Here is a 72,089-nt window from a genome sequence, read left to right on the forward strand (position 1 = left end):
TGAGGGACATGCTAGTTCCAATACCATGCGAATTATCACAGCTAATAATATCTAAATTAAGAAAACTGGAGTAATGGTTCACTTCATTAGTCAGAGAGTCAAAAATATTTATTAAGCACCTACTATAATCCAAAGACTTTGCTAAGTGCCTCAGGTACAAAGAAAAGTAAGAGATAGGCTACAAGACAAGTATAATAATCTTTGCTCCCAAAGAGCTCACAGTCTAATGGAGGAGACTACATGTAAATAACTGTGTACTTTAAAGCTACATACAGGACTTCTCTCATTTTGGGAGAATTCCATTAAATGGAGATCCTCTTGAACCTAGGGGAATCATTCTCTGTATTGTAGAGATATTGAGAGAAAATAATCCCTACTCTCCAGTAATATAGTCCACAGTCTGATTTCTCACCTGCCTGCCCTGTACCAATTTGTCCTAATATTCCTATTGGTTAACACCTCTCCTGTACCTCTGTTGTAGGAAAATTGCACCACCATATTTCACTTGAAGCTGCTATTTATCTCTTCTATGGCCTTATCGCCTTGCTGTGGAACAAGCATCCTATGCTTCCTCTTCAATTCCACTTCTCAAACTATAAGCCCTTATCAAATCAACTGTCATGTTTTCCTAGATGAGGCGATCAATCTTCTCCTCTATTGCTCCATTTACCATGCCTAAATCTTTTGGATCTAAAGTTCCTTCCCCATGGCAGCATTTCCCTTTGTGTTATATCTCCCCCATTAAAATTTAAGATCCTTGAAGGAAGGAACCATATTTTGCCCTTAATTTGTACCATCAACACTTAGCACCAATCATGATACATGATAATCACTTAATAAATGTTTTTCCACCAATTCATCTTGCTGATTCACAGTTATTTTGGAAAGGAATGTTTAGGATAGTTTAGTAGCCCTGATTGTTTGGAAACAAATCATGTGTGTGTGTGTGTATGTATGTATGTGTACCATATATGTATATACATTTTAAGGAAAAAGTCAAGATTTTGGAAAGATTCGTTATTTTCACATTTAAATGTTTACTTTGCAAAAACTTTCCTTTCACTTTGCACGATACCTATTACATTAAATAATGACATCTACACAAATGTGATTATGTGTATGTATATAAACATATGTATCAATGTGAATATATCTCTGTGTGTCCATACATATATTCAGTTTACACACATCTTGCTATAGAGCAGCTAGGTGACACAGTAGATATAGAGCAATAGGCTTGGAATCAAGCAGACTCATCCTCATGAGTTAAACATCAGCTCAGACCTTTACCAGCTTTGTGATCCTGGGCAAGTCACTAAACTTTGCTTGCCTCAGTTTCCTCATTTGTAAAATGAGCTAGCGAAGGAAATGGCAAACTTCTCTAGTATCTTTGCCAAGAAAACTCCAAATGAGGTCACAAAGAGTTGGACGCAACTGAAATGACTACAAAACAGCATTGGTATATATTTAAAAAATACTTGAGACAGATTTCATTTTACCCCCCAACATAACCTTATTAACTGAGTAATGCATTTATTAGTGTATTTATTTGACTGATAAGGAAATAGATAGGTGGATAAATAGATTGACAGACATGTGGATAGAAAAGTGTTGATCTATGGATAGAACAAAATGGATAGCTTGGATAAATGGGGATATATAGAAATGAATAGATAAATAGATTCTTATATCTATTACAATGTGTATATAATGAACATATATGAATGCAAAAATACATACGTATATGTATACAAGAACATGATATAAACCTATGCATTTGTATATTTTATTACATATATACAAGTTTAAAACATGTATTTCTACATGTGTATATGTACATGTATGAATGCATATTTTAAATGTTATATTTTCATACATATGTTTCAATAATTGTTCATGTGCATATAAATTCTGATTTTAGAATATGTTTCTGAACATATATTTTAATATTATATCGTATATTGTATAAAAAAGGGGTCAGCAGGAATCTTATACAGTCAAGCTACTCATAGTTGGCATCCTCCAGGCTCCTAGGGTACTTAGACCTTCTATGATGTATGCAGGAATAGGAATGCTTCCAGTTGTGTCCAGTGTCATATTGTGGGTATTGTTTCTTATGTATCAGTCGGAATAAAAAGGAGAATAATAAATAATGAAGAAAACCCAAAGATAAATGGAGTTCTCTTTTTGTGCCTTGTGCTTGAAGAGGACCTAAATGCCAGCATGATGTCAGGATCCATGGAGAGTGTGTCTGCTCAGATCAATACAAGTTCAGAAGGTTCTACCACAGGTCAACCATAGACATCTCTCTAGTTTTGAGCATCTCGTATTTCTTTTGGGCTACTGAAATTTTGTTTTGCTCTTAGAGCACAGTACCATATTTGAGGTAGGCAGGCCTACCTGGGTAATCCTGTACCACCGTCTCTTCTGTCTCATGATCAATACAACATTTAGGTAGGGATAAATGTTAGAAGGTTTGTTCACTCCCGCCTTCCAAAAGAGTGTTTTATTTCTTCAAGATCATCATGAGAAAGTAATTCATTCCAAATAAAAATGGCTTACTGTAACTATTAGTGTCCTTCCATGGAGAAGTAAAAAAAAATATTCCCGATTTTCTAGTGGGTTCTTTTTAACCATACATAGAGGGGAAATCCCTTCATCTGTGATAAAGTACCCTATAGTCTGTGGAGGGTGAACACTTTCTAGGAAGCCAAGAGTTCCTTTCTTCCTGCCCCCAGAAAGAGGAAGCTGTGGGTTCAGGGACAAAAAAAGCAGAGATGTCTCCTGATGCAGATTACTCTCTAACTCACAGCCAAAGTTCTATTTCCTACTAGGCCACAGTTGAAATATACTGCATAACAGCTAGGGCTAGAGGAGACACTTTCCTGTGTGGCTTCCCAAGCTCTCCCTGAGGAGAGAGAATACTTGATTCAGATGAATGCTCACCACAAGGGCCATGCTAGATGTATTTAGAAGAATGTGTTCTTGCCTCTATCTTACTCAGTGTGTCCTTTACGTGGATTTATTCTGAAACTCCTAATTTGATTCAACCATGAAACTAATTCCTTGAAACAAGAGCACATTCAAATCAAGTTAGACTAAACTTTCAAACCAATTCATTCAATGCAGTCACTCAATCAAATCAAAATTTAAAATTACCTACTCATATACACATCTGGAAATTCTAAGTCCCTGCCAAAAAAAAAAAAAAGAAAAAAAAGAAACCCTTTTGGCCATAGGTCTGTAGCTACCATCTTATTGTCTTTGTTTTTCAGTTCTTCCAATGCTGAACTAAAAGTCAAGAAGACATGCAGTCTTATCTTGCCTTTGCCTTATACTACTTGTGTAGGTATAAAATTCCATTAACTTCTGAGAACCTCAGCTTTCCCTTTGGTAAATAGCAACAGCAATACATATAGCATCTATCTCATAGGATTTTTGTAATAAAGATCAATGAAATAATTTACGTAGCTAGGGCACAGTTTCCAGCTTGGGTACTGTCTTGCTGTGTGACCACAGTTAATTTTCTCAATATCTATGGGCCTCTGGTTCTGTTTCTTGGAAAGGAGAGATTAGTGCAAAATATTCTGGGACTGCTATACCATAAGTAAGCTAATCTGTAATCTACATCCTTGATTTTCTGCTCACTTTAATTTTCTCACATTCTTGATTTTCAAAGCTCTCCTACCTGGGATATGGTTTCTCACTTCTGATTCTAGTTACCTAGTGATCTTGGGCAAGTCGCATAAGTTCACTGGGACACATTTTATTCATATAAAAAATAAGAATTTACTTAGGTTGTCTACGAAATTCATGCTAGCTTTAACTATTATCTTACACTTTTCTGTCCTCAACCACACCCCCAAATTCTGACCTATATTCTCTAATCACTAGCAACCTCCCTACTCTAGAATTTCCATTATAATAGCTTATGTTCTAAATGTATGTATTTGTGTATTCATATTTGTTCATCTATATACACCCTTCTACCTTGGGTTTTTTTTTTTGTCTTTTATGGAGAAGAATGCATTAAAAATGTCTGGTTCACAGGCTACTTCATAACTTCCTCTCATATACATTTTTTACTGCACTTCCTACTTCATCCCCTTTCCCCCACATGTCTCTCCTTACACTTGCTGGAACCTAATCCATTGTACACATAGAATTGGACTGAAAGAGGGAAGAGGGATACTAGAAGCTGACTCTGTATCCCTATATCCCTCTCCTTTCCAAATTCAAAGTTCTAGTATTTTCCCAGGTCCTTGTGACCACACATCTAGGAAAGCAAGTCTTACTTCAGGATGTCCAGCCCATATCTCTCAGATGAATAATTAGAGATTGAGGGAGAATTCAGGACAGGAGGGCAACTGGTGTAGGCACTATGGAGAAATGATTCCTCCTGCTTTATTTAACCCAGCATTACAAATTATTCAATAACACCTAAAAATGATTAAGAAGCTTGAATGAGCAAAAGGTCTCTTTAAAAAAGAAATAGTTCTGGTGGAGTAGTTCTCACAGCATCGAAGGTTCCTTTGTTGCAACTCCATGGCCAAGGAAATCAGGAATATTCCATATTACTTGGTTTTTGGACCACAAACTAGTTGGACTGGCTGTGATTTTGTGGAAAAGGGCTTCCAACTATCAAGATTATATAGTACAATACAAGTTCAACTACTTGGTCATCTTAGACAAGTCCAGAGGTTCTAACCACACCTCTATATGGAGGCAAAGGGGACAAAAGGAGCAATAACCTGGAAATTGGAAGTTTTTTGGAAGTAAAATATCTGTTTCATTTCACCATGTTAGTAGTTAAAGTGGGGTTTCATTCATTTGACATCATGACTATGAAAAGTGAACATTTTCTATCAACCTATGGAAAACATATAAACCATTGCACTACAATGGAGGAAAGAAGGCTGAAAATTCTTTGTAATTTTTTCTCATACTCTGAGGTTTGCTTATTTCAAAACTGTCATGACCTATGTCAGAGTTCTTCTGGGCTTTTGGAGGACATAAGAGAAAGCACTAGGATATGGTTTAAGCAAAGAAAGTACAAACATCAATTGCTGTAATGGTCAGAGGTGGTTGTAGTTCTTTGTTTTTGAAGAGGATCAAAATGACATCACTATGCGAGAGTCAAGTTTCAGTGTGTCTGATTGTGACTGATCAGACCAATATGAGCTTGGGATGCTCTACTACAAACTGGGCACAGATATTTTGTGTGAACATTTGGAGTGGTTACTCCAAATTTGTGCATCCTACATTTCCTTTGTGCTGTTTCAATTTTGCATTGCTCATAGAACACAGTGCCTTTTCTGATGTGGGCATGCCATGCGGAGTAGACCTGTGCCAGTGTCTCCCATGCCTCCCAATCAATTCCAAAGTTCTTAAGGGAGACCTTGAGAGTGTCCTTGTATCACTTCTGACCACTTTGTGAATGCTTGCCCTGTGTGAGTTCTCCATAAAACAGTCTTTTGGGCAAGTGTGCATTTTGTATTCAAACAACATAGCCAGCCTATCGGAGTTGTGCTCTCTGAAGCAGAGTGTGAATGCTTGGCAGTTTAGTTGGAAAAAGGACCTTAGTGTCTGGTACCTTATCCTGCCAGGTGATCTTCAGAATCTTCCCAAAACAATTCAAATGGAAGCGATTCAGTTTCCTGGTATGGTACTGTTAGACTGTCCAGGTTTCACAGGCATACAGGAAAGAAGTCAGCACAATGGATTGGTAGACCTTCAGTTTGCTAGTCAGTCTAATATCTCTTCTCTCCCATACTTTCCTTCAGAGCCAAAGCAAGTATCACCCACATTTAGTTTAATCAAGGTTGCTTATAATTGCAAAGTAAGAAATTTCAGAAGTGAGAACACAAAGGTCATTTTGTATTTTAGGGGGTAGCCAGTCAAAATTTAGAATGGAGACATTTATTTTAATAAATCCTGTTGATTCAGTAAAGAACCAAAGCCTAAGGCAGAGCTAAAGAGATGGAGAGCCAGAGAGGTTAAGGAGAATAGATAGAGAGTTGGGAGTCTTGAGGTTATTGAAGACAGAAGGAAGGCAAAAAAAATGACGATGGAACAAAAATTGCATACATCAACTTTAAGAATTAAAAAAAGTCTAAAAACGGGCTGCCTGAATGAACTCTCCCTTCTGAACTAAGAAGGGTCATTCTACCCTATCTCTAACCTACCTCCTACATCTTCCTCCTGCAAACAAAGTGACATTGCCTTGCTAGGCCCTAACAGAAAAAAGCTACTCCACATTTGACCAATGATTGAAATATGTATGAAAGTTCTGATGTATCAAGCTTCATTTAGACAATGAATGACATGCCCGCCTAATCATGAATACTTTGACAGGCTTCATTTTATCAATATGCAAGATTGACAAACTTTCATAATCTCCTTGTAATCCATACATGGGCAGTTGCAGTCTGGGCCACCCAGTAATTCACTCCTCCTAAGGTCTACCACTGCCTTTGTACCTGTGAATCTGCCCAGTAACGTCTCAGATATAAGGGTAGAAATTGTGTTCTGGGCTCTCAGTATGGGTATGTAGACTACTCTTGGCCAGACTGCTAGGAAGTTGGTGAAAAAAATCTTCAGGGTTAAGTTTGGTAATGGAGAAAAGTTAGTCTTATAGAGGCTGAATGAATCACAAAGGTCATATATTTCAGTGAGAATTTGAACCCAGGTGTACTCAATTCAGGCACTGTTCTTTCCACTGTCCTGTTATGTTTTCACTATATGGTACCTCAGATGACCATCATTAGCCTATTTCATAATGGAAAAAATGAGACTCAATTTAGATACTTCAGTGAAGATCATGAAGCATTTAAGGTTCAGAGCTAGAACTGACAGCTAAGTTTTCGAAGAACCAGTACTTTCAACTTGAAGAATCTTCTCATTTTGGATATCTCCAAGAAAAGAAAGATCGTTTTGGTTGGAGGGGTTTTCCTCTAGCCTTCAGTCCCTACAATTAAAGCTTTTATTTTGTTGTTGGTGATTTTTGTGTTAGCGTGTGGAACGAGAGCCTTTGACAACTGAAAAATATGAGTGTAATTTGTGTGAGCATATCAGTATCTTTAAAAATTTTGGCCCTATGAAGGAAGCCATAATCAGTGAGTGAAGTGGCGGGAGAGGCCCTAAAATGAATGGGAGGGAAGATTCTGAGTATTGAAAATTCAGGAAAAGTTTGAAAATCTAGATCAGTCCAAGAAATTCCTTGAAGGGAAAGGGGAGACAGGAGGAAAAATTTGGAATTCAAAATCTTATAAAAGTGAGTGTTGAAAACTAAAAATAATAGAATTAACTAAAAATGAAATAAAACATATGGGTTAGATTTTGAAACAATAACAAAAATATGGTATTATGGAGGGCCAAAAATGATTCAAGACAATTCTGAGGGACATGACGAAAAATGCTATCCATCCTCAGAGGAAGAACTGATGGAGCCTAAATACAGATAGCGACATATTTTTACTTTATTTTTTGAGGTTTTATTTGGATCTGTGGTTTCCTTTAAAACATGATTAACATGGAAATATGCTTTGCATGAATATACATATGTAAACTATATTAAAGTGTTTGCTTTCTCTATGATTGGGGTGGCAGGGAAGGAGAGAATTTGGAAATTGACCTTTAGAATGAAGATTGAAAATTTTTTACATACAATGGGGAAAAATTAAGTAAGTTATGTTAAAAATGATGAAGTCAAAATTGTAGACATCTTCATGCGTTGATAAGTGAGCATGAATAGTTGTCTTTTTTGTCTTTGTTGCTGAAGAGGACAAATGACATCAAGAAGGTGATGTTTTGACTTGCAAGTGAATTGGATTTAAATGAGGCCGGGCTGTGCAAAATTAGCTGTCTCACTCTCTCCTCCAAGATCATCTGAGTATGGTGGCAAGACATAGGTCAGGATAACTGAAGATGATCCCAAATGCAGTGGCACATATTGGCTTTTTTAATCTAAAGTCTTTCTGAGTTTCTATGAGACAACACCCATTCAGTGATTTAAGACTAGGTAAGAAATGAGATAAAGGATGGCCTAGTTTGCCTACTCAAAAATAAAAGGATTGACTTCAACCTGAGCTCAACAGTCAATGGCCTCAGCATTGATTGATAATGGTCTGTTGAGAACACTGTGGAACTGTTCAAGCCATCTCTCTAGGATCATGTCCTTATCACTAATCAATGTGGCTCCATCACCACCGAGTAGTTGTGATGCACCATAGGGTTTTGTCCCATAAGTAGCTTTCAGGGAATCATAGAAGTGCTTTGGATTGTTATTATCAGAATCAAATTTAATTTCATTTACCTTCTTACTGAGTCAGAAATCCTGCATCTCTCTAAGCTTTGCTTGGACTTTGCTTTTGATGGAATTAAATGTTGCCTTCTTAGAGGTGGATGATATATGCTGTTGGCAAATCTAGTGTAGTTCTCGGTTTTCATTTATCAGTCTCTGAATTTCCACATCATTTCCATCAAACCAGTCTTAGTGTTTATGTGTGTTCTGACACAGATGAGGAAATACAGTGCTGGGGCCAAATGGTGAAAGAGATACAAAAAGCCAATGAGGAGAAAAGTGTCTTAAAAATCCGAATTGGACAAATGGAAAAAAGAGGCATGAAAAATCACTGAAGAATAAAACTTCTTCAAAAAGTGGAAATGACCAAATGGAAAATGAGCTACAAAAATTTAACTGAAGAGAAAAATTCCTTAAAAATTGGAATGGATGAAATGGAAACTAATTACTTCCTGAAAAAGGAAGAAACAATAAAAAAGGAAAAGAATGAAGAAAAAAGAGAATCTGTAATATCTTCTTGGAAAGTACACTGACCTGAAAAATACAATAAGGAGATATAATTTTTAAATTTTTAGGCTACCTGAAAGATGTCAAAAAGTATCTGGACATCATCTTTCAAGAAAGTATTGAGGAAAACTGCCCTGATTTTGTAGAATCAGTGAGTGAAAATTAAAAGTATCCACTGATGACTTCTTGAAAGACCTCTCAACATGTAAACTCCCAGGAATATCATAGCCACATTCCAGACAATATAAGTCAAGAAGAAAATTTTGGAAGCAGATAGAAAGAAACAACTTAAGTTTCTTGGAGTCAAAGTCAGAATAAGACAAGGTTTAGCAGCTTCTACATTAAAAGACTGGAGGTCTTGGAAGGTGATATTCCACTGGGCAAATATCTGGGATTACAACCAAGATTCACCTGCCCAAGAAAACTAAATATAATCCTTCCAGGTAAAATAAAGATTCAATGAAATAGAGGATTTTCAAGCACCATTGCTGAAAAAATACAGAGATAAATAGAAAATTTAATTTTCAAATACAAGAAACAAGAGCAACATAAAACGCTAAACAGGAAATGGAAATCATAAGGGACATAGTATGTTTAAATGGTTTATTTTACTACATGGGAAGACAATAAATGAAAAAAATGATAAAATCAATAAAAGTTTTTATTTAGTTCTTTCGCTGATATGGAGACACTAGATTCTGTGCAATTTAAGTTATGAGAGTATATGTTAATGAGTGGGTGACATGGCATACCTGAAATTTAATATGATCATTTCAAAGACTGAGTGGAGAATGCATATTGAAGTAAGGAGTGACTTGAGACAGGGAGACTAACCCACAGAGTATTGCAATAGTTCCGATGTGATGTTTTGGGGGCAAAAGTTGGTGGAAATGTCAGATGAGAGAAAGAGCTGAGTAGGAGATACAGCATATATGAGAAGAATTAGTAGTAGATGTGATAAAGGGGTGAGAGTGAGTGAGGACTTAAGTATAGAGCCTAAATTTGAGCCTAGGTGATTGAAGAGTCATACATAACTGTTACTCATACTGAATGAAATGATGATTTTGTGTAGAAGAGTAACAAGGAGTTTGTTCAGATGAACAGATAATAGAGTCAGGTGTGAAAAGCTATTTAACATCAATTTTGATTTTGGTAATTTTGGGGGGCCTTCCACATTGCTGAGTGGCATGAGGTAATACTTCAGAATGATGGCTTCCCCTGGCATAGGATTTATGATTGACCCATTTCAGGGTGTTCCAGTGTGGCCTCAGAATTATCACATAGCACTTGGGAATGAAGATACAGCCCAGTAATCCAGCACTAGAGCTTAAAATGGAAAAGACTTCCACAGCTACCATAGCTTTCCCCTTTGTGCCCTGGTATGTGGGGAGGAAGGAGATCCAGACACTGCAGAATATCAGCATGCTGAAGGTGATAAACTTGGTTTCATTGAAGGTATCAGGCAAATGTCTAGCCCAAAAAGCCACAGTGAAGCTCCCCAAAGCCAAAAATCCCATGTAACCAAGGACAAAGTAGAAAGCAAGGAGAGAGCCTTCATTACACTGAAGTATGATGTGCTCACGTTGAGAGTGTAGGTCTGTATCTGGGAATGGGGGAGAGAGCAGCAGCCAGATACCACAAAGAATCATTTGGATCAGACAGCAGATAATAATAATGGAAATGGGTGTTCTGGAACCCACCCATTTTCTGCTCCTGCTCCCTGGTGTTGTGGCTTTGAAAGCTAGAACTACTGTGATTGTTTTAGCCAAAATGGAGGAGATGGCCATGGTGAATGTGATGCCAAATATTGTCTGTTGAAGCAGACATGTGACTGAGGTAGGCTTACCAATGAAGAGCAATGAAGACAGAAAGCATTGGCTTAGAGAGAGGAGCAAGATATAGCTGAGAGTTCTATTATTGGCTTTCACTATGGGAGTGTTCTGATGCTTCACAAATATTGTGATGATTATAACAGACAGGAGACAGAAAAACAGGGCTATGCAAGCCAGAGTCATGCCCAGGGTTTCATCATAGGCCAGATAGGTCACAGTCTTGTGAAGGCAATGATTTCTTTCTGTGTTTGCGTATTCATCTCCAGGACATGTGATGCACTTGTCCATATCTGTGGAGAATAAAAAATTCTCAATATTTCAAGTTCAGCCAATCTTCATTATCCCTGACACAGGGTAATTGAATTCCTCAAGCTCAACTTCTTGAATACAAAGGGTTCTCCATGATCCTCTCCAGTTCTAAGAAATTACACCACATTTTCCCACGTTGAATATCTCCAATATATTATCATTAATATATCAGACGCTTTTGTCCTTCCATTTCTTAAAGAGCTTAGCTTTCTAAGTATTCTCAAAGATAAATTTTTTCATGGCTGTGATAAGAATGATGTTACTTGAAATAATCATGTTCTGATTTCACACAGTCAATTACCATTAGCACTTAACCAACAGGCACTGAGTTAAGTTGGGACACACATATTCTATCAAGGAATGGCAATCTTTCCTTTCATTTTATTACACTGTAATGGGGAAATAGAACACAAAAAAGGGAGCTGAATGTAGAGGTTGCTACAGGGGTGAAATAAAGGGAACAATGTGCCCTTCTAGGTGATATGGTGTCAGATCTTATGGAGTCAGAAATCAAACTGAGAGGTTAATGAAGCATGAATTGTTTGGATAAAAGTGAAAGACCTAGAAGCAATTGACAGATGGAAGTAGGTGGCTTCCAAAGCATAAAAATTGGGCAGAGCAAAAAGAAAAACACAGATGGTGTGAAAATTTTAGTGTTAGAAGATTCCTTAGAAGAAATGTAGGAAATACAGAAAAATTGTCACAGTAAGAATTTGCTACAAGTAGGCTGCATTGCAAGGCTGTTTCCCATGCCTTTTCTGGTGATAACCACTCATTAATGACACGTTTCTAAAACATTATATTGAGACTAAGTAAGATATCTGGATAAAGCATTATACCTAACATGTTTGCACAGCAACTGCTCTCTGACAACCCCATTTTAGGTTAGAGATACAAAATGGGACACAGAGACTTTTGCTTTGGAATTCACTCAACAATTGTCTATGCGGTTCAAGTCTCTGACAGTTAATTCCACTTATTCCATAGTTCAAAAAATATTATTTTCTAATATTTAATTTATTAAATTTAATATTATTATTATGTTAGCTAAACTAAACGTTAAGGTTTATCAATAAAACAATATTTAAAAACTATATTTCTTTTAATTAATATTAAGTTATGTGGGTAATGGCCATAGAAATCTGTTCTGCTCTGCAGAAAAACAGAGGGGAAGGGGAATGCAAGTGTGGTGCATAATAGAAGGGAGGACAGACTGGAGGAAGAGGTGAATGGGATGCATGGTGTCCCAGGGTTGGGGTGGGGATAAATGGGGAGAAAGCTTGAATTCAAATTCTTATGGAAGTGAATGTCGAGAAGTGAAAATAAATACACTACATATTTCTTAAAAAGAGAAAAAGTCCTATTTGTTGGTATATTGTTGACCTTGCAGTTAGGAGCATCTGAGTTCAAACCTACCTACAAATACTACTAGCTGTACGACCCTGGGCAAGTCATTCAATCGCGTTTACCTCAATTTTGTCATCTATGCAATGAGGTGGAAAAGGAAACAGCAAAGTACTTCAGAATTTTTTTCCAATAATACCCTAGGTGGGGTCATGAAGACTTGAAGACAAATAATCAGCTAAACAACGACACATAAACAACCAACAGCAATAAAAAACAACAATGATTCATACAAGGAAACAATATTAGAAACTGGTGAATCAAAATATCAATATGAATTCTCATAATTTTATTCATTAAAATTTATTTTCCTGTTACTTTACACTACATTACACTGTATTGCATTAAATTATATTGTTATATTCATATTGTGCTATGTTCTATCACATAATTTTAGATTGTATTATATCACAGTAAATTATATCATATTGTATAATTGAATATCATGTTTTATCAGTGCCTCTCATCTCATAACGCCTGATATCATATGCAATTATCATATTCTGTTTTATCACATTATATCATATAATATTATGTGATCCTCAAATCCCTGTGCAAAGTGCAAGAGAGAGTAAGTCTTTTAAAGCATTTTCAATTTATTTGGAAATCTTGGAGTTCCTAATTAATTGGGTCCAACATCGTCCTTCAATCGTGGACCCCTCCCCTAAGGTGCTGGCTACTTTTATACACTTAGGAGAGAACTAAATAGAATGCAGCAGTATAATTTCGTGATTGGTTAACACCAAAAACTCTCAAAATTTTATGATTGACTGAAGCACAAGTCCATCAATCATAATCACTTTGTTAACTAGCCTTTGAGTCATTAACAGCAGGCTTTTCCCAGTAAAGGCAATCTACCTGTCACTTATATAGAGTTTTCAAAAAAGTCAAGTACCTGATGTTATGGTCAGCCAGATCTTTGGAGCTAAGGAAGTGGTGGACAAGAGGAAATGCCACCAAGTAACATGTATAATAATTTGTAGGGGTAAAGGATATTGATGTTGCTGTGACAAGCTCCAGGATTAATGAAATATGATTCTCTATGGCAGACAATCATGATTTTATGTGATAACCTACAGTGATTTAGTTAATACCTAATATCAATATCATTAATATAAAAGTTATTTGGTCCATATATATATGTATAATCCTGACAGTGTTAATATGGATGACTAATTTAAACTTCATCCTATTTTGCTTATTAATTCAGTACTACAATCACTGAAATCCATCAGATCCCGTGAACTGAGTATCTTCATTAGAAGAGAGAAATCAAACTTATTATCATAATTATATCGTATCAATATTCTTGATTCATTTGCGGTGGATCTAACTCTCCATGACGCCATTTGGGTTTGTTTGATTGCTTTATTTTTTTGGCAAAGATATCAGAGCAGATTGTCATTTCCTTTTCCAGTTCATTTTACACATGAGGAAATGAGTAAACAGAGTTAAGTGATTAGCCCAGGCTCACTTAGGTAGTAAGTGTTTGAGGTCAAGTTTGAACTCCAGTCTTTTTGACTCCAAGGCTGGCACTCCATCCACGGTGCCAGTTAATTGCCCATTATATCACAGCATATCACATTGTATTGTTTCACATTACATCATATAATACATCATATGTTGTATTCTATTAGATTGCAATTTAATTGAATCAGCTTAATTGTTTAGATTTCGCTTTAGAAAAAGAAAAAGTGAAATGTTGGATGAGGAAATAAACCTGCCTGTGTCTTAAAGGAAACAACTTAAGAAAATACATACATATAATAAAAATGAAGACCTGGAAAAATTATACATCAAATAAAATTTTAAAATAGAGTACTTTAAACCATTTTATTAAATGAATGCAAATAGTCAAACTTAAACGATATGAGTGCAGACACAGTATTGTTCTGGAAATAACAACACAGCAATATTAATACTTAATTTCTATGGACTAAATGCCTTCACATCTAAAATCATGAAGGAAAGTGACCTGAATTCAACTAAGAGAGAGTAAGACAAAAATAGCTGTAGACTTTAATATCATTCTCTCTGTTTTGGAAAAAATCTAAGAGACTATTTAACAGTGAATGAAGCATTTGAACAAATTACTGGATATGCTTGAATAAAAAGACAAGATATTTCAAATCATCATACTAAAACATACATATTTCCTGAATATATGTGGAACTTAAAAAAATGTGAGCTTGTATTAAGGTACAGAGATTTGGCAAGTAAATATGTAATATGAAAAGATATCCATAATCTATTTTTGGCAGAGGTAGAAGGCTCAAACATCCAAAACACTGAACACATTGTAAGTATTTTTTTGTTGTTGTATTGATTTTGCTGATTTTTCTTTACTTATTCCTTTATTTTTTTAAAAATTATTGTGGTTATATGGTATGACCCTCTGGGAGGAGAGAATGTGACAGATAATGGGAAAAACTGGAGTACTGTATAATGAAAGATCATTAAATATTGCCCCCCAAGGGATTTTGATGTTTAAAAGGTAGCTTTAACACCCACGTGAAACAGCTTTATGAGCAGTTATTGCTGTTTTCTCTTCTTTAAGTATAAAATTCAGCTCATCTGTGTGCTACTTTGGTTTGGTGTTTGTTTGATTTTTAGCTTTCCCTAAGTTTGTACCTGACAATCAGAACCACAAACCTACATAGCAAGGCCGCCACCTTCTGCTCCTTCCAAGTTTCCTTTTCCAATACTGTGTTGACATTGGCTACATTGTGTTCCCAGCTTGGTTGTCCCCATCTCTGGCATTTTTCCACTAATGTTCCTACATGTACACCAAGAGAGTGACTTCTCCAAAATTTTATGTGACCTTTACAATCTATTCCAATTCTCTTCCTTTCATCTATAGGAAGACTCTTTCTTGCAAAATAAGGGGAAGGAGCTCATTTCTCTGCATATATTTACCAGTCTGGTTAGAAATCTCCCCCTCTGGGCAGGGGATGCAGTCAAAGCAGTAGATTGCTTCTCCCTCTCTGACGGATTTCTGATACCCAGGGCCACAGCTTTCACTGCACACAGAACAGGGAATCTGGAAAAGGAGAAGTTTCTTTGAACAGGCTTTTCATTCATTCTAGAAGGTGCAAAGCAGTCTGTCAGTTAGTAATGTTGCAAGGCCATAAATGTTGTAGAATTTGAATATCTTTTTAAAAAGAACCATTAAGAGATTTCTTTAATTTTTTTTTAATTTGAAAGGCAATTGAGGGTAAGTAACTTTCCCAGGGTCACAAAGCTCGTGTGTCAGATTTAATAGAAACTGAGATCTGACTAACTCCAGAGCTGGAAATCTACTCATTGCACCACCTAGCTACTTCATTATTTTCTAATATTTTAAGATCAGGAGAAATTCACTGGTCCATGTTTAAAGGGATTCAATCAGTCAATTGATCAATCAACAAGTGTTTCTTCCTTACCTAACAGATAAATGATGCAGCACTAAATTCTAGAAAGCATTAAATAAATGAAATATTATTCTGCCTTTGGAAAACAAGACCAAGGAAGTCAATTGATAAGCATTCAATAATGTCCTAATAAATTTTCATTGAAAATGATTACATATGATACACACATACTTGTCTATATATACTTGTAGTCATACGTGTACTTCTAATTGTGTTAGTATAGAATTTTCTTTTCTTTCTGGTTAAGGAATTACAGTGAAATATTTCCTACCAATGACAGTAGAACTGGAAATTTGTGGGAAGTGTCTCCTGTGAATGTAGCCATATATAACTACTAACAAATAAGTGACATCTTTTGTAAAGAAATAAATGGGCCAGGTTCAAATAGATTCCTTTTAAATAATACTAATTTTAGTGAACTTTTGTATGGCATTTTAAGTTTGTCTGGTGCTTTTGAAATATTAACGTGTTTGACACTCACAAGCTTGAAAGGTGGATTTTATTATTATGTGCATTTTACGGATGATGCTGCTGACAGTTTCAAGAAGCAGGTACTACTAAGTGACATGTTTATGGCCATACAACTACGACATATCTGAGGCAACAATAATGAAATCATGTCTTCCTGACTCCTTGTCCAACACTCTACAATGCCAACTGCCTTGCTATACTTCTAGGATGCAGCTATAACATTCCTCAGAGCAAATCTTATACTGTTAACAATAGTATATCCTGAAAATGGAGGCAACAAATGGAATTCGCCAATAGCAGAAGTGGACTGGTGACAAAGACATGTTGCAGTTTGTGAAGGGTATAGGAGAAGTACCTCTTCTGGGGCATTTTGTTCTGTCATTTCTGACTCATAATGCTATCGACCATAGCATGGCATGCCCCGTTTTCCTGCACTACTTACCTAAGTCTTTCTAACCTCGTGTTTATTGCTTCCATTACACATTTTATCCATCTCATCTTGTGACCTCCCTTCTCTTTTTGTCTTCAACCCTTCCCAACATCATAGTCATTTCCAATGAAGCCTGCGTGTTCTATATGTGCCCGAAAAATGTCTAAATTTCTTCAAGTATTGGCTGATATAATCTGATTGCTGCACAGTGGAAACTCAAAAGTTATTTCTAGGAAGAGAGTTTGAAGGTGCCAATTCTATGGTTGTCAGCTTTCTTTGAAGTACAATGCCCATAGCAATAGCTTAATAACAAAAGAAACATAACTTTATAACTTGTATCAATAAGGTTATGTCTCTGCATTTTAGTATGTTATCAAAATTTGTCATGGTTTATTTTACCATACAGCAGATATCTTTTAAATTCATGACTTGAGTTGCCATCTCTGGTATACTTTGAGCCCAAGACTATAAAATGTGGCACTGTTTCCATTTCTTCTTCTGTGATTTCCAGGAAGGCATGGAACCACTTGCCGTAATCTTTGTTTTTTTTTTTAATGTTTAGTTTCAAGCCAGTTTTTATACTCTCCTTTCTATTCAGGTCTTCTCCACTTGTTCCAAGAGGATCCCTGTTCTGCCCCTACTCTTATTTGTTATCAAGAGGTTATTAAGCAGAATTACTCTGACCTTCTAGAATGAGAAGGTGCAGTAGAAGTTGAAAGAATCCACCACTAACCACCTAAAAGAGATCCTAGGAAGAAAACTTACAGGAATGTCATAGCCAGGTTTCACAATTCACAGGTTATAATCAAAATTTTGGAAGCAATGTTTAAAAAACAATTTTAATAGAATGGAAAAACAATTAGGTTTTCACAAGACCCAGCAGCTTCTATACTGAATGAATGTAGATCTTGGGAGCACTATATTTTGTAGAGCAACGGGCATGAGGTTGTATCCAAAACCAACTTATTCAGCAAATTTCAGTTACAATTCTTAATCAAGAAAAAAAAATCCGACACTTGATGAACTGAAAGTCTTTTAGTTATTTATAATAAAAGAAGCTGAACTCAAAGGAAAATTTCATATGAAGGGTCCAGAAGAAGAGAGGTGTCTGGAAAGATGGCAGAGTAGGTCAGAAAATTTCAAGCTCTCAAGATTATCCTCCATAAAACAAATAAGGCAGAACCTCTGGGTAAACATAGTGCCTTGAAATGAAATATGATTACGGGCAGGATAGGGGTCCTTTTGGAACAACTGGAGAAGATCTGAAGAGAAATCCTAGGACTAGATTTCCTGCTAGTGAAGAATGAACTCTTTCAGACTAGGATCTGCTTTAACAACTAGCAGTAAACTGCTTAAACAACAAGTGGCAAGCCCTGGGAGTAGTTGGGTTGGGCATCTGCTTGGGTCACAGTCACATTAACTTTTACTCCCAGGACAGTGAGGGAAGTTGTGTGTCTCAGCTGGGGAAGATCTAGGGAACCTCTGCTGACAAGGAATGCCAGACCCAGCTGTGTTGCACAAAGGTATGTGAGTTAGTAGGAACCAGCACATGCTTGGCGAGTGCAGAAGCAGTGGGGTGGAGATGTTTCTGTCTGTGGCCACTTACAGGAGGCTGGAGGTCTTTGTTTGAGTTCATTGTCAGAGGGAGATCTGAAGAAGATCAGAGATCACAGCCACCATCCCCCCACCCCATAACCAGCTATAAAAACTAAATTACTAGGAAAAATGCACAGGCAAAGGAGAAAGAATCCCAACTTAGAGACACTATGGGAATAGAGAAGACTAGGGTTCATCTCTTGAAGAAGATACTGAAGCAAGGCACCCTCTTCTGCTCCAAAGGGTAATGTCAAATGGTCATCTTCCCCCAAAGAACTTCACTGAAGGGCTTAAAATCAAATGAGAGAGACTGAGGAAAAATTAAGAGGAAAAAATACAAGGAAAACAAGATTACTACAAGGAAGTCAAACAATTAGAAAAGGTGATTGAGAATTTTAAGGAAGAAGGTGACAACTTGAAAATCAAAGTTATGCAAGAGGAAGCCAGTGAAGTTATGAGACTAAGAAATATACATATATCCACACACCAAAAATGAAAAAATAAAATAAAAAATATTGGGGTGAAGGAGGAAAATTCAGGGAAGAGAAAGGGAGAAATGGATCAGGGAAGGCTATAACTCATAAAACAGATAAGAAAAATCTTATTCAACGGAGGAGACAAGGGAGAAGGGGGGGGGAAATAAAGTTACTCTGTCCACATGTGGCTGAAGGAGGGAATAACATGCTCACTAAATTTGATATGAAAATTTATATCACATCACAGGAAAATTGGAGAGGAGGTGACAAGTGGAGTGAGGGGATTGTTAGAAGGGAGGGCTAATGGGAGAAGGGAGTCACTAGAAATAAACACTTTCGAGAAGGGACAAGGTCAATTGCAGAGGGAAAAATAAGGGGGGATAGAGTAGGACAGAGGGCAATATAACTAGTACTACACAACATGAGTATTATGGAAGTCTTTAGCAGAGAACACATATTTAGTATGTATTGAATTGCTTCCCTTCTCAGTGGGGCTGGGGAGAGAGGGGGGAGGGAGAGAAGTTGGAATTCAAAGTATTAGAAACGAATGTTGAGAATTTTTATTACATATAATCTGGAAATAAGAACTACAGGGAATGGAGTATAGAAATTTATCTTGCCCTAGAAGAAAAGAGAGAAGATGGGGATAAGGGAAGAGTAGGGTGTGATAGAAGGGAGGGTAAATTGAGGGAAGGAGTAATCAGAATGCAAGGTATTAGGAAGCGGCGGGAGGGGAGTGACGGGGAGAGAAATTGGACATGTTACAAAGTGAGATAGAAGCAATTAGTATTAAAATAATAGACTGAATTAATCACTGAGAATAAATCAATGACATCTTTAGTTTGAGGAAAAGAATTTCAGTCTAAATTTCCTAGAGGAAGGTAACCTCGGTTAAAATTTGGTGTTTTTGAAGGAAAAGTTAAGATTTTAAGGGTAAATTTGATTTTATGATTAGTATTTAATTAGGAACTAGAACATGTATAGAAAGGCATGTAAGCCACTTAAGACTTACCTCAAAAGATGTTCCTTAGCCAAAGTGAAATTATAATCTTATTTGAAACCTGATTATTGGAACTAGCCATTTTTTAAGATGCTATGGGACTAGTAAGTGACTGTTCTTCTGAGTCTAACTCCATTTATGGGTAGCAAGAAATGAGATCTGGGTCTCCAACCCATGATGTCAGTAAGCTGGTGAGATGCTGGTATGAACTGCAAAAGGTGATCTCATGGGAAGGGTGGGAGAGCGGCTGTTCATCCTGGGCTGAGGTAGGATTCTCCTGACTCAATTTCCTCACTGACACCAGGCAGACCTTAAGACTGACTGAATGGAAGTGGATAATCTAATCCTGCCTGGAATCGACATGAAGTCGGGGAGATACTGTATCCCTGCAATGTCCTTACTCTTAGTGGCAATTTCCTACAGTCAAAAGTTTTGCAAGTTTAATACCGGACCTATTCAATTATAGATTATTGGTCGGGGAACATCTGGGGTTAAGTCTAAAATTAAGCTATTAGGCATAGGACTTTAGACCAACAACAATAAGTTAAAGTCCTTCAATTCTGAGTAATACTGTGGAGACAATTTAGTGAAGAGCTTGTGAAGTTAGCAATGTAAATATTGTTTGTGTCTCAGTTGGTTAATGTTAAAAAAAAAAATTCTTTTGTGGTCCATGTCGGAAATGCTTTAAAAAGAAGTATCACCTATCCAAAAGTTTGAATTGTTTTATCTATTATACACTGTGTTAAAGAATGAAAAATTAAAATAAAAAAAGAAATATACACGTACATACACAAATTTATGAAATATATAAACAACATATACACGTATATAGAAAAGAATGTGAAACAATTCCAAAGGAAAACAATGAATTTAGAGAATAGATCAAGAACAAAAAAACATAAGAATGATTAGACAATGTCAAAGCTATGACCAAATAAATAATTTTGATATAAGAATAAAAGAAAAATTTTAAAGAAAATTTTCCTGAAACATTAGAGCAAGAGGGGGAAATCGAAATACAAAAAAATTCATCAATGACCACCTGAAAAAGAACCTAGGAGGAAAACTCACAGCAGTATTGTGGTTAAATAACAAAGCACCAGATCGAGGACAGCATATTTTGAACAACGAGGAAAAAAAAGCAATTTACCTATGATGGAACTACAATTAGAATCACCCAAGACCTAGTGTTGATAATATTAAAAGACTGAAGGTCTTGTAACAATATATATATTGAAGAGCAAAAGAAAGGTGCCTATGGCCAAAAATATCACAACCTGCAAAGCTAAGTATAGTTCTGAATGAAAAAAAAATAGACATTTGATGAACTTGCAGACTTTCAGAACTCTGTTAAAAACCAAAAAGAAACCACGAACTCAATGGAAGATTTAACACAGAAGAGCGAAGAGAAATACAAGGTACATAACAATGACCAAATACAAGAGACTATATGAGGACAAAATGCTTACATTTTATGTATGGAAAATGTAAAACATTTCTAAGGTTCTTTGTAATAATTTAGTAGCTTATTAAAATGATTGGGGTAGACCTGACTATGAAATGACTTCAAAAAATTTAACCGTTTAGGAACAGCTAAAAGAGTAATTATACAAATGAGATGCAAGAGGAAGAACCAATGCAGAGGAGTTAGATGGGGGAGGGGAGCTGTTAGCTCTGGAAACCCACTTTCATCAGAACTGGATTTAAGGAGGGAAAATACATATGCATCTGGAAGAGTATAAACTAATTCTAAACTTAGGAAGGAATAAAACTCTAAGGGGATAAGGAGGACAGGAGAGGATGAAGGAAGGACCTTTAGAGGGGAAGGTGAGTGAAAAGGTTAAAAGGGGGATATAGAAGAGTCCTTAGATTTAGGGGAATGGGATCACTGGGGTAAAGACTTTAAATGGGAAGGGGATGGAATAGGTGAAAGGGTGTTTAGATTTAGGGAAATAGGAGGATAAGAAGGGGATTGCTAGAGTGGGTGTAGGTTAAGTAATCAAAGGGCAAAGTAGCTGATAGAAGTAAAGTAGAGGAGTTAGGAGAGATAGGAAAAAAGAGATATGCGCAAGAAAAAATGATTAAGAATAGAATAGCTTATATATGTCTGTTTATATCTGTGATTGTATGTATGTTTTATACTTGTATGTGCATCTTAATACCTGCATATACATGTATCCATTCTTAATTGTAGTCGTAGGGTGATGAGTAGGGGTGAGCAAGGGGTGGAGGGAAGAACAAAGCAAAGTGTACAGCAGAGAGCAAAAGAAAACCTACCTGGGAGCAAAGAAAAGATGGGCAGCTTTCCACTCAATGCACAAAATTTAATATACAAGTTCTCTTGACACGATAAGTTATTGTTATGTATTGTGAATCCTCACCTATGTTCTGCTGTGCATATACCATATTTTTCTTTTTACTTTTATATTTAAGTTTATTACCTTTCTTTTTCAATATATATATTTAAGTTTTAGTATTTTTCCAAAATAAAAAAATGAAATTCAAAAAATATCTAGAATAAACGTAAAGAAATTATTAAAGACCAATTATAAGTCACTAATAAACTCTTTATGATACATGATCTGCTAAACTACTCATGATATATGAAAATGCTATCAGTATTGTTAGAACTTATTACTGCAGCAGTTTGAAGGAAAGATTGTGGCTGAGTTGTATATGCTGGGATTCTAAAAACGAAAATTTTATAGTAAAAGGTTAAAAAGAGCAATTATGTAATGAAAAGAATGTGAAAGATAGAAGTAATACACAGGAAACAGATGGGGGTAAAAGACTGATAATGTTGGAATGTTACTCTTACCTGGAATCAAGAGGAAACAAAATTTAGATCTGAAGGTGTTTACAAAGAAGTCTTTTTAACTTCCAAAGAGATGAGAACACTGTGGGACAGGATGGAGGAGGGACTTAAAGAAGGTGTGTAGAATAAGATTGGGAGGGCGCAGGAGAATAAAAGAAGGAGAATTTTGGAGGGAAGGGCACAATAGGGAATACCAGGTAAAGTGTAAAATATACTGTAACAGGGATAGGGTAAAAATAGAGACTGGGAAGGAAATACAGAGTAAAATAAAATGAGGATAAGTTCACAAATAATACTTACACCTTCATCAAATCTGTAAGAATGAGTCATTCCCCAATTGATAAATGGTCAAAGGATATGAACAAATATTTTTCCATTGAAGTAATCAAAATAATTTATAGTCACATAAAATGCTCTAAATCATTATTGATTAGAGAAATGCAGATTAAAACAATCTTGAGATATTATTTTACAACTACCAGATTACCTACAAAGATAGAAGTGGGTAGTGACAAATGTTGGAGAGGATGTGGAAAAATTGGAGCACTAATCCTTTTTTGGGGGGAATTGTAAAATGAACCAATCATTTTGGAGAGCAACCTGAAATTAAGTAAAGAGGTAGTAAACGACGTATACCTTTTCACTCAGCAATACAGCTACTTGGTCCATTTCCAAAGATATTAGGGAAAAGGGAAAATAACTTATATAATCTAAATTTTTTTTCTGACAACCTCTGTTTGGATGTGTTAAAGAACTAGATATTGCAGAAATTCCCATCAATTGGGTAATGACTGTGATGTAATGATGGAACCCTATTTAAAATTGCACTGAAATGAATAGCTTCTTAAAAAGTAAAATTGGCCAAAGAGAAAAGGAGGTATCAAGCTTACTTTAAAAATAATTCCTGAGATACTAGATTTGGTCAAGTGGAATCTAATTGTTCATGAGATGTCAAGAAACAATTCAAAATCAAAAAATGAAAAACATATGAGAAAATCTAGTGTCTCATTGAAAAAACCTGAATTGGAAAACACATTCAAGGAAGAAAATTTGAGAATTATTGGACTACTCAAAATGCAGTATCTAAAAGAAAAATTTCACATCATTTTTCAAGTAATAAGCATGGACAACTGCCTTGCTACTTTAGTATCAGAAAGTAAACTAGGAAAGGAAAGAATAATTCAGCCACCTCCTGCAAGAGATCTCGAAAAGTGAATTCCCAGGAATATGAGAGCCAAATTCCAGAGCCCAAGGAGAAAATATTCTAAGCAATAATTAAGAAACTACTCAAGGTGACAGTGAGAATAATACAAGATCTGCCAGTTTCTATATTAAAAGATTAGAAGACCTGGAATATGATGTTGCAGAGAGCAAAAGAGCTTGAATTACAACCAAGAATTACTTACTAAGAAAAACATTGTAATCCTTAAGGGAAAAATGGACATCCAGTGAAATAGGATTTGACACATTCCTGATGAGAACATCAGAGGTGAATAGAAAATTTTACTTGCAAATACAAGGTGACAGAGAAATATAAAAAGGGAAACAGGAAAGAAAAATCATATGGAATCCATTGAAGTTGAAATGTTTGCAATCCTACATGGGAAAATGATGATTGTAACTCATAAGAACGTTTTCATTGTTAGTATAGTTAGATATAGTATACATAGACAGAGGGTAGAGTTGAATGTGATGGAATAATTGTCTAAAAATAAAACAAAACTAAGGGGTGAGAAAGAAGAATTCACTGGAAGAATAGGAAAATTGGAAATAGAATGGTTGAATTTTGTATCTTAAAAGAGGAGCAAAAGAGAATTTGCGATGGAGGGGATGGAGTGGAAGGAGTGGAAGGTGATGCAGGATGTGGCTGAATCTTACTTTTATCAGCTTTGCCTCAAAATATACTAATATCCACAAACAACTGAGTATAGAAATCTATGTTACACAAAATAAAGTAGGAGGGGAAGGAGATAAAAGAAAGTGGGGTAAGAGGAGGGAGGGCACATGGTGGAGGTTTAAAGTCAGAAGAAAAATACTTTTCAGAATAGACAGGGCAAAAGGAGAGAGTAGGATAAGTGTGGGGGTGAATTAAATGGAGAGAAATAAATAGTAATCACAATTGTGAAAAAAAAAAAACTATAGCAAGTCTTTCTTGATAAAAGCCTCATTCTCCAATGTATAGAGAACTGAGTCAAATTATAGAAATGAGTCATTCCTATATTGGTAAATGGTCAAAAATATGAACAGGCAGTTCTCAGATGAAGTAATCAAAGCTATCTATAGTACTATGAAATGATTTATAACACTGTTGATTAGAGAAGTACAAATTAAAAGAAGTCTGAGCTAGCATCCCATTCCTATTAAATTGACTAATATGACAGAAAAAGAAAACGAAAACTATTGGAGGGGATAGTGGACAATTTTACCTCATTCTACCTCTCCCTTTCCCTTTGCCATAATGTATTGCTCTTTCTCACCTTTCATTTTATTTTATTTTTTAAATAATCTTTCCATCACATTCAACTCACACTCTGCAATCTATTTTTGCATAATACTTCTAACTGCACTAATAATGAAAAAGTTCTTATGAGTTATAAGTATCATCTTTCCATGTAGGAATGTAAATACTTGTGTTCCTTGTGATTTCTCTTTCCTGTTTTCCTTTTCATGATTCTTTTGGATTTTGTATTTGAAAGTCAAACTTTCAATTCAGCTCTGATCTGTTCATCAGAAATGTTTCAAAGTCTTCCATTTCATTAAAGTACTCTTGGTGAAGTATACTAATCACACTGTTCAGGAGAGAAATCAGGAACTATGCTCAAAGGATCATAAAATCGTGTATAAACTTTGACCAATCGATACCACTACGTTAGTATCCAAAGGAAATTAAAACCATAAAGGGAAATGATCTATATGTACTAAAATGTTTCTAGTAGCTCATTTTGTGATGGGAAAGAATTGGAAATTGATGAGATGTCCTTCAGTTGGGGAATGACTCAACAAATTGTTGCATGTGATTGCAATGGAATACTATTTTGCTATAAGTAATGATGAGCAGGAAACTGTAAAAAATAAAATAAAAATAACCCTGCAAAGATTAATATGAACTGATTCAAAGTGAAGTGAGCACAGCCTAGAGAAAATTGTGTCAGTACAGTAACAATACAGTACAAGACAGTACCAGAAAGAATGTATGATTACCAATAGTGAGTTACCTAGACATTCTCAGCAACATCATGATCAAAAAAAATTCTTAAGGACTTATAAAGAAAAATGTTATCTATTTTCAGAGAAACAGCTGATGGAGTTTGAAAGCAGAATGAAGAATTATTTTGTTTATTTTTTTTAGATTTATTGTCCATATTTTCTTTCACAATATGACTAACATGGTGATATGCTTTGCCCAACTGCACTTGTATAATGTTGATGAAATTGCTTGGCTTCTCAATGGAAAGGGATTAAAATTTTGAGAGAGGACAATGAATATACAACTAAAAATTTTAAAAGAGACGAAAGTTAAAATTATACATATAATTAGGCAAACGTAAAACATTAAATAATAATATGTATCACCTAGAAGAAAACAAATGGGAATCTAAAATTCCCATCCGTAAACTACCATATCTATACCCTCTGAAAAACCACCATGTATGTTCACTACTAACCTTTGTATAAAATTCATTCCACATTATTATATTCTCATGGATGGAAAAATCTTCACCAAAGGGAGCATGAGACAAAAATTCTCCCACTTTCACCAGCACTTCTGTATCATTATCAAAGTCTACAAAATTTGTAATATCATAATTTTGCGTGGGGATCCTTTTCTCATCCATGAACACCTGGTCACCAGCACTGTTGTTAAACTGGATGTTTTTAAGAAAGGAGTGCAGCTAAATGGGAAGAGAAGTAGAAGTGATTCTCCAATGAAGGTACAGCAAAGAAATGTATTGTCAAGATGTTTTTCCTCCCCCCTAGTCAAATGTAGGGATAAGCATAATGTGAATCTCACTTTTATGAAACCTCCAAGGATTCCTATTCATTAGTTAAACTTTTCAATTCCTTTATTTACTGAAAATTTTCTCTTGGTTGATTTTTTACCATATCTTACCTTCTTAAATCTTTTTTAAACATCACCTGTAGAGGAACTTCTAATTACTTCATCCCTCAGTACATTTGCAAAATATTAGAGCTGTGAGGAGAATTTTACTTTCTTGACTTCTGATTCTTGCCTCCGTTATTAGTCTTTTCAACTTTCTATCATTATATGATCTCAAATCCTTTGGTCGCTTCTATAATTGGTACTCACCTCCTGAAAGCCCTATTCTGTGGAATATTCACACTATAAACATTCTTCAGTCCAACTCTCCTGCTGATCAGAGGTGGAGGCAGTCACACAAATCACAGTACTGAGTACATTATAAACTGATATTAACAAACTGCATATGAATATTCAAAGCATCAAAGAAATTCTGGATTCACCTTGAATTAATTTGCTGTCTCAATGCCCACATTAGCTGTCTGCTCTCCTTAAGCCCCTTGTATCTCCATATCTCCTTGTCTTATTTTCCTAAGCTCTAAACCTCACCTCTATACTAAAAATGTTGAGGATACAAAACGTGAAGACTTTCTTCTAATAGAATCAAAATGTCATATACATATATATATACATATATATATGTATATATATACATATATATGTATGTATATATATATATGTATATATATATATACATATATATGTATGTATATATATATGTATATATATATATATATATATATATATATATATATATATATATATATATAGAGAGAGAGAGAGAGAGAGAGAGAGAGAGAGAGAGAGAGAGAGAGAGAGAGAGAGAGAGAGAGAGAGAGAAGGCTCCTTACTTGTTTTGAGGGGGTGAGGTTACAAAACCAAAATGATCTATCCATGTTTGCACAGCTAAAACGTTTCTGAGGAAAGATTTAAATTTGGTCTTCCTGACTTCAAGTCTGATGCTAGATTTCTTTAGTATCTTGTTTTATCGTAAAATAGTATTTGGGCAAGTGAACATTTTGCATTTGAACAATGTGGCCAGCCCATCAGAGTTGCGCTCCCAGAAGTATAGTTTGAATACTTGGCAGTTCAGTTCAAGCAAGGACTTCAGTGTCTGGTCCTTATCCTGCCAGGTGATCCTCAGAATCTTCGTAAGACAGTTCAAATGGAAGCGATTCAGTTTCCTGGCATGGCTTTGTTAGACTGTCCATGTTTCACAAGCATATTACAATGAGGTCAGCACAATGGCTCTATAGACCTTTATATTGGTAGCCAGTGTAGTTCCTCTTCTCTCCCAAACCTTTCTTTGGAGCCTCCCAAACACTGAGCTAGCTCTGACAATGCACACATCAACTTCATTGTCAATGTGCACATCCCTGGAAAGTACACTACCAGGGTAAGTGAACTTATTCACAGCATTAAAAACTTGTTCATTTGTTGTAGCTGATGATTCCACATATGGATGGTGTGGTAGTAGCTGGTGGAGCACCCGTGTTTTTTGGTCTTTATTGTTAGGCCAAAATTAGCACAGGCAGCAGACAATTGATCCATACTTGGTTGAATCCCAGTTGCGTCTTTGTTGCATAGGGCAGGCGATTACATGGTGTTCAGAAGAAGCGATACAAGGACACTCTCAAGGTCTCTCTCAGGAACTTTGGATTTGACTGTACATCATGAGAGTAACTGGTACAGTACCGCACAGTATGGCGTGCCCATATTAAGAAAAGGTGCTGTGCTCTCTGAGCAAAACGGAATTGAGACAGAAAAAAGTAAATGCAGGATGGGCAAATTTGGGATATCCATCCCAAATATTTGTACGGAATATCTGTGCCCAACCTATGGTAGAGCATTCTGAACTCATATTGCTCTAGGCTGATCAGCCACAGTTAGACACACTGAAATTTTGCTTTACAATGGTGACGTCATTTTGGTGGTCTTTGAAGACAAAGGACAACAACAAACCTTTTCCTTAAAGCCCTTGACATCATTCCCCATTCTCTCTTCATTTTTTCCATTCTTGAAGTGCAGAATGACCCTTTTTATTTTCATTTTCTCCAAACAGATATCTACCTCATGCAGTGGATAGAATGCCAGATCTATGGTCAGCAACATTAATCTCCGCGAGTTCACATCTGCCATTCTATACTTCTTGGCTGTGTGACTCTCAGGAAGTCACTTTGCTCAGAAACCAAAATAAGCTGGATATGGTCAAGCAGAAGATGGAAAGTTTAAATATAAGCATCTTGTGTATAATTGAACTTAAACAGATGAGACAGATGAACTTTATTCAAGTGATTATCACATGAACGTTTGTAAGCAAGAATCCAAAAGAAATATTGGAGAAGTTCTCAAACTCAATAAACAAGTGAGAAAAGGATTACTGGGATATCATCTCAAAAATGACAAAATGTTATAGGTTCAAATCCAAGGCAAACTATTCAATCTTGTATTGATACAAGTCAGGGCTCCAATTAATGATGCCAAAGAGGTCAAAGTTACTCATTTCTATGAAAGCCTACATCTTATGGAAATAACACCAAGAAGAGATTTCACATTCATCCTAGGAAATTGGAATACTAATGTAAGTGATGTTTTTATCCAGTTTCCTTGTTGATTTCTGTATCTCAGTTTCTGATTACTCCAGTCTTTCCTACACACTGCTACAAATAGATATTTCTTTAGTGTATTTGAATATGTTACATTTCTCAAAAGCCCACTGAAGTAGTTTCAGTCACCTCTAGGATAAAGTATTAGCAGTCATATTTATTTTTTACAGTTCTACCCGAATATGCATTTTCAGTATAATTGTACATTATTCCGAATGCAGTCAGCATTCCTGACTAAGAGTTCTTTCATTGCTTTGCATAAGACATTCTACCTCTCATCTGTATTTCTTTGCCATGGCCACCCTTCACACCTAGATTATGTTCCATTCTCTTCACTTTAGAATCTCTGCCTTATTTCAATATTTAATGTAAACCATTTTCTACATGAAATTTTTCCTGATACTCTGAAGTACTAGTGAGATCCATCCAACATTACATGTCATTTATTTACATTTATGTATACGATACATACACACATGCAAATGTGGTTTCTTTGATTTACTCATATCCACCTTAAGATCTTGAATTGAATCTTTTGGTAAAGCACAGGACCTGAACCCTGCTTGACTTTTGCATAGGATATATACCCTTCTTTAGTCTCACCCTGGCTTATTCATTTTTTAAATAAATAGTTTATTTTTTCTTCATTTCTTGACATTCACTTACACAAAAATTTGAATTCAAAATTTTCTCCCCATTTCTCCCCACCCCCCACCTCAGGACAGCATGCACCCCATCCATCCCTTCCTCCACTCCTTCCTCCTTTTTATTACCCACCCTTTTTCCATCCTCCTTCCCCGCTATTTTCCTGTAGGACAAAATAGGTTTCTATACTCTATTCCCCCTAGAGCTTAATTTCCAGTTGCATGTTAAAACAATTTTGTTAACATTCATTCTTAAAGCTTTGAGTTCCATATTATCTTCCTCCCTCTCCACCCACCCTCATTAAGAAAACAAACAATTCAATACATATATATATATGTATACACACACATATATAGAGGGAACATATATATATATGTATATATATATAGTTAGAGGGAACATATATATATGTATGTATGTATGTATGTATGTATATATACCTTCCCTCCAACTAGCCTAATACTGAAGAAAGGTCTCATGAGTTACAAATAATACCTTTCCATGTAGAAATGTTAACAGTTCAAATTTAACGAGTTCCTCAAGGCTTCTCTTTCCTGTTTAACTTTTCATATCTCTCTTGATTCTTGTATTTGAAAGACAAATTTCCTATTCAGCTCTGGTGTTTTCAACAAGAGTGATTGGAAGTTCTTTATTTTTCCCCCGAAGTATTGTACTCAGTCTTGCTGGGTAGGTGATTCTTGCCTTTAATCCTGTCTGCTTTGATCTCTGGAATATCATATTCCACACCCTTTGATCCCTTAGTGTAGAAGCTGCCAGATACAGTGCCACACTGATGTTATTTCCACTGTACTTGAATTGTTTCATTCTGTCTGCTTGTAATATTTTCTCTTTGACCTGGGAACTCTGGAATTTGTCTATAACATACATAGGAATTTTTCTTTTTGGATGTGTCAGGAGGTGATAGGTGGATTCTTTCCAGTTCTATTTTACCCTCTGGGGCTAGCATATCAGAGTAGTTTTCTTTGATAGTTTTATGGAAGATGATGTCTATGCTCTTTTTTTGACCATGATTTTCAGATAAACTAATAATTTTCAGATTATCTCTCCTGGATCTATTTTCCAGGTCTGTTGTTATTCCATTGAAATATTTCACATTGTCCTCTATTTTTTCATTATTTTGGCTTTGTTTTGCAACTTTTTGGTTTTTCATAAAGTCATTAGCTTCCATCTGCTCCATTCTAATTTTTAAAGAAGTATTTTCTTTAGTGAGCTTTTGAACCTCCTTTTCCATTTAGCCGTCTCTATTCTGAAGCATTCTTCTCCTCACTGGCTTTTTGGATTTCTTTTGCCATTTGACTGAGTCTATCTTTAATGGTGTTATTATCTTCATCATTTTTTGGGTCTCCTTTTAGACATTTGATAACACAATTAAAAATTCCCCTCCAGGTAATTAGGTCAAATTCAATGTTCCATTACTTTCAAAATCTACTCTTCCATTTCGCCCTTCTCCAAAGCTGATTCATCTCTCATATTCTCAGTTATTTCAAAAGTCACAGAGAGCAGCATAAGCACTAAACCCATAGCATCTTTTAATTTAACTTTCCCAATGCATTGACCTCATAACCAATTAGTGTGCTATGAATTACAGGACATTTTCCCCTGATTTGCAAATGAAATAGTTGAGGCTCAAAATTTTTAGCAATAATGATAATTAACCTGTAATAATAATGATTACAATAATAACACTTTTCCCATTTGCGTCAAGATATTTCATTTCCCCACTCAATTACAAAACTTGGAAGTGGAAAAGGATAACATAGGTTATCATAGGTAAAACCACATATGAAAATATAGTTATACTCTGTATAACACCCGTTTAACTGTATAACTGTGTAACTGTATAACAGCTTGTGCTAAGACCTCCAAGGAAAGAAATCCTATCATCTCATGAGGCAGCTGATTATATTTTTCCCAAATCTAATTTTCACAAAGTTGCTACTGCTCTTATCCATTTATTTAATCATCTATATATTGCTGTTTTTCCCTTGATGTCAAACCTAATTTGTCCTCTTTTCAACTTCTAGCCATGATTCCTAGTTCTGCCCTCTGTCATCAAATGGGTTAATTCTAAACCTCCATGACAATATAGATATCCAAATACTTGAATATCATGCATCTCCTCCTGAGTAATACTGCCACTCCAGGTGGAAAGGCCCAGTTCATTTACCTTAACCTCATAAGTGATGATTTCAAGATCATTTTTTTTTCTTTGGGTACACTTATCTTGATGACCTTCAACTTGTCAATGTTCACCTTTAATTATGATTACCAGAACTGAATACTATGTACCCTTTTTAATCCTCCTGACTGGACAAAAATACACGTGGTAGGACATATTAGCCCATAGAGCATTAGTGTGCTAACTCTGCTTAACCTGGGTCTTTCCTAATAACATTTATTTTGAATCTTATCAGTTGCATCTATCCTGTATCTATCTGTCAAGAATTGTTGTGTTAAAGGTAACATTGCGCCAGAAATCATGATGATAATTTGGTGAATCTAATGGGACTTTCTAAATGTGGATATGCTACATATTATGGCTGGGAAATAGCTAGGTTGGGTGTCCTCTGACTTCTGCCAGTCCACACTTTTGGATAAAGTAGTACAAAATGCTTGTTTACAGGCTTTTGTACCCCTTTTCAGACATATAGCTCACTTTGCACTTCATCTCCTTCTTCTAGAAATTGGAATCAAAGATATATATTACTTATTGTTGATATCACTCCTAAGCTCCCATTGATTTGAAGAGAAAGTTTTAATCACGACTGAGAGTGACCTCTGGAACAGCCAGTACTGGTATCATTAAATAAGAGAAAAATACAGATCTGGTTCTTCGGACAAAATAGTTGACAAACTTATTAGCTGAGTAACTAACTTCTTCATTTCTCAAGGCAGTAGCTATTCCAATCATATGAATCAGATAGAAGTTTATGCCTGTGGACTCTACGTTGCTATAAATGGAAACTTACCTTCCAGGGATATAGAACCAGGCTGCCTTCATCGCTCAGGTGTTCCATTTCTGATCTAGTTAAGAGTATGTTGTGGAGAGCCCAAGCCACAGCATATGCAGCATTGTAGATATTGTAACTCTGGCTAGACATAGACATGTCAAAATACCGCAAAGGCAGCATCTCTAATGAAGCATTTTGCTTACAATCCTGTTTCTCCGACTTATTAAAGTCATATGGACACTGAAACTCTGAGTTCCAAAATCTTTTTAGGAAAATATCTTCTGGGTATTTGGTAGGTTTAACTGTTCTCAGGAAAGGTTTGAAACTTGGGATCTCTTTTCTCTGACCTGAAAATATCAGAGCTCTATTGAAAGAACGAAAGAAGACCATGCGATGTGGTCTTATGGTGTAATCCCAGTGAGAGGTGGTAATCCACACTTTTCGTACAACTAAATGAAGTGCGTCTACATTTTGCAATATCAATAGAGTGTTCTTATCCCCATAAATGACAATTACGTTGGCAGAAGAACTATCAATTCTGAACATGATAAAATTATTGGAAAAAAGAGTGTATCTCTCCCTGGGAGGAATCTTCTCTATAAAGTTCACACAGACACCCTTCCTGGCCATCTCATCCTTTATATCCCAGAGAAATCGTTCACCCCTGATATTGTTTATTACAACCAATGCCACCCATGTCCACTTGAAATGCACCATTAATCTGACCATTCCCAGGACAAGGGTGGAATCCTTGGGTGCCAGTTGATAAACACTTGGAAAATGGAACTTGTCAGTTAGGGTGGAATCAAATGGGCCATAGGTGATCTGAAGAGGAAAACAAAAGATGATCCCTGTTGAAACTGAAGTATGAGCTAAATAAAACCAGAAAAGACGTGGTGAATCTTTCCATTTTGTTAACATGACATATATTTTTGCCATGTGTTTTCATACACCAATCAGCATTCCTGGAATTTGACCCTCATTTTTTCAACCTGTTATTGTATCCCTCCCCACTTTTAAAGGCCCATCACATCTCTAAAGAAGTAATTGGCACCTTTTCCAGTTGCCAGATGCCACATCATCTAAGAAACTTGCCTCAATTCAGAAAACCAGTTTTCTTTTCTTGATCCACAGATTTTGTGAGACAACATTTTCTCTGTGTCTCACATTGTCTTAGTTTTAATTGATATCGTGTCATATTTTAAATTGTTTTCAATGTTGGAAATAAGTCAAGGTGATTATTGTTGTTGTTGTTGTTTTTTAATATATCTCTCCCACCTCTGCTGGCAAGCTGAATTATTGAGCACAATTGAGTACAGTACATTCCATTTGAAATGAATTTTACAAGTGTTCATTGGTTTGGAATGAATTAAATTGGTACATACACACATACACATTCACACATACATACATTTACACATATATACACATACATGTATACCTATATATGTATATATATGTATATATTACAGTTATATTACATTATAATGAATTATATTGTTGCATATGCTTATTCTTTGCTTTTTTGTTGTTTCAGATATGTTCAAATCTTCATTATCTCATTTCGGATGTTTTTTGAGAAAGATACTGGAATGATTTATGATTTACTATCTCCAGCTCATTTTACTGATGAGGCACTGAGGGAAATAGGATCAAGTAACTTGTCCAAAGTCACACCGCTAGTAAGTGTCTGAAGCTAGATTTGAATTTTTGGGGATGAATTTTCCTGATCCCAAGCCTAGTTCTTTATCCATTGGGTCTTCCAGATTTCATTTGATATATTTATATGCATCTAAAAATATGGGTATACACACACGCACACACATATATAATATAAATTCTGACATGAAGGTAATAATTGTAATGTAATTTTAATTTAATTTTTACATTAATGAATGGAACAAGGGCCAGAGAGATGGAAAGACAGTTATACATATCAATACATCCTGGCAGGGATAAATCCTAGAAGAATGGGCAATGGTGATCACTCACTTAAACATCTTCCCTCTGCATCTTCATTGCTCTGAGCAGCAGCTGAAGAATAGTTTCAGGCGACAGGATTTCCCAATGTTTACCATGTCACATATCCAGCTTCAAATCCCTCATGTTACTCCCTCCCAGCCATCAATGTTCTCTTGACAGTCTGGGCTGTTTTCCTCATGACTCTTACCTGTGGAAACTTGTAGAGCTCAAGTAGTGAAGCCATTTGCACTGATAATTCAGAATAGGCTCCTCCAATGACAGCCAAGGACTTGCCCTGCTTCTCACAGAGGTAATTTGGAACAGCCAGTCCTTGTCCTGACAGCCATATTAAGGAGCTCTCCAGGGTTCTGACATCACTGGGGTAGGTGTTATAGATATGGAATCCTAGAGTAATATTGGGTAGCAGATTGGGGTCCTTGTTGATCTCTTCCACAGCAAATACCAAAGCCAGGATTTGATTGTAGTGTTTTTCCTGCAACCTCAGTGGAGACCAGTTGTGTCAGAACTCAGGAAATTCTTCTGTCCCCAAAGAGGTTACTTCTTTCACATAGAAAACCTAGTAGTTATTTTAATTTAAGAGTCTATGGTCTATGCAATTTAGTGTGATTTTCCTTGCTAACTCTTAAGTTTTGATGTAAACACTAATTTACTCTCTTCTAGTACTCTCACCGTCATAGGAATTTATGTGTTCCTGTGTATGTATGTATGTGTGTGTATTTTTATTCATATGTGTACACACACACACACACACATATATTTTAACTATTTGTTTGATTATCTACGCATCAATCAATAGTGGTAATATTTTGAAGATTCCTAAAGGGAATTTCCAAGTATAGTACTAAATATTCTAATCTCTGCCAAGTGAAACACATGACAAGGATGAATTCTGTGTGCATGTCATTCTGTATTTTCTTCCACAGACTAAAGAATGGTTATTTTTGGTTATCTAAAGGGTTAAGTAAGTCTGCTTTTTTTCTCACTGAGAAAGAGTTTTCTGACATTTACCTCCATACTAATGAACTGAAGGATGAAAAACTGATAAATCAACAGGCTAATTTTGACTTTTATTATTGGTGGGAAGTGTCACTCCAATGGTATCAATTTCTGCGATAGTTATTACCAACAGGTAAACATAGGAGTGTGTGTTGAAGAGACAACTACAGACCATGACCATGGAGAACGACTAATTCCTGTGCTTGATGGATTTGACTCTAATAGCACACTTTCCTTTCATGAGTCACTCACCGTCCTCTAGGGTGCTTAGATTGGAATGATAGGGATATTAGTGATATCATCCTGAACATTACAATAAAGTAAACACAATTTTTGCTGCTTTTCACTAGATGGCTCTATTTTATGATTTCTTATTCTCTTAATTTGTTTCTATTGCCTGATATTATTTCGTATAAAAAATATTATTTATCAAAAGTGTTCTTTGCTGCAGTTGGTTAAATGAGTTGTATGGAGTTGGCTGTATCAGCATCTGTTAAGTGCTTGTCTACCTGATACCATGCCAAACAAGAATTTTAAAGGGACGATGCTGGTGCATAAATTGTTAAGTACAGAACAAAATATAGATCAGTGAATTATACTTCTATTTAGAACGTAGCCATAAGTAAGACAGAGGTTCAGCTGGCTATAAGAAGACATTAGTGTTTTCTGTTTTTATCAGCCAACTCTATGGACACCTAAGCAGCAGAGGTAAAATATGTGAAATTGGAAACATCGTACCCTTGATCTTAAGCAGACATTATTAAATTCATTTCATCTATATGAACATACTGGCAATTAAGAGATATAACAAGATGATGTCATATGCTCTGGGTTTTCTCCCAGAAGCATTGGAAGATGTGGTCCAGTAAATAAGACCACACCTGGGACAAATTTAAAAAATCCAATCAGATCAAATTTTTTCTGGACTTTCTAATATCTAAAACTCGCCAGATAATAACCTTGGTGTGTATTTTCAGATCTGTGACTTCTTTGGGATTGTCAATTCTTACTTATTTTAGAAATTACTTCAGTAAATCAAATATCCAACTTGCGGATGTAGACAGTTTCCAGGGCACTGAGTTTGATGTTTTCATTGTTTCAAAGCTAGTACGTATCAGTGGTAGAAGTAGAACTACATCCTCTCTCCCCCCCCTCTGTCTCTCTCTGTCTCTCTCTCACTCTCTGTCTCTGTCTCTGTCTCTCTGTCTGTCTCTCTGTCTGTCTCTCTCTGTCTCTGTCTCTCTCTGTGTCTCTCTCTCTGTCTGTCTCTCTCTCTGTCTCTCTCTCTCTGTCTCTCCCTCCCTCGCTTGTTCCTTCCCTCCCTCTCTATATCTTTGTCTCTGTCTCTGTCTCTCTCTCCTTCCCACCTCCTCCCTTTTTCACTCTTCTTAATTTTCTCCTTTCAGCCTTCTATCTCTGCTTCTTTCTGTTTCTCTATAGATGCAGAAATATATTATTGTTCACTCATTTTAGTTGTGTCTGATTCTTTGTGACCCCATGGGGGCTTTTATTGACATAGACACTGGTGTCGTTTGATATGTCTTTCTGAAGCTCATTTTATAGATGAGAAAGTGAGATAACTAGGGTTAAGTCTAGACTCACATAGCCAGCAAGTGTCTTGGTCAGATTTGAATTCAGGAAGATGAATCATCCTGACTTTAGGCTCAGCAATCTATTCACTGGACCACCTAGCTGCATCAGAGAAATATAGATTAGATTGATACCAATACTGATATTTTTCCATACAGGCAATCAGTACATGAAATATAATAATATGTGTTATTATAAATAATAGTAATGAAATCCAGTGCACTAATATATTTAAATATGGAACTGTGGATTCACAGCCAGAATGTACCTAAGAGTTCATTTACTCTTACCTACATATTTTACATAAAGGAAAACTGAAACCCGTTAAAGGGACTTGTCTTGTCAAGCTCAAATTTAGAAAATTTTTGAAACTAGCAAGCACAAATAATTAACTCTCTCAAATAATAGAGAAAACATAGAAATTGGAAAAGTGCACAAACTTAAAAATTCATAAAAACCCAATAATTTGAAAAAGCATGGCAACTACTGATTTATTCAATTAAAAATCTTTTTATTGGTCAAGAATTGTGCTAAACTCAAGGGATATAAAACAATAAAAAAAAAAAAACAAAGAAAGCAAGGTTTCCTAGTCAAAGGAGCTCACTGTATAACGAGAAACATAGTATGCAAAAAAGTGTAAAAAACAAAATATGCACAATAGTTTTGGGAAATAATAACTTAGAAATACCACTAGCAGGAAACTGGTCAGGAAATGACTTCCTCCAGAAGGTTAGATTTTAGCTGAGGCATGAAGGAAATGAATACAATGAATCCAGAATGTGGGAGTGAGAAAGAGGAACTTTGCAGGGATGAGAAGTAGCCAGTGAAAATAGGGCAGTAGGGAAACAGAGTAGTGTCTTGTATGAGGACCAGCCAGTGGACTGCTGTACCTGGGGAACAGAGCCTATGTAGAATGGAGGTAGAAGAAGGCAGGAAAGGTACCAACCTGATGGGTCGTGAAGGACTTTAAAATCCAGATGGCATATTGTATATTTGATCCTGGAGCTTAGAAGCATGCACAAGAGTTCATAGAAGAGGTATGTAATATAAATGTAATTTGGAAAGATCATATTTAGGAACTGAGAGGAGGCTTTACTGGAGTAGGAATAGAGAAACTTTCATTTAACTGAACTAAAAGATGAGTAATAAATAAAGTATTAGAAAGAACTATATGCAACTATATACAGTTATAACAAAATGAGAAAAAATAAACAAGAACGATCAAAATTGAATATTCAGGGCAGCTACATGGCAAAGAGGATAAAATTCTGAAAACATTCAGGAAAACTGGAATTAAGATATCTCAGACACTAGTTTTGTGAAATTAGGAAGTTTCTCAACTACTTTCTGCCTAATTTTACTCATCTGTATAATGTGGGTGGCATTAGTACCTATGTTATGAAAAGTTCTTAGGATCAACTGAAATTTAAATGAAAATAAAGGAATTTACAAACCTGGTACTGGTAGATTATGAGAGAATTCTCTCTTATTTCCTTTAATGTGAAAAACACTAGCATTAAAAGAAGAAAATATTGATAATGAATGCACACTAAGATGCTTAAATAAAACAATTGTAGTCTTTCACTTTAATAGTGAATGAAAGAGACAGTGACAGACAGAGAGACATAAGTACCAGACTGAACTGAGAATCAAGAAAACCTGATCTGAAAGTTATGCCGAGAAATAGCAGCTGTGTAATCATCAGCAACTCACTTAACCTCTCCGTGCACGAGGCAGCACTCTAAGAGAATGAATTATTGTTTTCGTGGCAGTCAGCATCACATTCACTCAGAGATATGTAAATATTGAGTTACATATAATTATATCATATGTAATAAAATTGATTAAAAGCTATATGCTCAAATACAGTTATATGTAAATTATGCCTCATAACTACCATATATTTGTTATTATGTAATATTTACAAAGAAATTGTCACAGTCATAGGCTATATATAGATATGTAGATATATGTATACATATGTAATCACATACATACACACATATGAGACTCTGTGTGTGTTACAAACTCGGAGGCATAATGAAGCAGGTATGATGAATAACATTTGTAATGTCTGTCTCACAGAACACATATGGACCTGAAATGAAAAGAAATGATAATTGCAGAGCATTTCTCTGTCGTTTCAGTTCCTCAGGAATGTCACCATTTAATAGTTTAAATGCAGGCAGGCCAGACAGAGCTTGGACTGCATAAGAAGCTTTCCAGAAACATATCAAAAATACAATAGATTCTGGTGTAGTATTCTGTGGGTCAGAATAGGTATGTATGGCTGTGTGTGGGGGAGGGGAGAAGATGTGCTTCTTTATTAGGATTTTGAAAGGAAAGAGACTGAGACATTAAAGGCATGAAAGGCAGAAAATAGGACAAGAAATGATTCCGTCCGTGCAAATATTTTCAGTTACTTTCTCGTCACCCTCCCCCTGATAAATACTTCTTAAAATAAAAATCAAAACTTACTTATAAGTTTGAAATTTTTTTTCAGGATGAATATGAAAATATTTCCATACTCGCCATGGGGTCATTTCATGTGTCATTAAAGGAAAAAATCCCCCTATAATATGATCTCCATCCTTGTAGTGGGTAGGACCTAAATCTCTTTTCAGGAAACAGAGAGGAGATTCTTTTGGATGTATAGACTGAGGGAGCTGCAGCACCAGAAATAGAAAAAGAAGGGAGAACATCAGGAACACCTCCCTTTAAGCTTTAGAACCCAGACAAATAATAATCAGTCTAACATGGGTCTGTGATGTAGATCAGACGTCATCATAGCACAACTAGGATTATGAAGAACTTTCTAATGGTGAAACTGTTCTTCAGGGAAATATTTATTTTCCTTAGCAAAATATAGATTTCACTTTTCTTCCTGACACCTGCGAAGACAAAAGAAAAAGGAGTCATACCCTTGCCCAAGACAAGAGTAATGGGAAAAGAAGCAAGGATTATTTATAATGATTTGATGTTGCTTCTTTATTGCTCTAGGCATATTTATTGTAATGGATGGATAAGTTCCTCACCATCCTCCTCCTACTACTCCAGATGCAGTCAGCATGAGCCAAAGCAATAGGTACTCTGGGACTATCACTCTTTGGGGCTATGCACCTGAGTTCCCATGTGTGAGTGATAAACATGTTTTTCTTTTTCTCTGTCCAGGTCATCTAACCAGAATTCACTGGAAAAAAAGGACAGCTACCCAGGGATTTTTCTTGATGTGTAGCTATGTCCTAGTATATGTAAACGTATATCAGCAATCAAGATTCTTTCAATGACTCTGGGGCTGACATATTTTAGATTAGGTAGAAGTTTGTGTAAGATGATAAAGTCAGAATGTCAGGGACTGGAGAAAGTGCAGGATCTCCCCCACATTGTTCCAGCAGGAATCATGAAAGCTGTCATGCTGTCAGGGTCCAAGGTTTTCATTTTCTAAGTTCTAACTTATAATCTAGTTCTTCCACAGGGGTCTTTTTCCCACTTACCCTAGCGTTACAAATAAATTATTCCAAATGTCCCATCCTAAAAAGAGTAGAAATTGACAGACGCTCTGCGTGGACCTTCCTCATAATACCTGGTTAATGAGAAAAAAACTCTCAGAGATTCATCTGTGAGTGAATTGAATCAGTTTTATCTCCTTCCGTTTATCCACCTCCCAGCCAGGTTCTCAGAACTAGCCGCAATCATCACAATGTATTCACTTTTCAGTTCTTTTGCTAAAATAAAATTGCCTTTAATGAACTGGAGTATCCGAAGAGTAAGAATCTTGCTGATATTTAGGGTTTGAAGAATAAATGGCTTTAAACTTTAAGGAATCTGATAAAAGGAAAAAAATCACTGAGCACAGAGATACTTCTTAGAATGAGGACTTCATCATGTTTCATAGATTTTTTTTGTGATCATCGCAGATTTTTTTCCCGTGGATAGAGAAATCTTGCTGAATCTTTGCTTTGGAATATGCTGCCTTAGAACAGTGTGTCCGTGGGTTAACAAGCATATCACACGCCGTCTAGTACACCTAAGTGTCTCAATAAGGTCAATTTATTTACTTCTTTAATGTGAAAATGTTTTTAGTACTCTTATGATGGTCATCATTATTTAGGTAATTTGAAAGAAAGACTTGGGCTAAGTTATGTATCATGGGATTATTCCTAAAAACAATAAAACTGAGCTGAGAGAGATAAAAAGGAATAACTCTCTCACACAAATGAGGCAGGAAAGGAAGAACTGGTAACAGAAGAAGTAAGAGTGGGGGAGAGCAAGTAAATTCAATCTGATCTTGATTTTTTCCTTAGGAAAGTCATTTAAGAACTGTTCAATGTCTATTTCGGAAATAGGTTTGTTTAAATATTCTTTTTCCTCTTCTTTTAATCTAGGTTGCTTGTAGTGTTGCAAACATTCTTTCATTTCACTTAAATTGTTAAATTTATTGGCATATAATTGCAAAATAACATAATTTCTTTGATTAAACCATCATCAATTTACATTTACATTCCTTAAAAAAACTGTATTATTTATATATTTTTCTCTTTCATTATGAACTTAAGGATTAAACACAAAACATTTAAAATAAGATTGTATGTAAAACTACTATCTTCTAATATGCATAGATTTTTAAGCTGTATATTAAATTTAAAACAATGTTCTTTCTACTCCACTTATCTGCTTTTCATGATGTTGTTATCTATGAAGCAGGCTTTATGTTGCAAAATCTACATATAAATGTCCACACACATGCACATAAATAGATCAATTTATTTTGATATATACATATAAAATTGCATTTTGATTTAATCAGTTTATTCTATTTATTCTTATTTATTCTTTCAATGATTTTGTTACACCCAATTTTAGTAATGTAATTGTTAAAATACATAAAAGGAGAGGCAGGATAGGGTTCCTCCTGGGAAAGCTGTTGAAGATCTGCAGAAAAATCCCAAGAAGAAATTTGGTCCCTGTGAAACAGAAACACTTTTAGGCTAGGTTCACTGAAAGCACAATTTAAATATGGTGGTGCCACAATTAGGATCATCTAATATGTAGCAGTAGCAACACTAAACGAACTCAAGTTTTGGGAAATTATATATAAAAGAGAAAAGAACTGGGGTTCTGGCACGAAAATATCCTACCGAAAACTAAGCATAATACCGAATGAGAAAAAAATGGATATTTAATGAATTGCCAGAGTTTCAGGACTTTGTCCAAAACATAAAACCCACAAAAGTTATATTTCAAAGATTAATTATAAGGGTCTAAATAAGGAGAGACGCTTTACCTTTTATGTATGTAAAGTGTATGTCCACGATTTTTATTAGTAATTGGGTTGTTCATATAAAATCATATTATATATACTTCTATTTATCAGTTATATCTCTGGAGTTGAATAGACTCTTCCTCGTTGGTTCCCTTGCCCTTGATTTTTGTATTTGTAATTCTCAAAACAACTTAGTCATTTGAAATTGTTCTTAAAACATTATTGTTGTTACTGTGTACAAGGATTTCTTCATTCTGCTTATTTCACTCTTTGTTATTTCATTCAAGTCTTTCCATGTTTTTTTTTCCTCTCAAATCAATAAGATCATCACTTCTTGGGGACAGTGGTATTCCATAGCAATCATGTACCGTGACTTCTTCAACCATTTCCCAATTGACAACATCCCCACAATTTCCAGTACTTTACCATCACAAAGAGAGCTGCTTTTCATATTTTATAACGTATAAATTCTTTTTCTCTTTTCCTTGATCACCTATGGAAACAACTAATAGGGGCATTGCTGGGACGAATGGTATACACAGGGTTGTTTTTTTTTTTTAATACGTTGAGTATAAATTCAGATTGTTCTTTCAAATTGTTGGATCAGTTCACTGTTCCACCCACAGTGTATTAGTGTACCAATTTTTTCCACATCCCCTCCAACATTTGACATTTTCCCCTTTTGTCATTTTAGCATATATGATAAGTCTGAGATGGTACCTAAAAGTTGTTTTAATTTGAATTTCTCTAATCAGTAATGATTTAGAGCCCTTTTTCATATGACCATATATACCTTTGATTTCTTTTTTCAAAAAGCTCTCGTTCATGTCCTCTGACCATTTATCAATTGAGGAATGACTCATTCTTATAAATTTGAAAGAAAGTTCTCAATATATTTTAGATATGAAAACCTTATTGGAAGAACTGTCTAAAAATGTTATTTTTTCCAACTTTCTATTGTCCTTCTAATCTTATTTACATTGGTGAACCAACTTAATCTCAATAGAGTTTAGCCTCAAAGACATATATTTACTTTAGAAGCATCAGAAAATAATCATTCATTGAGCATCCATGGGAATTTGTATCACATAATTGCTTTGTTAAATTCTGATGACAGACTTATGCGACAGAATGAATTTTAAAAATCATTTGAGAAAGAAAAATAATAGAAGAAAAGAATGTGAAGTAAAGTATTTTTGTGTGATTTAAAAAAAACTTTCTGAGAATCTTATAACTTTTATATTTGTTAGTTAACTTATTGCAAATACATGAGAGTATTGATAATAACTATATTCAACCCTAAACATGATTAGTGTCACTTATTACATGAGGCAAATTACATTATTACATGAGTCCCAGTATTACATTACTGGGACTCTAATCTGATGTTCTTCTCATTTTGATTTCAGGTTCCTTGTGTCCTCCAGTCAGTGTTTCACTACTTCAAGAAAAATGCAGGTAGCTCAGTGGGAATGAGGCAGATGCATATGTGTCCCTCTCTGAAAAGGTGAGCAGGACAACTTTGGGAAGGGTAAGGTAGGAATATCTTTACTGTGTTTCCAATACAAGAAATCATCCCACTTCCTTAATTCTGACCTTAGCTATGGTACCTGTCATACACTTTGCTACTTCTACCATTCCTAAGTAGAATCAAGTGAATCTAATGATGATTTATCCTGTTTATACAATGTTGTAACTGGGGCCCTTGGGCTTAGGCCTTGAGGACCTAATGCTGCTATAATCATGTCCCTGCTTCTTTCTTTCATAGTAAATCTATCCAATCAGAGCAAGCTGAGTTTTAATATAATGTATGTAGGTGACGTAATATTTGAGAATCTCTGCATTGGTTTTGAATGCAGGCTGTTTTCAAAAAGTCTAAGATCATACTCATTTCCATACCCTAAATAGGTATATAGATATCTACTTGGCTTCTGATTGTACATAGTTACATACTGCTGTGTGAGATACGGTCCTTCAAATGTCTTAATATGGTATGAGAGTAATTAATCAATGAAGCAAAAGGTTGTGGGACCAAAATATAAATCTATTCATTATTTCAAGTTGAAATCATAAATTTCTTCAGTTTAGTCTTGAAGAAAAGAATTTCAGTACAACCAGTTTTCTCAAAAAATGATAACTTTTGAAATAACTTGTTACTAAAAGTCAATTTCATGTAGGTTTATTATTTAATGTGGGTTTAACAGTCTTGTTAGAGTACATCCTAAAGTACAGATTTGTCTTAGTATGAAACAACTTACTTGACCTAAACCTAAATTATATACAAAATTTGAAATTAAATAACTTAGTTTGTTAATTCTTTCTATCCCAGGACTCTTTTTTTTGTTATGATTAGAGTACAATTTATAACTTTTCAGTAAATCAGTTTGTGGATATTTTTATACAAAGTGTGTTCCTACATATGTTTTAATGTAAACATTAGATGCTTATCAGTTTCCACTCCTACTTATGGATGGACTGAATTAGAATTAATTAGAATTCATAAGCAAAAAAGTTACTAATTGAAACTTTTGGAATTCTAAATAACTGCAGAAAGAATTGAGTAAAAATTTTCGGAAACAACACAATCAAATTACTATACATGATCTAAAAGTTTTCAAAGTTTACATTCTGTGAACTTACCTAGGCTTTGATTTTTTTTAGTTTGTATTTCAATTTTTTTCAATACATCAAAACAACAGTTTGCTAATATATCACAGAAAGTGAATAATAATTGAGTCACTGAAAATTTAGAAAGACACCCTTAGGTATACTTTGGTAATTATCAAATCTTGAACCAGAAGAATTCTTTTGCAAGTCAGATTCTCATATTTTTTTTTAGATTTTTTTCTTTTGCTTATTGTTAGCAATGATTTTTTAAAAAAAATCAAGTTTAATTTGTTATACGGATTCTTTCATTTATCTTAGTCTGACTACACAGCATGACTATAGTGAAAATATACTCAATAGGAAAGTATATGTAGAATCTATACAGAATTGTATGCAGTCGTGGGGAGGGAGGGAGGTAGTGGGGGGCGGGTGGGGAGGGATAAAATCGCAATTGTATGGCAGTGATTGTTAAACATTAAAAAAATAAAAAAATAAAAAAAAATCAAGTTTAGTGTTTATGTAAAGATAGAAGCAGCAAGAGCTATTTAAGAACTTAAATTCTCTGCAGTTTCAGGTGAACTATAGGATTCTAATTTCATGATCTTCATATAGCTCTATTATTAATACTCTCAGAACCATATGATTTGAGCTGGTTTGAGCTGGTTATTGGAGAAGTAAAATTTAAGAGGCTGTTCTGGTTTGTGTTGAGGTCTGTTTTATAAAGGGTTGCAGCAAGAACTTCTAAGAATCTGCAAGAGATAAGGAACCAGAGAAACAGCTCTATTGAAGAGAATCTCCCTTCAGAGCTACTTTGAAGAGGAGACTTATTCCAGAATGTCCAAGAGGAGATTTCAGAGGACCAGTTGACTACATGGGGCTTCTGGGATCCAAGATGATATGTATGGATTAAATGGACATTGGGAGTAGATACTGGGATACAAGAAGACTTGATGTTAGTTAATGCTATGGGTCATTATTGTATTGCTTTAGGCTTTTACTTCTCAAGTATTTTTATTTGCCTAGTTTTTTCAGTTGTCTTGAGACATGTAACTCTCCCTTATAAATTTAGTGTTTGCTTTTAGACATGTTTACTATAACTTTTGCTATGCTTCATCAACTTTGTTCTTCTTTTTCAACTTTGTATTAGTTATTGTGTGAAAGCCTGTTTTGAACTTCCACCAGAAAAAAAAAAGCTATGTTAGAGTGCCCTACTCTTGAAAATTATTATGTAGATCTTCTAGGATTAGTCTAGAGATATATGATCTATGAGAGATATGTATCTCATTGATTGAAGGGGGAAAATGAAGTGATCAATAGAAATTTTGTATCATTTTCTTATTGATCCTATATAAAAATAGTTGATTTTGTCTCATAAGAGCTTTTGTAAATTGATAGCTCGAGATAGGTTCTTTGTCTCTGATATTAGTTCAGAATTTAACTGTCTCATAATGGGTTAATTTTGGAAACCTAACTCTCGTGCTCTTTATGGATCTGGTGTGGGTGATGTCTTTTGATTGGTGTATAAATTGGATTTAAGTGAGGCAGAGTTGCAAGAAGTTGTCAGTCTCACTCTCTCCTCCAGAGTCATCATAGTCCAGAGGCAGGACAAAGTCAAGATGACTAGGAATGGCTCAGGATGCACTGGATGACCTTGGCATCTTCCATGTCTAACCAAGCTCTAAGTGCTCCACATTGCCTGCTTCATCTGCTTTCATGGCCATTGGAACAAATTGTTCTCATCCACCCATTCCACCAGATGAAGTCTTCACTTGGTTGGAGTAGACACTCCCGTAATTCACCAATGAGTTTGAGAACCCTTAGTTACCCTCAACCTGGTTTGGCCTGTGTGACCAAAATGGTTTACCTGGGTGTGGCTGCTGCACATGCTGTGGCTTCCTGGAGCCACAGGTGAGAATTAGATGGAACAAGTGGACACCAAAGGTGGAAAGAGCCCTGAAAAGGGCTTGGCAGTCATCACATTAAAGGAACTGGTACTGGTCCTCCCTGAACACACCCTACATCCATTTACCGATCTATTCTTGCCTTAAGGAATTTAACTGACTTTGAGGAATGTGGGCGAACATAAGTAAGTCAGGGCTAGCATCTTTATCAAAGCAAGCTATCCTCCAAGGATGTCTGTTTTATTATCTTGCATCTGGATACTCAGGAGTAAAGGAGGCGATTCTTACTAACGCCTACGGCCAAACTTCAGGCCAATAACATTTTCCCCTGAGCCTCAGGTCTGAAACCAGTTATGTTGTCCTCAACCCTATGATGTCATCTGTCCTGTCCTGTTCTTTGTTCTGTACTCACCCAAAACCTATAAAAGGGGAATCATCCTTTTGTTTTCGGTCTTTGGCATAAATGGAGGAAACCCATTTGCCCATTTACTGACAGACAGCATGTCCCTGTTAATAAATGTAATCTTCCTCAGAGGATTGCCTCAGTTCACACTTTTGTTAAATTTCACCTGTGACAATGCACGAGTTACATCAGTGTTGATGAAGTGCAAGATTCAGAAAACCTTCTGCTTCTTTCTTCTTAAAATATTTCTCACATATCCTTGTACATTACGGGTGAAGCATAAACCTTTTCCTTTACTTCAAACATAGAAGCAATTGATAGACATTTCTCCACTGTTCCTCCATTGTCAATACAAATTGTTATTCTCAGGTTCTCATTGGGTTCCATTACAAACACATTTTCTAAAGTAGAATCAGAATACTTAATAAGTGTAACAGGAATGAGAATTCAGAACGTTCTCAACGAAGTAACACAATGAGCTGAACAGTAAAAGAATATCCGGATAAACCAAATGTAAAGTATTTTTCAAATATTATAGCTCTATATGAAATACTAGGCATTAGGATGGTGATTAAGAGTATCACTGGTGTCACTCATAGGGATATTATAGGTTCTAAACTCTATAATTCCTTGATCTTTTTGAAAGCTGCCCTCATCAGTTTCTCAAATATATCTGTTTGGAAGAGTGGAAACAGAAGATTGGGCAATGAAACACCCAAGGAAAAGAGAGTCTTGAGATCTTTTCTTTTCCCAAAGTGAGCAGAAGAAATAGAGAATTTGGGTGTCACAAGTGATAAGCACAAATGGGCTGAAGGCTGGATAACATGCAGCCAAGAGAGCTGATGTGGAAATCAACCACTGATCATACTTATCAGACTGAAAGAGATGGAATGATAAAAGGGAATTCACTGAATAGAAGGAGACATACATGCTCACCAACACCAAGATGGTGTAGGTGGCTCTAATCTCAGGTGACTTTCTCGACAATTGCCTGGAGCTGTGAATATGCTGGACTTGTTGATGGTGTCTTTGTAGAAGAAGCATGAGGTAGCCACTGGTCATGATCATAAATCCCACACATAGGAAATCAGGAATAGAGTACACAATTAAAAACTGTAAGACTTTAAATGAGGCTGCAGCAAAGCCTGAACAGAATCCCATATTCCACAACCTTGTGTTGTTACTGCTTTCTGTAAAGTTTTGCATATTCATGAACATAAAGGTATTTATCAATAAGTGTAGGCTCCAGCAGAAGAGACATAATGGAAAAATGCACTTTGAGGCATGGGATTTGAGTTCTGGACATATGGAAAAAGAAAAGGGACTGATGGTGATCATCTGAAAACTGCTAAACAGGCAGGTGATGCTGACAGAAAGATTATGAGCCACTCGGTGGAGGAAAATAATCAGTTTACACCCAACACTATCCAGGAAATTTTTTAGCCCCAAACCAACCATTGTCTGAGGGACTCCCTTGGAAATTAGCACTATGGAGTTGGCCAGGGCCATGTGAAAATACATGGAGTCTATGGGCCTCAACCGTCTGCCAGCTAGGAGAGTAATGGTAAAATGGCAAAGTAGGAAGATGTTTCCCAGTAGACCAGCTCCTGTCTGCATGAAGAAAACCATACCTAGAACTAAGTCAAGAAAAATAATTCTTTCACTGAATGAAGTAAAATTATTCTCAAAGCCAGAGAGAGAAGGAAAAAGAAAGAAAGCAAGAAAGTTTTCCAACATTCCTGGAGACCATGTGCTATTAAGAATGAGTAAGAATTGTGATACTTAACGTGATTCACATTTTTTGAATTTTCCTTCAGTAGTAAGCAGAGGACAGATGCCTAAATACTAGAAAGTTATATAGGTGAAACATCACAATTTCACCAAGCTATTAAATGTCTTTTTTTCAGTCAATAACAGTGATAATGAGGCTGGGAAAATGAATGCTCAATTTTAATCCAAAGGTCTAGAATAGAAATACATTTAATACAATCCATTATTGAAATAGCCTAAATTTTAATAAAAAGGAAAAATGATAGAATTGAATACATTATTGAGAAAAAAATATATCTAATACCTAATATAAAGAAAGTTTAATGGAAATACAATGTATCATTTAAGTAAACATGGAAGGGAAATGTGTATTATTCATATTCTGGGACAAAAGTATGTAGATATATTTAAGAATGAAGAAATCCTATGCTATACTTAAGATCGTATTGCAACAAATAAATTGGTTGGTTGCTTGGTTGGTTTGTTCTCCTTAATTCTCAAAGAGTACCAAAATGACCTCACTATGCTGGAGTCAATTAATAATGTTTCTGACCTTAGTTGATCATTATGAGCTTGGAATGTTCTACCCCATGTGAGGCACAAATAGTCCATGTGAACATTTGGGGTGAACTCTAATTTTGAACAACTTGGGTTTCCTTTGAGCTGTTTCAATTCTGCTTTGTTCATTAAGCACACCACCTTCTCTGATATGGGCACACCATGCTAAGGTGTCCTGTGCCAGTGTCTGCCATGTCACACAATCAATTCCAAAGTTTTTAAATGAGACTTTGAGAGCAAATACATAATGGTTCCAAGGAAAATAAAGCTCAATTAAAAGTAAAACTTTTTAAAAAAGAGGTGACAAATGCCCCAGTAAAGGATGAATTGTAAAATAATATCAGATTCCACCCAACATCAGGAACACAAACATCATATATAAAACTTGCTAGAATATGAAATGGAAAATTGATTTAAAATTATCATACTGAAAACTTATAAAAATAATATGAAATTTAGAATGAGAATGTTGTTGAGTATTGCATTGAATAAACAGAATTATGCACCCACAGAAAATGGGGTAAACAGTCAAAATAGCAATAGAAATTAAGGATAATAAAACAATTCAAACAAAAATAAGAGCTGATTATAAAAAGAACAACATGGAATGAAGAGTAACTCCCCAAAACATTTTTCTTTAACAAAAGAAAACTTAAATGACCAGATATTGAAAGGAGAAAGGGTAGATAAGAGCAGGATTAAAAAGAAAGTTATATATTTCAATATAAATATATTCAATATAAATAAATAAATATTTCAAGAAATTTGACAATTTAAATAAATTTGATAGTTTTAGACATTCACAATGCAAAAGTTCACATGATAAGTAGTAGATGACCTATGCAGGCTGATTATACAGTTATTTGGCTTAATGAGATTGCTAGATTAATTTATAGATTGAAAGCAATAGTGTTCAAAAGTTATTAAGCCACTTGATAAAATTATATCATATCAAAATTCCTATAAAGACAATGGGGAGAAGTATCAAGAAAATATAGAAGTTAAAAAGGAACAGAAAGAAGAAGAAATCAGGGGCATTAAATTACAATGGTGTGTGGGGAATCAGTAGATGGATTTTTTTTCTTATTAAAGAGCACATGTAGAAAGAGTATGATATTTGGATTCAAAATTAAGTTATTCACTTCCTTCTTATATAACATGCTACAAATGATGTGACACTGAACAACCCATTCTAGCCTTACCTTCTTCATATATACCCCACATAGTTTCTGGTTGATATATAAATGCTTTCCCCCTTTTCTCTCATCATTAAAAAATGAATGGGTTGAAGAAAATTCTATCAAACTGTCTTCTGGATCCAAATCTCATTATCTTATACAACTGATGGCATGAGATGTATAAAAAAGATTGAGAGACATAATTTCTGGGTAATTAATCATTTTTTATTGATTGTGGCTAATAAACAATAAATAAAAGGATGGTCATTTGACCTTCTCTCATAAATCAAAGATGGATCATGACAGCCCCTTGACACTTACATGCTATTAGAAGAGTGGGTATTCCTCACAGGCAGCAATCAACTCTGATTGGTCAACAACTAATAAGAGAATGAATATTGTGATGAGAGATGGGCTTATTCTAGTGAGGGTCTGGGGGAACATAACCCTGATCACTCTTGGAAAAGAGACTTATCTCTACCTAGAGCACCCCTACCTGGGGCAATCTAAACAAACAGTGTCCACTTCCACTCAGATCTCTCTGACCAGAACACAATGAGCTGGAATTCACCTAGACTAGAACCTCTTTACCTTTGGATATAGTTTTCCCAATTGGGTGGGGTCAGAACAACATTGAGAAGAATGTTAAACCCAATCTCATTATTAGTGCTGTTCTTGAGAGACTGATTTGACCCAGTAGAAAATGACTAAATAAGAAGGAAAAAATCATGAATCTCCTTAGTAGTAATTGGTTATTAACATAAGAGAGAAATAATCATTTCTCCCAGGCAAAAAAAAAAGAAAAAAGAAAAGAAAACATGGAGAGGCTTTTCTGCATTATTTTCTAATAAAAATTTATCTTTATTTCTCAAGTAGAGTGTAATTTTTTGAAAGTAAACATTCTTGTATTTCTATCTTTTTATTACCATCAACTACTAGACAAGTCACTCTTCCATCTTCCATTTACACAGACAGCATGAGTCCCTATAGAATGTCTCTCCTGAGTTATTTAGGGATTATTCTGAGGGGTTGGACTTTTCTAGGATAATCATGAGTCTAAATTGACTGTGGTCTTTATAATAAACCAATTGAGACATGTCACTTACATTTTAGAAAAGAGACTTCTTAAGAAGGTATAACAAAAATTAATAATGAAAAGAATCCATATCATACCGGTATCTTTCTAGAGATACCATTGCCCCCAGTGACTCTGCTAAAGACCCCATTTTTAGGTGGAAACTCTGAAGGCAATGATGGATCTTCCAGTCACCTGACTACTGTCTTCATTAACCTAAGGTCACCTAAGTTCAGTAAAGAAGAAACACAAGAGAAATAGAAGTAATATGTGCTCCCAGAACAGCTGTTCATGAGGTGGGACAGAACAGCTGCAAAAACTTCCCATTCACCAACTCATATTAGGGCAGCTTCCTTCACTGCTAGAAAAGAATGTTCCTCTTGTATGTAAACCTTTTTTGCATCAACACCTCTTGAGCCATTAGTGTTGATGATCCGTCAATGAATGAGGAGACTTTATACCACAGGCACAGGACTCTCAATTACACAATTTCTAGAGAGAAACTCCCCAAATCTCGACTTATTGGAATTAGTGCAGAAAAGGGATTTCAGTGTGTTCTCTATAACCTACGAAAAAGGGCCAGTGTGAGTATTCTCTAAGGATGGAGTCGGTTCCATTGGTCAGTTTTATTACTTTAACTCTTAATTTTTCAAATTGAATTATAGGTGGTGGAAAAATATGATAGAGCACAAAACATAAAAAAAGTTTTGGTCTGTCCATCATACTTACAATGTACCGCATTTGGTCAACAATCTTCAGGTTTTTGTTAAATAATTAAAAGACTATATCTCTCAATTTCATTGGGAGAAAAGCTGCAGATTTAATTTTACAAAGTGACATATGTGTTAATATACAAATACTTATATAAGCATTGCTGTAAATGAACTATCAAATTAGAAACAAGAGGTAGAAAAAGATAAGGAGAAGGGGGGAGGGAGGATGGGGAGAGAGAGAGAAAGAGAGAGAAAGAAAGACACAGACAGAGAGAGAAAGACACAGAGAGAGACAGAGAGACAGAGATAGAGAGAGAGAGCTCGGTGTATAGTTATATGCAACTGTCTTCATTTCTTATACTCTTAAAAAGTAATACTAGTGAATAAAAATCACACATTTTTTCATGAAAAACAGTCAAAACAGACTCCGCGTTATAATTTGGAAATTCACACTGAGTCCTAAATAGAATTATCATAGTTTAAAATGTCATCAATTTCTACAGAAGGGAAAAGAGAGTCTCTCTCTCTCTCTCTCTCTCTCTCTCTCTCTCTCTCTCTCTTTCTCTCTCTCTCTCTCTCTCTCTCATAGACATATAATTATATCTTTTGAAATCTTTGAATCTTTCTTCTAAAGAGTTCTCATTTTTTCCACCCTTCTCCTTTGGATGATCAAAATACAGGTAAATGGAAGTCTTGTCAAAATTACCAATCCACAATATAAACAGATATTGTTGACAGCATATATGCTATGACAAATACAAATAAATTTAAAAAAAAACACAGCCTTGATTTCTTTTGCTTTACATAGAGGCTCATGGCTGAAAATTATTTATTATAATTCTAAATTATTATGACCAGGGGTGATATTGACATTGATATTAGACAAACAAAAGAAAAACAAAAGAAATAGAAACATAATAAGATAACAATGAATAGATAGTTGCCTCAAAGAAAAAATCAGTGAACAACTCATCCCTTTGGCTGACCATATTCATTTTAAAAATTGTGAAAATAGGGAAAGGGTCCCACATGTACATGGGAAAGGGTCCCACATGTACAAAAATATTTATAGCAGCACTCTATGTAGTTGCCAAAAACTGGAAGTCAAGGGGATGTCCATCAATTGGGGAATGGCTGAATAAATTATGGTATATGAATGTAATGGAGTACTATTGTGCCATAAGAAATGATGAACAAGAAGACTTCAGAGAGGCCTGGAAGGACTTATATGACCTGATGCTGAGTGAAAGGAGTAGAACCAGGAGAACTTTATGCACAGCAACAACCACAGTGTGTGAGAGTTTTTTCTGGTAGACTTAGATTTTTGTAATAACACAAGAACTTCTTACCAAAAAAAAAAAAAAAATCCCAATGGAGGATCTCAAGGCAAAATGCCTGCCACACTCAGAGAGAGAAATATGGAAGTCACTCACATATTGTAGCAGATCATGTTTGTGTATGTGTATGTGTTTGTGTATCATGTTCTGATTTGTTATACGATTTCTTTCATTTATCTTAGTCTGACTACATAGCATGACTATAGTGAAAATATACTCAATAGGAAAGTATATGTAGAATCTATACAGAATTGTATGCAGTCGTGGGGAGGGAGGGGGGGAGGAGGGGGTAGGTGGGGGGGATAAAATCACAATTGTATGGCAGTGATTGTTAAACATCACAAAATTAAAAAAAAAAGTTTTGTTTACACTATACTGTAGTCTATTATGTCTAAAAAAATGTACATACCTTAACTAAAAAAATACTTTATTGCTTAAAATAAACCTATCATCTGAAAAAAAAAATTGTGAAAATAGGTCAATTTATTCAGTTCAAGTGACCTTATATCTTTCTGCTACTAAATGAAATCATCCGCGATATTCCTATACCAGATATAGCAAACAAAAGATTAAGAATTTTTTAGACAATCCTGAATAGCCCATTCAGGATGGCTATAAAATGTTTCATCTAAATTCCAATGTACTGCCAGGGTTGGGCCTACTGTGTTCATTACTCATGTCTACTTTATCCGCACACTAAACTAGAGTCTCTGTCTGAAAAGTTCACCTTAACTTTAGTCTAGTTTACCCTTATTGTAGGCTGGAACCACCATGACAGGGCCACCTTGAAAAGACCAACATAATAAGCCCCATAGGAAAACCTATGCCCAGATTTTCTCTCAGGAACCTGGGAGATTTTCTTTCAGTAAGTAATCACTGTTCATACTCACCTGCTCCCAAAGGCAGATTTCTATAATTTTCTCTTAATTACTTTAAAGTAATTTTGGCTTAAAAATTTTGAAGTTGCATCACTCAAGGTAAAAGATTTTAAAGGGAAAGTGATCCTTACTTCTCCAGAGAACAAAAAGGTTAAACTGAAGCAGGAAAGTCTGGCAGGGATAAGAAATCTCACCTAGATGGTTCACCTCCAATGTGCTGGTTTCATTTTGATCCATAGGTGGCCTCAGAGGAATTGTAGTCAGTCAATTTCTAAATTGTTGGGGAAATTTTCACCAGAGTTCCATTAGAAACAAAAGGGAATCTCACTGACTAGCTGGATTGGCTAATTTGAAGTAAGTAATTTCAGAGATCACCTGAAAAGGAAACAACACATTCATTTGAAACTACCTTGGATGCTACTCACTGGAAAGTGATTCTCCAATGCAAAAACTCATCTTTCTTTAAATTGAATTTGGGTCCCAATATTCAACCCTTATTGGAAAGCTTACATAGCCAATAAACAGCATTGTACAGAGACTGTAATCCAATACTAATACTTTTCAAAAAAGGGGAAATAAAAGGGGAAAAGGTTTTATCAGCCATTTGGTATTCAGAAAAAAAAATAAATATCACTGGTAAGTAGAATAATCTTTGTTCAAGGAAAGAAAAGGGAAGGTGAACTTATAGAAACTTCTACTACTGTTTTAAATTCAGTCTATTCAAGGGTGGTAAAATTAAAAAAAAAATGGCATTCCATTTTGCTTCAGTAATGGAGGCCACCTGTATTGATTTTTTTTCCCTTATCCTTTTGAAAGTTGGGCTAGATGACTCATCAGGTCACTTCCCATTCTATATCTATGAATCAACAAGGATTAAAATAGAATTTAAGAAACATTCCTTCCTGAATCTATACTCAATGGGCCTATGAAAAGAAAGGCTGTAGATATGATGAAAGTGAGGTTTGAGATTGAATAGATACCTGCAAAATGTGTACAAGGGTCTATGAGGGGTGCCAGAAGCAAGAGGACTAATCAGGAGACAGTGCAGAAGCCCAGATGTGCTGAAATGGGGGCTTGGATTAGGAGGAAAAACCTCCACAGAGTCTCACAAGGATTCTGAGGGGACATACCAGTGCCTCCTTAAGAGTGCCTTCCCTTTGGCAGCAAATGGAGGATTTGGATTCCACCCTGCCTCCACTTTTATCTGCAGGAAGAGAGGTAATACTCTTATTCTAAGTCCCTGACTAAGAATAATATGTAAGAACCCACTCACCAGACTGATCTCTTCTGCTGAGGTGCAGAACTGGGCTCTGTCACTCAGAGAATGGATCTGGGAGGGGGCAGAAAGCAGTCAGTTATACACTCAAGATTCTGTCTGCCTCCAGAGGTGCAATTATCTTGTCAGCTGAAAGACAAGGAACATTGACTTTATGGGATCTCAGGAGTGTCACTGAAGGTTTGAGTTTTGTCCCAGATGCAAATCATCAGTGCCTATTTTCATTGATTAATGATAATACACCCATCAAAAATAAGTCACTGATAATGAGTATGGGCAAAAAGCAATACTTTAAGAAATACAACTGGGAGCATCTTGAGAGAAAAACTTTTGCAGGTTCCCTGGAAGAAAAGGATGTAGGAGTTCAACAACATAGCTGAGGGATGGAGATGAGGGGAACAACGAAACCCAGTTGAGGGCATCTTCAGGGTTTTTCTTGGGGCTGTGCTGAATTTTCAAGCCTTTCCTGAGGTTTCTCTCCTGAAAATCTCTCCCATTTGTTTCAATCCTTCTCCTACCATGTCAATCTCTATGACGTCCTACATAGGGTCGTTAAAGATGCTGTATGTCTTCACCTGACCATACAAATTATAGCTCAAATTTCTCAGTTTTCAAAACATCCTTAACCCAGTGACAGAAAACACTATTCATAAAGCCAAACCTTTGATTTGAGGAACAGAGGGGGAGAAGTGATCCACTCCAACAGTAACAATTCCCCCTCTCCCTGCCCCATGGAGAAATCTGAAATGGAAAGTTTGTAGAATTTAAAAATAGAATATGTTCCACAAACTTAGGTCTGAATTGATATAATAGCCTGATTCTGACCAAGGCAGCTAATTTGAGTCTTACTTTTCTCATTTATAAAATTGGTTTAACGTCATCTGAGGTACCTCATAATGAGAGCATAGTAGGAGAATGGAAACAGGAAGTGTCTGAAGTGAGAGTGCCTGGGTTCAAATTCTCACTTTGATATATATGACCTGTGTGACTATCAGTGATTCACTTAATCTCTCAGAGAGTCATTTTCTTTATCATCAAACCTAACCTTCCAGATTTTTTCATGTCCACTTTAGAAGTCTGGGCCAGTGATTGTCACCCTTTCTTCCCTCCCACTTCCAGTAATCATATATATATATATATATATATACACACACACACATACACACATATATATATACACATATACATTCATATATGTATGTATATATATAATTATATATATATATAATGTGTATATATATATATATATATATAACGTATATAAGTATATATTGTTTATGTTTTGACTTCCTCCATTAGAATGCATGTTTCTCAAGGGCAGAAAGTATCTCATTTTGCTTGTGTAAGAACCCCAGGCAAGGCATTAGCTTGCTCCCTTCAGAGTTACATTTCCTCCCAGTTTGGGAATAAAAGAAACCAATGTCAGATCAAATGAGATATTTACAAAGGAGTTACTACACTGCTTGTCATATTCCAAATGACACAAATTTGAATGATGATTATTATTACCATTGTTTTTGTTTTTGTTACTAGATATGACTTCCAATAGGAAGGCTGAGGTCTTTTGCTTTCTAAAACAGTGGAATCTTGGGGAACGCTCGAGAGAGGAGAAAAATGAGAGTAGAAGGAAGAGGAGGAAGTCATCCCATGGTAACACAGTAACTGTCGTAGAGAGTAACTGTGATATCTGCAGTTCCCATCTTCAAGACCATGATCTATGACCCCTCTGAGGAGAAGGAAAGATGTGTATGACTGTAGCAGAAGGCCAAAGAAGAAACAAAAGTATAAAAGGAATGGACAGTCTTTTCCCTGCTCCTGCTGCTTGTCCCTTCATAAGTATGTGCTTTTATTTTTTTTTTTAAAGATCTCTTATTGATCATGAGCTAAAATAGACTGAAGAAAGGAGATTGTGGATCAAGTACTTCAAAAGAGCACAAACACTCACAGGATTCAAAGTCAGGCAGTTTATTACTAACAAACATGCAAGTGTGGGACTCTCTAGGCCTTAAACCCCACAAATGGTGAGCAGGGCTTCTGGTGGGATACATACATAGAGTGATAGCTCAGACCTGGGTCTCTACCCTTATATCTGATTGATAGTATTTGCCAGGTTGCTTGATTGTTGTCCTTCGTTCTCAGAGAGGACCAGAATGAAATCACCATGATAAAGTGATGTTTCAGTGTGTCTGACTGGGGCTGATCAGACCAAACTGAGTTCAGAATGCTCTACCACAAGTTGGACACAGATAATCCATGTGAATATTTGGGATGGGTACATCCTATGTTTACTTTGTACTATCTCAATTTTACTTTGCTAATAGAGCACAAGTACCCTTTCTGATATGGGAATTCCATGCTAAGCAGTCCTGTGCTAGTGTCTCTCATGTCACACAAACAAATCCAAATTTCTTGAGAAAGACCTTGAGAGTGTCCTTGTATCACTTCTTCTGACCACCATATAATTCCCTGCCCCATGTGAGTTCTCTGTAAAAGTCTTGTGGCAAAGTGTACATTTTGCATTCTAACAACATGGCCAGCCATTCAGAGTTGCATTCTATGAAGTATATTTTGAATTCTTGGCAGTTCAGCTCAAGCATGGACTTCAGTGTCTGGTATCTTATCCTGCCAGATGATCCTCAGAATCTTCCTAAGACAGTTCAGATGGAAACAATTCAGTTTCCTGGCATGTCGCTGATAGACTGTTCATGGTTCACAGGCTTATAAAAATGAGGTCAGCACAATGGCTCTGTAGACCTTCAGTCTGGTAGTCAGTCATTCCTATACCTCTTGTCTTCCAAACTTTTCTTCAGAGCCTCCCAAACACTGAACTAGTCATAGCAATTCATGGATCAGTCTCATTATCAATGTGTACAACTCTGGAAAGAATACTACCAACGTAAATAAACTTATCCACAGCATTCACACTTCTCCTGTTGTTGTAACCTACAGGGATTGAGGAAGAGGGACTTTAGGAGGAGTCAATCAATGGGTGACCTACAGTGCAACTCCTGTTAATGGATAACAATGTGATTGTGATTATAAAAATTGGTCGATTTTCCCTAACCAAATAAAATGAAGGTTTTGTAATATTAATGCAACAAGAAGATCCTCCTTATCTATTAATGGGCCTATGTGACCACATGTGCTCAATCATGGATGTTTTGCTGCTTTGAAGTCTGGCCCAGCTGTGATACATCCCAAGTCACATAAAGGGAGAGGAATTTGCCTAAAGCAGAACTTTCTCGGGGGAGAAACTTGCTTATGAGGAGGCTTGCTTGTAAAAGTCTTTCACACCTTTTTATACTAAAGTAATTAAGCACTGACTCATGAGGTTTATGATGCCTTCTGGTTCTGAAAGTGCATATATATATATGTATATATATACATATATATATGTGTATATTCTGAGGTAGGTATTTTGCTTCAGGAGTTCACTTATGAGAAGGACCTTTTTGTTCCCTGTATGGGACTCGGAGTAGCTATTTGTTAAGAGCCCCCAACTACTCAGATGTTGTTAGTGTTTCAATATCCAGTGGAGTATGTAGGTGGTTGTATTTCTTTGTTCAGACAGTTGGAGCACTGTCTGTTGATCTTTGGGCTAATTTCTCTGCTTGTATTTTCTCTGTCTGTAATTTCTCCATGTTCAGGGTGTTAACCTTTCCCCTGAACTGGTGAGTGATTTGCATATGTTTCACTAAAGAAGGATTGTTAACCCCTTTGAAGCTGTCTTTCCTATATAAAGCAGATCAGAGAACCTATGCTAGCAGACCATCCTGGGTGTGCTAGGATGTTTACCAATATATTCGGTGTAGTCAGCAGCATCTGTATATACTAAAGGCAAGTATAGGGTTTTGTGGGACTAGTGGGACAGTTGTTGACCCGGTCATCATGTTGCTTGTTGTAGTTGTGATGGCTGTGGTTCTATGGAGCCCCAGGAACAGCAGCAATCTGAGAAAAACCAAGCAAGCAAGATCAGTGGGAGAGAACCCTGGTGAGGTGAGATATGGAGCAGGAGTGGAGAGTTGTCTATGTGTGAAACCAGGCAAGAGCTGAAAAGAGTCTGCCCCTATGGGAGGAGGAAATCAATTCAGAGTTAAGGAGGATTTGCAGCAGGGCAAGAGCAGTGAGAGTACTTTCATGGCATACTCCCTGGTATGGTATGGGACCCAGGGGTGGATTTGTCTATAGTAGGATGGGAGAAAGCACCAACCCTTGGGAAACCTTCCCTGTTGAATTTGTTGCCCAGTCACCCCTTAGGACTTGGAAGCTAGGGGTGGAGGAGTGTTAAGAACTTCAACTCTTTGCACCTGAGAGTGCCAGGTGAGAGTCTGCAATGGCAGTGTGGGGAGGAGGAAAATCCCCCAAAATGCATTTATTTGGACATTTTGTTTTGAATTGACTGTGACCAAGGGGTGGAGTATATTGATGGAGGGATGGTGGAGTATATATATGATGGTATATACTTGTGGGTTTGTTTCAAGCCATATAGCCACCTTGGAAATAACTTGATATGTTGATATGTATTTTGCAAATGTGAAGTTTATGATGTGTTAATTTTGTGATTTTTCCTTTTGTATTGCTATGGGCATTATGTTGATGTGATACATAATTCTGGCACACCCAGTACCATGGCCTCTGGAGTGGAAGTCTTGCGATTCCAGCTCCCAGGGCATGAGGCTGCTACCCTTCAAAACCAGCTTTAGGCAGAAGAGTATTTCTGCAATGTCACCATCATGGCAGACAGCCTCAAGTTCCAGGGCCACAAGGTTATCTTGGTGGCCTTCTCCACATTTCTTTATGAGCAGTTTCTCCTCAATCCCAGTTCAGAGCTGCAGGCCTCACTAATGCACAGTGCCAGAATCATGGCAGACCTCCTCCTGTCTTGCTATAAAGGTGCTCTTGGGTTCACTGTCCATTGCACTGTCAACTGACTGCTGCCTCCTATCTCCAAATGGAGCTTGTAGTAGAAAAATGTACAAATGCTTGAGCCAGTTCATTGAACCAAAGATTGATCTAAAAGAGGATGGAGTCAGTTGAGGGAATGGATTGACTGGGCTCAGTCCCACCCACTGGAACCCCTAATCCAGCTTCCAACCCCCCACTACCACTTCCTATGCCTCCTCTTCTCCAGCTAGTGAAGATAAAATTTCCCTGTGATGAGGACCTTGAGCTAAAGACAGAAGAAGAAGAAGAGGATGAAGATGAGGATGTATCAGATATCTGCATTGTCAAGGTGGAATAAACAATGGAAGTGGCACAGAGGCTTAAGCCCCTTGAAGACATTGCAGGGAAACTTGGTGTTGGAGGGGGTCGTGGCCTTGGAAGGAGTAGTGGACTCATCAATGAAGCTGGAGAAACTATTGATGCCCCTGATGATAACACAGCATCCCAGGGACTGGTGAAGGCCTGCTATAGCCTTACAGAAGATGAGGAAGGGGAGGGTCTGTTGCTGCTTTCTGGAGGTCAAGTAGGGGAGGGTATTATCCTTAGAATGGGAAATGAAGCCCTAGCTGCAGCCACTATGTCCTGGAGAAGTGGAGTTAATGGGAGTTATGGGGGCATCAGGAGTCGTATACCAGGGGGCTCCCCAGTGGGAAGCCCATTGAAGAACATTAAGTGTCCAATGTGCTCACAAGTGTTTCAGGATGTGGAAAAACTTGTGTTTCATATGAAAACCCAGCACTTCATCTTTATGTGCCCTCGACTTGAGAAGCAGTTCAATCATAGCAGCAACCTCAACTGTCACATGAATGTTCATCGAGGTGTCAAGTCACACTCCTGTGGTATTTGTAGCAAGTGTTTTACACTAGCTATACGAGCACCTCAACCTTCACTTTGGGCTCAACCTTATCATTGTTCTTACTGTGATGCGTGATTTGTCCATAAACCTTCCATTCCTCAACACCTCAAGGAGCAGCATGGCAAGACCACAGCAGAGAATGTCCTTAATGCCAGTGTGTCGGAGCTCAATGCCCTCCCCCACTAGCTGGAGGACAATTAACTAGGGGAAGGGTTGAGATGAGGTGAGGAGATTGCTGGTAGAGGGGGATGATGAAAGATTCTCTCTTCAAAAGGGGAAGAAGGTTGAAGGGGAAAAGGGCTTTTCTGTTTCCAGGAGAGTTAACATACATCTTAGGGCTAAAGGCAGTGGTCTTAAGAAAAGAACAGATGCTCAGGTTTTCCTCTGATAATAAGAAAGGGTTAGACCTTGCTGAGGAGATTAACTGACCATTCTTTGGGATGACGAGGAAAGAAAAGGTTCCTGTTTTCTAGGATAAAAGGGCCCAGGAAGAGGGATGACTCTTTTCTGGAATAGATAGATAATTGAGGTCAAGATGATGTGCAGGGTGTAAGTAGTAAAAAGGGGATATAGGGGATGGTTTTATCATTGGGTAAGAAAGCTATAGAGAATACAACTCAGTTGAGTAGGGTGGGTGGGAATTGGGAGGGAGTCTTACCAAAGCTATACCTGTCCTTAGGTGGTAATAGAACAGGGGAAACCTCTTAAATTCCTGGGAGGGGGCAATTATTATGAGGAAAAGATTATCAAGTCCCAGGGAGAAAGGGTAGAGAATGTCTTTTTATCATGCTAGGGAGGAGGAAAGGGGACTGGGATAGGCTTTTGTCTCAGGAGACAAAAAGTGGCAAATGATTATAAAATGAAAGAAAAAGGAGAATAGAAGTAGATTAGAAAATAAATAGTGGCAAAATAAGAAAAGTCAGAAGTAGTAAGGATTAGGGAGGGGACATGGGGAAAAAAGGAAAATACCTAGAAAATGGGAGGGGAGGGAAAAGCAGGGGAGGAAAAGGGCGTGATAGAGACATAATGGTACTTTTTACTAAAAGGGACATATTTTTCAGGAGTTTTCTGGAACCTGAAGTCTCAGTTTCTGCTTTTCCACAAAATATAAAAAAATTTTTAAAAAAATATTTATTTTTAGTTTTCACCATTGGTTTCCACAAGGCTTTGAATCTCAAATTTTCTTCCCATCTCTCTCCTGAGATGAGATGGCATGCATTCTGATTACCTCTTCCCCGAATCTGCCCTCCCTTTTATCAACACCCCTCTTATCCCCTTCCCCTTTACTTTCTTGAATGGCAAGATAAATTTCTGTACCCCACTGCTTGTATATCTTATTTCCTAGGTTTTTTTAACTTCTGTTTTTAAAACTTTGAGTTCTGGAGGCACAGCCAAGATGGCGAAGTAGAAAGACACACATACTTTAGCTCTTACCCCCCCAGCCCATAAAATACATGTAAAGAAGAACTCTCCACAAATTCTAGAGCAACAGAAGCCACAGAACAACAGAGTGGAGGAGATTTCTAGCTCAGAGTGACCTGAAAGATCGACAGAAAAGGTCTGTCCCACCAGACACAGAGCAGAGCCCAGCCCAGCCCAGAGGAGCAGATCTGAGCAGGCTTCAGGGACAGATCTCAAGTGGCAGTGCAGATCCCTCAATCCACAGGCGCCAAAGGTCAGTAAGAAGGTCTTTTTGGCTGGTCAAAAAGGGAGGAGGGTATCCCTATAACTCGGGCCTCCTCAGGTGGCAGCAGTGGAGGCAACAGAGGACGGGGCTCCCAAAGCAGGCAGTAGCCCTCATCCATTGTTAAAAGTCTCACAGTAAACCCCCTGAGGGAGCTGAGCCCTGTGTGGCAGCCCTGATCCCACCTGAGCAACTGATCTTAATCTCACACTGAATAACAACTCTGCCCAGGCCTAAAACCCCTGAGGGACTGGAGCAGCTCATCTGAATCTCAGCCCCCAGTGCTGGCTTGGTGGAACCAGAGGCAAGGTAGTTGTGAAGAGGAAACTCAGAAGTCAAGTAACTGGCTGGGAAAATGCTCAGAAAAGGGAAAAAAATAAGACCATAGAAGGGTTACTTTCTTGGGGAACAGGTGTCTCCCCCCATTCTTTCAGATGAGGAAGAACAAGACATACTGTTAAGAGAAGTCAAGGCCTCTGCCTCCAGGGCCTCCAAAGGGAACTTAAACTGGGCTCAGCCAATAGAAGAGCTTAAAAAAAACAGTTGGCAGCTTACTAAAGGAGAACCAAAAAATGCTGAAGAAAATAACAGCTTTAAAAAGAGGCTAACTCAATTGGAAAAAGAGGTCCAAAGAACCAATGAGGAGAAGGGGGCTTTAAAAAGCAGAATTAGCCAAATAGAGGAGAAGGTTCAAAAGCTCACTGAACAAAATAAATCATCGAAAGAGAGAATTGAGCTCAGGGAAATGAACAAGTACAAGTTAAACCAAGCAGTTAGCAAACAAAATCAAAAGTTTGAAAAAATAGAAGATGTGAAACATCTCACTGGAAAAACAACTGACCTGGAAAATATATCCAGAAAAAATAATTTAAAAATTATGGGGTTACCTGAAAGTCATGATCAAAAAAAGAGTCTAAACATTATCTTTCATGGAATTATCAAGGAAAACTACCCTGATATTCTAGAACCAGAAGGCAAAATAAATATTGAAAGAATCCACCAATCACCTGCTGAAAGAAACCCAAAGAGAGAAACTCCTAGGAATACTGCGGCCAAATTTCAAAGTTCCCAGATCAAGGAGAAAATACTGCAAGCAGCTAGAAAGAAACAATTTGAATATTGTGGAAATACCATCAGGATAACACAGGATCTGGCAGCTTCAACATTAAGGGATCAAAGGGTTTGGAATGGGATATTTCAGAGGTCAAAGGAACTGGAATTGAAACCAAGAATCCCCTACCCAGCAAATCTGAATATAATGCTTCAAGGGAATAAATGATCATTCAATGGTATAGAGGGCTTTCAATCATTCATATTGCAGAAAAGACCAGATCTATATAGAAAATTTGACTCCCCAAGACAAGAATCAAGAGAAGCATGAAAAGGTAAACAGGAAAGAAAAATCATAAAAGACTGTCTAAAGCTGAACTGTTTACATTCCTATATGGAAAGAAAATATTTATAACTCTTTAATCTTTTCTCAGTATTTGGGTAGATGGAGAGATTGTATACACACACACACACACACACACACACACACACATATAGATAGAGAGTACAAGATGTGTTGAATCAGAAGAGACGATATCCACATGCAAAAATAAAATTAAATAAAAATTAAGGGGTGAAGGAGGAAAATACCGGGAAGAGAAAGGGAGAAATGGAACAGAACAGGCTATAACTCATAAAAGTGATAAGAAAAATCTTGTCCATCGGAGGAGAAAAGGGAGAAGGTGAGAGGGGAAAAATGAAGCTACTCTTTCCATATGAGATTGAAGGAGGGAATAACATACTAAATTTGATATGAAAATTTATATCACACCACAGGAAAGTAGGGGAGGAGGCGACAAGTAGGGTGAGGGGAATGATAGAAAGGAGGGCTAATGGGAGAAGGCAGTTACTAGAAATAAACACTTTCAAGAAGAGACAAGGTCAATTGCGGGGAAAAAATAAGGGGGAATAGAGTAGGACAGAGGGCAATATAATTAGTATTACACAACATGATTATTATGGAAGTCTTTTGCAAAACGACACATATTTAGTCTGTATTGAATTGCTTCCCTTGGGGTTGTGAAGGGAATTCAAAGTATTAGCAATGAATGTGAAAATTTTTATTGCATACACTAGGGAAATAAGAAATACAGGAAATGGGGTATAGAACTTTATCTTGCCCTACAAGAAAAGAGAGAAGATGGGGATAAGGGAAGGGTGGGGTGTGATAGAAGGGAGGGTACAATGAGGGAAGGAATCATCAGAATGCAAGGTATTAGGAACCAGGGGGAGGGGAGTGATGAGGACAAAAATTGGACATGTTACACAGTGAGGTAAAAGAAATTAGTATTAAAACAATTGACTGACGTAATTACTGAGAATAAATCAATGACATCTTTAGTCTGGGGAAAAGAATTTTAGTCTAAATTTCCTAGATGAAGGTAACCTTGGGTAAAATTTGGCATTGATGGAAAAGTTAAAGTTTTAATGGTAAATTTGATTTTATGATTGCTATTTAATCAGGAACTAGAACATGTATAGAAAGGCATGTAAGACACTTAAGATTTACCTCAAAAGATGTTCCTTAGCCAAAGTGAAATTATAATCATATTTGAAACCTGGTTATTGGAACTTGCCATTTTTAAATGCTGTGGAACTATTCAGTGTCTGTTCTTCTGAGTCTAACTCCAGGTATGGATAGCAAGAAAGTCGGTCTGAACCTCCAATCCATGATACCAGTAAGTTGGTGAGATGCTGGTATGAACTGCAGAAAGTAATCTCATGGGAAGGGTGGGAGAGCAGCTGTTCAACCTGGGCTAAGGAAGGATTCTCTTGACTGAATTTCCCCACTGACACCTGGCAGACTTTAAGCCTGACTGAATGCAAGTGCACAATCTTATCCTGCCTGGAATTGACATGAAGTTGGGGAGATATTGTATCCCTGCAATGCCCCTACTCTTGGTGGCAATTTCCTACAGTCAAAAGGTTAGTAAGCTTAATTCAAGATGTATTAAATTATAGATTATTGGTAGGGGAACATCCGAATTTAAGTCTAAAATCAAGCTATTAGGCATATGACTTTAGACCAACAACAATAAGTTAGGGTCCTTTAATTCTTAGTAATACTGTGGAGACAATTAGGTCAAGAGCTTGTGTAGTTAGCAACATAGATATTATTTCTGTCTCAGTTGGTTAATATTTTAAAAAAATTCTTTTGTGGTCCATATTGTAAATGCTTTAAAACAAAGTATCACCTGACCAAAAGTTTGAATTGTTTTGCCTGTTATGAACTGAGTTAAAAAATGAAAAATAAAATTAAGAAAAAAACCAAAAAACTTTGAGTTTTAAATTCTCTCTCTTCTTCCCTCCCCACTCACCCTCATTGAGAAGGCAAGAAATTCAATATAGGCTACACATGTGTAGTTATCCAAAACACTTCCATAATAGACATGTTGCAAAAGACTAACTATATTTACCTCCATTCTCTCCTACCCCCCAATTATTCTATTTTCTCCTTTGACACTGTACCTTTTCAAAAATGTTTGCTTCTGACTATCCCTTTCCCCAATCTGTCCTCCCTCCTACCATCCCACCTTTACCCCCTTTCTCCCTACTTTCCTGAAGGGTAAGACACCAAATTGAGCGTGCTTGTTATTCCCTCCTTAAGTCAATTCAAATGAAAATAAGGTTCATTCATTCCTTTTCACCTCCCCCTGTTTCCCTTCTATTGTGAAACCTTTTTCTTCCCCCAAAAACTGTTAATTTAGTTTTAGTTTTCAACATTCACTTCCACAAGATTTCTCCCCATTTCTCCTCTTCTCCCTCACCAAGGCACTATGCATTCTGATAATTCTTTCCCCTAATCTGCCCTCCCTTCTATCACATCCCTCCCTTCCCTTATCCTTGTAGGGCAAGAGAGAGTTCTATACCCCATGACCTGTATTTCTTATTTCCCAGTTGCATGCAAAAGCAATTGTCAGCATTCGCTCCTAAAACTTCTCTCCTTTCTTACCTCCCCACCCATTCCCACTGTGAAGGCAAGCAATTCAATATAGGCTTTACATGTGTAGTTATGCAAAAGACTTCCGTAATAGTCATTTTGTGAAAGACTACATATATTTTCCTCCATCCTATCCTGCCCCCAATTTATTCTATTCTCTGTTTTGACCTTGTGTCTCCCCAAAAGTATTTACTTTTAATTACTCTCTCCTCCCATTTGCCCTCCCTTCTATCATCCTCCTCCCACCAAACCCACTTATTCCCTTTTCCCCTACTTTCCTGAAGTGTAAGATAGATTTTCATACCAAATTGAGTGTGCATATTATTCCCTCCTTAAGCAAAATGTGATGAGAGTAAGTTTCATTTTTTCCCTCTCATCTTGCCCCTTTTCCCCTCCATTGAAACAGCTTTTTCTTGCCTCTTTTATGTGCCTCATTCCATTTCTCTCCTTCTCCTCCAAATATTTTCCTCTCTCATCCTGTAATTTTATTATTTTAGATATCATCTCTTCCTATTCAACTTACCCTGTGCCCTCTGTCCATATGTATATAATCCCTCCAACTACCCAAATACTGAGAAAAGTCTCAAGAGTTACAAATATTATCTTTCCATGTAGGAATGGAAACAGTTCAACCTTTGTAAGTCCCTTATGATTTCTCTTTCGTTTTCATGCTTGGCTTGATTCTTGTGTTTGAATGTCAAATTTTCTATTCAACTCTGTTCTTTTCATCAAAAATGCTTGAAGTCCTCTATTTCGTTGAATGAACATTTTTTTGCCCTGAAGTATTATGCTCAGTTTTGTTGGATACATGATTCCTGGTTTTAATCCTAGTTCATTTGACTTCTGGAATAGAGCAGAGTCCTCCCCTAGACCTGGCCCCAGGAGGCAGCTATGGCAGGCAACAACCAGAGTCCATTGTCGGAGCCCTCTGCCTAAAGCTCCTGGGGGAATTGAGCAGCTGATATGAACCTCAGCCCTGAGCATGGTCCTGGGGCGTGGCAGAGTTGGAGGCACCTGAGGAGTAAACTCTCTCTTGATTGTGCCACTCTAGAATAACTGAGAACTTACAGGTCCCTAGATATACCCCACTCTTGACAAAAGACCCAAAAGTCAAGTAACTGGTTGGGAAAATGCCCAAAAAACTAAGACTTTAGAAGTTTACTTTCTTGGAGAAGAGATATTTTCTCCCAACCTTTCAGATGAGGAAGAACAAAGCGTATGATCAGGGGAAGACACAAAACTCCAGGCTTCTGCATCCCAAACATCCAAAATACATAGGCAATGATCTCAGGCCATGGAAGAGCTCAAAAACGATTTTGAAAATCAAGTAAGAGAGGTGGAGGAAAAATTGGGAAGAGAAATGAGAGCAATGCAACGAAATCATGAAAAGCAAGTTAAGAGCTTGTTAAAGGAGACCCAAAAAATGCTCAAGAAAATAACACCTTTAAAAATAGGCTAACTCGAGGGTGTGGAGCCAAGATGGAGGAGTAGAAAGACACACATAAGCAGGGTCTCCCCACACAGCCCACAAAATACCTGTAGAGAGGGACTCTCAAGCAATTCTGGAGCAGCAGAAGTGGATAACAACAGAGTGGAGGAGATTTCCAGCTTAGTGTGACCTGACAGACCCACAGGAAACATGGGTTGCACTGGACACAGAGCTGAGCCCAGCCCAGCCTTGGCTCCATGGCACAGCTTGTGAACAGAACTTGAGGGCAGAATTTTCAGTCCCGAAATCCCCAGTCCCAGTAGCAGCGGTTCCCAGATCCCTTAACCCACAGGCCCCAAAGGTCAGTGACAGGGTATTTTCAGCTGGCCAGGAAGGGAGAAGGGCCTTCCCATAGCTTCAGCAGCAGGCAGCTGCCACAGAGGCTGCATAGCAGCCCATACAGACCTCTCCATTGTTGGAGGGTAAAAACCCCTGGGGGCACTGAAGAGCTGAGTCTTACCTCAGCCCTGTGTGGAGGCTATGGGCAAGCTGGTCTTTGTCTCACACTGAATGGTGGCCCTGCCCATCCAGCTTATCTGAAAATCAGCCCTGAGTGCTGACTTGGTGGAACTGGAGGCTAGGAGGCTGTGGAGAGGTAACTGTTAAGATTCTGGACACAAAAATCCTTCTCTACATCCAGACCAGTACAAGCTTGATTGTGCCACCTTGGAGGAACTGAGATCTCACAGATTCCCAGAGTATATCCTACTTTTGACAATGGAACACAAAAGTCAAGTAACTGGTTAGGGAAAATGCCCAAAAAAGAGGGAAAAAATGAGACTATAGAAGGTTACTTTCTTGGTGGACAGATATCTTTTCCCATCCTTTCTGATGAGAAAGAACAATGCTTACCATCAGGGAAAGAAATAAAAGTGAAGGCTTCTATATCCCAAACATCCAAAATAAATATTCAATGGGCTCAGGCCATGGAAGAGCTCAAAAAGGATTTTGAAAATCAAGTAAGAGAGGTGGAGGAAAAACTGGGAATAGAAATGAGAGAGATGAAAGAAAAGCATGAAAAGCAGGTCCACACCTTGCTAAAGGAGACCCAAAAAAAATGCTGAAGAAAATAACACCTTGAAAAATAGGCTAACTCAATTGGCAAAAGAGATTCAAAAAGCCAATGAAGAGAAGAATGTTTTAAAAAGCAGAATTAGCCAAATAGAAAAAGCCAAAATGAACATCCTTTTTCCTGAAGAAAATAGTTCTTTAAAAATTAGAATGGAACAGATGGAGGCTAATGACTTCATGAGAAACCAAGAAATCACAGAACAAAACGAAAAGAACGAAAAAATGGAAGATAATGTGAAATAACTCATTGGAAAAACAACTGACCTGGGAAACAGATCCAGGAGAGACCATGTAAAAATTATGGGACTACGTGAAAGCCTTGATCAAAAAAAGAGCCTAGACATCATCTTTCATGATATTATCAAGAAAAACTGCCCTGATATTTTAGAACCAGGGGGCAAAATAAATATTGAAAGAATCCAACGATCACCTCCTGAAAGAGATCCAAAAAGAGAAACTCTTAGGAATATTGTGGCCAAATTCCAGAGTTTCCTGGTCAAGGAGAAAATATTTCAAGCAGCTAGAAAGAAACAATTCAGGTATTGTGGAAATACAATCAGGATAACACAAGATCTAGCAGCTTCTACATTAAGGGATCGAAGGGTGTGGAATATTATATTCCAGAAGTCAAAGGAACTAGGACTAAAACCCAGAACCCAGCAAAACTGAGCATAATACTTCAGGGCAAAAGTAATCTTTCAATGAAATCAAGGACTTTCAAGCATTCTTGATGAAAAGACCAGAGCTGAAAAGAAAATTTGACTTTCAAACACGAGAATGAAGAGAAACATGAAAAGGTAAACAGCAAAGAGAAGTCATAAAGGACTTACTAAAGTGGAACTGTTTGTAACTCTTGAAATTTTTTCAGTATCTGGGTAGTTGGTGGGATTACACACACACACACACACACACACACAGACAGAGAACACAAGGTGAATTGAATAGGATTGGATCACACCTTAAAATAATGAAATTAAGCGGTGAGAAAGAAATATATTGGGAGGAGAAAAGGAGAAATAAAATGGGGCAAATTATCTCTCATAAAAGAGGCAAGTAAAAGACTTTTCAATGGAGGGAAAAAGGGGAGAGGTGAGAGAAAAAAACATGAAGCTTACTCTCATCACATTTAACTAAAGGAAGGAATAAAATGCACACTCATTTTGGTAGAAAACCTATCTTACAATATGGGATAATGGGGGAGAAGGGATTAAGCGGGAGGGGGAAAATGGAAGGGAGGGCAGTGGGAAGAGGGAGCAGTTTTGGGGAGGGATAGGATCCAAAGAGAGAATAGAAGAAATGGGGGACAGGATAGGATGGAGGGAAATATAATTAGTCTTACACCACATGACTATTATGGAAGTCATTTGCAAAACTACACAGATATGGCCTATATTGAATTGCTTGCCATCCCAAAGGGAATGGGTGGGGAGGGAGGGATGAAGAGAAGCTGGAACTCAAAGTTTTAGGAACAACTATTGAGTATTGTTCTTGCAACTAGGAAATAAGAAATACAGGTAATGGGGTATAGGAATTTTTCTTGCCCTTCAGGACAAAAGAAAAGATAGGGATAAGGGAATGGAGGGATGTAGAAGGGAGGACAGATTGGTGACAGGGGTAATTAGAATGTTCAGCGTTTTGGGGTGGGGGAAGGGGAGAAATGGGGAGAAAATTTAGAACCCAAAATTTTGTGGAAATGAATGTTGAAAACAAAT

The 72,089-nt window shown here is 36.6% G+C and overlaps 2 protein-coding genes and 1 pseudogene across 2 annotated transcripts; 1 reads left to right on the top strand and 2 right to left on the bottom strand.

The window, feature by feature from the left end:
- Positions 1-9,936: 9,936 nt before the first annotated feature.
- Positions 9,937-35,290, bottom strand: LOC140507396 (vomeronasal type-2 receptor 26-like). The gene is made up of 5 exons (XM_072615495.1): positions 34,985-35,290; positions 32,833-33,639; positions 26,218-26,445; positions 15,271-15,394; positions 9,937-10,931 (listed from the first exon to the last, which is right to left on the bottom strand). Exons 1-5 carry the CDS (start codon positions 35,018-35,020, stop codon positions 9,937-9,939), a joined length of 2,190 nt encoding a protein of 729 aa, XP_072471596.1. The 5' UTR covers positions 35,021-35,290.
- A 12,930-nt stretch (positions 35,291-48,220) lies between these two features.
- On the bottom strand, positions 48,221-52,350 carry LOC140507397 (vomeronasal type-1 receptor 1-like). The gene is made up of 2 exons (XM_072615496.1): positions 52,342-52,350; positions 48,221-49,240 (listed from the first exon to the last, which is right to left on the bottom strand). Exons 1-2 carry the CDS (start codon positions 52,348-52,350, stop codon positions 48,221-48,223), a joined length of 1,029 nt encoding a protein of 342 aa, XP_072471597.1.
- Positions 52,351-60,970: 8,620 nt separating this feature from the next.
- Positions 60,971-62,328, top strand: LOC140508363 (zinc finger and BTB domain-containing protein 12-like; annotated as a pseudogene).
- Positions 62,329-72,089: the final 9,761 nt, after the last annotated feature.

This window comes from Notamacropus eugenii, chromosome 5, assembly GCF_028372415.1.
Source record: "Notamacropus eugenii isolate mMacEug1 chromosome 5, mMacEug1.pri_v2, whole genome shotgun sequence".
Lineage (NCBI taxonomy): Eukaryota > Metazoa > Chordata > Mammalia > Diprotodontia > Macropodidae > Notamacropus > Notamacropus eugenii.

Bases quoted from the DNA above. Each gene is read 5' to 3' on its own strand.
- LOC140507396 (XM_072615495.1), bottom strand. From the start codon at position 35,020: ATGGCTTCACTACTTGAGCTCTACAAGTTTCCACAG. The intron at 33,640-34,984 runs GTAAGAGTCATG...TTTCCTCTTCAG, and splicing joins AGCTCTACAAGTTTCCACAG to ATCACCTATGGCCCATTTGA. The intron at 26,446-32,832 runs GTAAGTTTCCAT...CTTCCCATTTAG, and splicing joins TGGTTCTATATCCCTGGAAG to CTGCACTCCTTTCTTAAAAA.